Here is a 70,565-nt window from a genome sequence, read left to right as displayed (position 1 = left end):
TAGCGACGGGCAACACGAAGAGCCGGGAGGTTGCTGGGGCGCTGGCAGGCACTGCTCCCTCGTCGACGGCCCGCAATTCCGTAACGCGCCCGAAGGTTTTGTGGAAAACCGGGCGTGCCACCTGACCTATACCCGATCAGGAGGGTGTAGACGTGCTCCGAACAGTTTCCTGCATACAAAGACACGTATAAACGTAAGTTCGAGCCATGGTCGGCTCCCCGGGACGACTCTTGCATCGGCTTTAAAGAGCCGATCGAGTCCCGGTGTCAGATTGGATCTGTAACCATCTAGATGTCGATGAATAAAGCGAATAATTGTAAAACTGCTTCAATTAAATCTAGCTAATCTAATCCACGATGGTAAAAGCTTCACTGCTAGATCGGAACATCCTACACGTGACTAGGCCTAATGAACGTAACAGACAACTAGACCATAACCCAAAACAGAGGCCTAAGAACTAGCAAGAGCCGATTCCCGGAACAATCCCTATCAAGGTCAAGATAAAGCATCTACTACGCCACCGGATCGTCCAATCCGTTTGCAAGGCCTAACCTAGCAGATATTACGCCAACTCCTAAGATAAGAGCAAACCATAACAGATCAGATCTACTAAACATAAAAGAAGCAGGATATTGCCTCTGTGCGACTAATTCTATGCGACAAGAACTAGCATAAGATTGAAACGTGACAGCACAGAAACAACGTGATATTCGTAGATGATAAGCAATGAGGCATAATAGATCTACAAAAAGCCATGCTATGAACATCAGGATAACTATTATTACTCGCCATCAAAAATGCTTCAGTACGAGTAATACCAAGGTAAGAGCAAGGACTACGCTGCCCTGATCGCAGGAAGCGATCAGGGCAGCATGGCACTTACTTGGATGAAACCCTAGGATTAGGGGTGGCGATGCGCCGAGAGTTGTTGTTTGTGAGACGTGATGACGCTCTCCCTCATGAATAACAAAGGATACATATTTATAGTCCGGAGACTTGGGAAACAATCTAAACTAATCTTGTCCCGATTGGACTCTATCTCTAACCTTAAACTAAATCTAAGGATACACGGCCAATGTGGCCCATATGCTCACGCAGGAGCCGATTTACAAGCCTTTCTCAATCTTCTGCTTTAAGCCCATCTTGCTTTCGGCCTATAAATTAACCCTATTAATTTATGGCGATAACACATGCCCCCCTGGTTTTGGCAATGATAATTCCAAAACCAATCCGTCGCTTCATCTTCCCGTTAATGCTCATTAACCATACTGCAACCACCAAGGAAGACGCAACGTCTCTGCAACTGGCTCCTCGTAGAATGTGAAACTGCCGATCCATCTTCTACCTTTTCACTATTTAACCTCCCTCTGCATCGGCTCTTCTTCACAGCAAAATTCCATCTTCTTCCCAAAGCAAGTAGCACAGAAACCACCCCAATCCTCCAGCAGCCATGGCCATCTCTTCTTCCTCCGGCTCCAACTCATTCGGAGACTCTTCTTCTTCTTCCTCTTCCCCTTCTTCTTCTTCCTCCCTCTCGGCCTCCTCCATCGACTCTATCCCAGAGAGCCGAGAGCCGACCCCTGAGTGGGACCCAACAGCGGCCTACGAGGCGCTGGCTCCTCTGCACTGGGACGCAGAGGAGTTCGACTTCGGGGTCGCCTCCGAGGAGGACGAGCCCACAACTGAGGGAGAAGACCTCCAGTTCCTATTCCAAGAGGAACTGGAGAGCGGCGAAGACGACACCTTTTCCTGGGAAGGAGCCGACTCCTCTGAAGAGATCGGCTCTCCCTCCAGTGACAACACGGCGGCGGGAGGAAACCCCCACCAATTCCTAAAGGCCCCCTCAGAGGGGAGCGAAGAAGGAAGCAGCAGCGGCGGCGGACGAAGCAGCAACAGCGCCGATGACAACGGCGATGGTAGCAGCGACGACGACGACGATGATGGTGACGACGATGGAGACGCACCGTCACGAAGCCCGAAGCGCCATAGGTGTTCAGACACCTACGGCTGGTAGATGTAGGTAGCATCATAGGATCATAAAGCCGAAGGATTGATTCCTTCGTAAAATGGGCTTTCCTTGTAATGAACTTTCCTTTTAATGAAATCGAGTTTCCCCAATTTCGTGTCTTTGTTTACCTTCCAAAAAGCCGATGGCAATGCATCAGGCTTCCATAAATATCCAAGAGCCGACGAAATTCAAACTAGAAGCAATCCGCAGAAGAATAATACTTCCAACCTGAACCGAACTCGACGAACCCTCAAATTTGAGTGCAATTCGAAAACCAAGCTCTACAAATCCGAGCAAGAACCCTAAGCAGCTGGAATTCAAATCAAAGCCCACATCAAGCAAACCCTAAGCCAATAGATCTGTACCATGGCAGATTCTGCAACTCGGACGACAAGCTCTGCAACCGATGATACGGCAATCTGCGGCCTGAAGGTAATATTCGGCCCAAATCTTTAATTTTCTTCAGCTTACCAAGTTTCTGAAACTGAAACTCTGAAACATGACACCATACGCATATTTCTGAACTTCTGAACTTCAGGTGTTAGACATCCTTTTGCCGCATCCCTCTAATCCAAAATTTTTCTGTCTTGGCCCACAAACCCATGAAAACCCCATAGATTTGACCTCTTGTGAAGCAAATAGGATTCCTTTTGTGAGTCAAAACATCGATTTGAACCTCTGGGCCGACTGCTTAAGAGCCTGGCCTAATCCACCTGAGAGCTGGATTACATGGTACAGCAGAGTAGCAAAAGCTCACATGCCCTTATGGCAGGATTTGAACATAGCCGATGCACTTAGTCTATTACTATCACCCCTTGACAAAGATGAAAATCTTCTGAAAACCATCGGCTATTTCTGGTCTGATGCTCTGAATTGTTTCCTCTTTGGTCATGGACCCATGACCCCTACTCTGCTGGATGTTACCATGATCGCTGGACTAGATATTAGCTCTCCTAATCCTGCTGCTCACAAAATGGCAGAAGTCCCCTTCAAGCTTTCTTCCAAGGTTAACTGCACAAACTGGGGTACTTACATGAGTCAGCACATGAAAACAAAAGGTCCAGTGACTGAGAAGGAACACACAGACTTCTTAAATCTTTGGCTAGAGCACTTCATCTTCTGTGGTCCTTCTTTAGCTCCAACTAAGAACTATCTCCCCTTGGCCTTTCACCTGGCCCATGGTAATCACACCAGCCTAGGCAAACTTTTTCTCAGAGAAACATACAGATATCTCCATCTGATGACATCTAACTTGCTCAACCATAAGAAACCGAGAACCGGAGGCCCTTGGTGGTTTATTCAATTGTGGGCACAACTGTACTTCCAACATCATATTCCCAACTTCCAACGCCTGACCAAGAACTCCTTTCCTGATGAGAATGGCAAACCAATTAGATGTACTAGTTATGGCCAAGCTTTGTTCAGTCTCCCTGGCAGTAAACTGAATTCAGCAGATGCAGCAAACTGGTTCAAAGTCTTCTACAAAGGACTAGATAATCCCCTATATTTCCCATTTACTGAATCTGAATCCTTCGAAAACCCAACTGCCTTCAGATTAGATAGCTTTGCCGATGACGACAGCACTCGGCATCTATATTCTTTGATGATCCGACCTAGCCTCTTTCATGTTGGCATCAGCACTTCTAATAGAATTATCAAGCCAGGCTATGAATCTTACCGGCCAGTCATAGCAGCTCGGCAATTTGGCCTAGGACAGGTCCCTCCCCACTTCCATATTCACCACTTGGTGGAGAGCAGAGCCGATCTGCCTGATGGTCTCACCAACTCGAGATGCTACAGCATGTTTGACAATCTCCACATTCCAATACCAGCCGATTTGTCTTTCACCTCCTCATCAATCGGCTTTGATACTTGGTGGAACATGTGGAAAACTCATGTCTTCAGAAAAGCTCTAAGTCCTCGACTGCAACAAATCGATCCTGAATATGTAATCCTCGAGGAAGAGGTACTGAATTTATGCATTTCATTTCTCCTAAGTCCTCTATTCCTTTCTCTTGGCTGAACCTGCTTATCCTGTCAGCAGCAACAAGATGGTCCAGAACCCATGACCAGCACTGGGGAGCCATTTCACTTCCTTCCAACTGCTCCTAATGTACTCTTCTGCAAAGGATCACCACCAATGAAGAAAGTGATAATGACTGTTCAGCCAGACTTACTCCAGTCGGCTTCCAAGCGACGACAAACTTCTGCAAGCATTGCCCCCCGAGTCTTGACCAAGAAAAGGAAGATGATCACAAGGCGTGTCATCAAGAAACCAGTACCATCCCCTCCAAGTCCATCAGAGTCCAACACCAACCAGGTAACTCATCATTCAAGAACTTATATCATACATATGTACCTTGGTTGACTATAATTCTATTTCCAGGATGCAGCTGAAGAAACCTCCAATGTAGAAGGCCTGAATCAACACGAGACGGCTGCAACTCCTGATGCACTGATGGATACAAACGAAGAACAAGCTGATACAGTCGATGCTCTTGACGCTAACACCAGCTCTGATAGGACGATTGCTCCCGAACCGACCAACACTTCTTCTCCAGAACAGGTGACATTACAAAACCAATTCTGAACCAGCCGATAGCTTCATAAATGCATATTGTTCTAACTCCAGAGATGTCCATAGAGCTTTGACATTTCAGGTTTGCTTTCCTTCGACCCAGCATCAATGGATCTGATTGTCCCTGGAGCAGAAACATCATCTCTGCAGCAATCGGCTAACTTGACCCATCAGCTTTGACTCATCAGGGATCTCCTATCTGCTCCAATCACTGCTTTGGTTGACGATTCCAGCAAAATAAAGAACATCTTCGAGCAAATAGAACCCCAACTCCCGGAGCCATTGCAAATCAAGCTCTGGTCAGCCAGCAACCTCCCATTCTTTCGGATAGAAGTCAGTAAAGCACAACAAAGGATGGAAGCACGTCGCTCTCAAGCTTCTCTGAAAGCTGACATTACCCAAAAGTGCAAGGCCCTCAACCAGAAGAAGGCAACTCTAGATATCAAAGCTGACGTGTCTGCCAACATGAACCAACTCGACCTCCTGAAGAAAGAACTGGCGGAACTCGAAGAAAAGGTCCGCATCACCAAAGAACTTATCCAGGCCGAGGAAATCTCCATTGCAAACTCCAAACAAGAAACACAGGAAATAGCCAAGCAGATACAAGTAGAGTTTGCAGAAATCAGCACCTTGAGTCAGCAGATAGTCACAGGCGATGACAAGGATGACGAAGCAATTATAGCACGAGCAGACACTGTCCGAACTGAAGCCATCCATGCCATAGAAGAGTTCCTGAACCAGTAGATAGGCTCAAGAGAGAATTAGTACTGCCTGTTAACTTGAGACTTGTAACTGTTCTTTAAAAACATCTTAAGTCGATGGTCACACATCGGCTGTTCGCTTTTCATATAATTCACTAGCCAACTCAAAGTGTTGGCCTGTCATGATTTTTTTTTACTGGCCAACTCAACGTGTTGGCCTTTCATGACTCTTTTTTTTTGTGCGGCCAACTCAACGTGTTGGCCTGTCGTGATATAGCCAGATGGATGTCATTAGCTTTTATTACTCGCCTTCCCACATGCTCGGGAAATACCTCTTGAGATGCTGACCATTGACAGCAATAGGAAACTTGACGCCGTCCAATTCCTCGAGCATGTATGCGTTCCCAGGCAAAACCTGATCAACTTTGTACGGCCCGTGCCAAGTTGGAGACCATTTACCAAACTTTTTGTCTTTAGTTCGCAATGGCAATACCGCCTCCCAAACCAAATCTCCAACTCGGAAATCCTTAGGCTTGACCTTCTTGTTGTATGCACGGGCAACTTTAGCTTTGTTCTCTTTGATTTTTTTCCAGCGACCAAAGCCTTAGCTCTGTCAGGTCCTCCACATTATCGTTCATCAAGGCTGCATACTGTTCGGCAGATAGATCATTCTGAAACTCAACACGCCTTGATCCAGCCGTGATTTCCCATGGTAGCACAGCGTCCTGGCCGTAGACTAGATGGTACGGCGACGTCTTGGTGGACCCATGACATGAAATATGATATGCCCACAAAGCTTCTGATAACACCTCATGCCAGCGCCTAGGATATTCATCGATCTTTCTCTTTATGAGCTTGATAAGGCTCTAGTTGGATGCTTCAGCCTGTCCATTGGCTTGGGCATAATACGGAGATGATCTGATCAGCTTAATCCCCATGTCATCGACAAACTTTCTGAACTCCTCTGATATAAAGACCGATCCTCCATCGGTCGTAATGGTCTGAGGGATCCCAAATCTGTGGATGATGTGTTCTTTGACAAAACTGATCACATCTCTCGATGCTACTGACCTCATGGGCACCGCCTCTACCCACTTTGTGAAATAATCTGTGGCAGCTAAGACCCATTGGTGACCCTTGCTAGACGACGGGTTGATCTGTCCAATCATGTCCATGCCCCAACCTCTGAATGGCCAGGGTTTGATGATAGGATTCATCACTGATGCTGACACTATCTGAATTTTGCCAAACCTCTGACATGCTTGACATCCCGTGTAATATTTGAAACAATCTTCAAGCATAGTGGGCCAGTAATAACCCGATCGCCTAATCAGCCATTTCATCTTATGAGCCGATTGGTGCGTACCGCAGGCTCCTTCATGAACCTCATGCAAGAGCCGATTTGACTCTGAAGGCCCCAGACATTTGAGCAGTAGTCCTTCCAAGGTCCTGTAGAACATGTCATCCCCTATCAGAACATACTTCATGGCCTTGAGTCTTATCCTTCTGGGTGCCCCCCGAGCCGAATCCTTCAAGTAATTGAAGATATCGGCTCTCCAGTCTCCGGGTTCAAGAAACTGAACCTCCACGTCGACTCCATCGACTGCTTCCCTGTACCCAGAAGCCATCTGTGCCAAATCATTGGCTTCATTGTTCAGAGTCCTGCGTATCCAGTGGAAATTGATGTACCTAAATTGTGACATCAACTCACGGCATTGCATCCATATTGGGAAAAGAGCCTCGCTCTCACATCTATATTCCTCCGTGAGCTGAGAAATCACCAACTTTGAATCCCCAAAAATTTCCACCGCTTCTGCTCCAGCTTCAAGGAGTAGTTCCATCCCTTTGCGAACGGCTTCATATTCTACCAAATTATTGGTGCATGGGGCAGTCATTCTGATGGAAAAGGAATAAGTCACCCCACGAGGCGAGACCAACAGAATTCCCACACCGCACCCATTATCACAAGCCGATCCATCAAAGAACATAGCCCAAGCACGAATAAATACCGCAGCAATATCAGTGCTGATCCTGTCCGCAACAAGATCCGCCAGTGCTTGTCCCTTGACTGCTTTTGTAGGCTGATATCGGATATCGAACTCTGACAATGCAAACATCCATTTTCCAAGTCGGCCTTTCAGGACAGGAGCCGACAGCATGTGCTTTATGACATCCGATTTGCATATAGCAATTGTTTCCGCCGAGAGCAAAATATGACGAAGCTTTGTACATGTAAAGTATAAGCAAAGGCAAAGCTTCTCGATTTCAGGGTACCTGGTCTCGGCGTCTAACATGCGTCTACTGAGGTAGAAAACCACCCTCTCCTGGCCGTCATGCTTCTGAACCAACACCGAAGCAATAGAAGCGTCACCCACGGATAGGTACACATAAAACGGCCTATCATGCTGAGGAGGAACCAACACTGAAGGCTTTGACAAATACTCTTTGATTTCGTCAAAAGCTTGCTGCTGTTCTGCCCCCCAGCGAAACTCATCATCAGATTTGATCTTCACCAAACCCATGAACGGCTCGATACGCCCAGATAGATTGGAGATAAACCGTCTGACAAAGTTGATTTTACCGATGAGCTTCTGCAATTCTTTCTTCGTAGTAGGTGGTTTCATCATCTTCACAGCTTCTTGACTCTTTAGGCCGATCTCGATTCCCCGTTCATGCACCAGGAATCCCAGAAATTGACCGGCCGATACACCGAAGGCACACTTCTTTGGGTTCATTTTGAGCCCAAACCTTCGAGTCCGTTCTAAAACTTGGCGTAGATCTTCTAGATGCCCCCCAGCTGATTTGGACTTGACCACAACATCGTCAATGTAGATTTCTACCAATCTGCCGATGAGATCATGAAAAATGTAATTCATGGCACGTTGGTACGTTGCACCGGCATTCTTCAGTCCAAAGGTCATAACCAAGTACTCGAACAAGCCAACTGCGCCTGGCACTCTAAACGCGGTCTTGTTCACATCTTCCGGGGCCATGAAGATCTGGTTGTAACTAGCATTACCGTCCATGAAACTCATCATTTTGTGGCCAGCAGCGGCGTTGATCAATGTCTCTGCAATAGGCATCGGGTATTCATCCTTCGGAGTTGCTCTGTTGAGATCTCTAAAATCGACGCAGACACGCCATCGCCCATCCTTCTTTTGTACCGGCACCACACTGGAGATCCATTCTGCATACCGGCACGGCCTGATGAACCCAGCATCCAACATCTTCTCCATTTCTTTCTTGACTTCCTCTAGGACTTCGGCCTTCATCTGACGTGCTGGTTGCTGAAACGGCCGAAATCCCTTCTTGAGTGGGAGCCGATGCTCGACGATGCTTCTATCCAGACCGGGCATTTTAGTGTAGTCCCATGCAAAACAATCCCGATACTCTTTCAGTAATGCGATCATCTCCTCACGCAAGACCGGATCCAACTTCTTGCTGATAAATGTCGGCCGTGGCTTATCCCCAGGACCGATGTCAACTTCTTCCAAATCGTCAGCTAACGTGAACCCGTATCCTAGTTTACCGTCGTCTGAAAAAACAGCTGCGAACGCAGGCGAGTCTTCGTTGTTTACAAGATCAGCGGCAAACACAGGGAGATGACAAGAAAATTCACTTTGCCAACCGCACGGGCTGGCCGCCTCTGTTCTTCCATTAGCATTCAGAACCAAATAGTCGGTGAGTGGCCAACTGCCAGAGCAAGCCATCGCATGTACATGATGTAAGAATTCCAAACACAAACAGAATTTTTCTATTTTTTGGGGCCGGTCGCTGGGACCGGCCTCCCTATCAGCATGCCAGGATGCATCTACTCTGTGAGGCCAGTGGATAAGACCAGCCTCAGTCCGTTTTTTGTCGCTTCGATCCGATCTCAATCTTCCAGGGCGATCCCTGAGATCGGCTCGTGCCCATCCGCATCCCACGCGTTCATGTCTGCGAGGGAAACCTCGCTGGAATCATCTGCATGGACTACCTCCACTTCATCGCCATCCCATTGAACGAGATACTGATGCATTGTGGAAGGGATACAGCAGTTGGCGTGAATCCAATCCCTCCCAAGCAATACCGTATATGTACTCTTGCTGTTGACGATGAAGAACGAAGTCGGGATCGTCTTGCGGTCAACTGTCAGCTCCACGTTAAGAACTCCCATTGCTTCTGATGGTTGTCCGTTGAAGTCATTGAGCATCATGTTGGTCTTGATCAGATCAGCAGAAGAACGACCCAATCGGCGCAGCACAGAGTACGGCATCAAGTTGACTGCAGCGCCAGTGTCGACCAACATCCTGTTCACAGGCTTGCCGTTGATGAGGCCCTTGAGATACAATCCCTTCAGGTGCTTGTAGCTTTTCTCCTTGGGCTTCTCGAAGATGATTGGCCGCGGGCCGAGATCCAGCTGCGCGATAGCCAATTCTTCCGGTTGGGGTGCCCGAAATTCCGATGGGAGCATGAACACCATGTTCACGTCAGCCGATGGCCTCTCATCGGCTTTTGCCTGCTTGGGGTGCCAATCCTTCCTTGGAGAACGCCTCTCCTCCCTTTGTGGTCGCCTGATTTGCTCCGCGAGATCCGGACGCGCCTTCTTCAGCACGTCGAGGTACTTGGCTTCTGCCTCTTCAAGGTTGCGCAAACGCTGCACTCTGCGTTTCTGCGAGCGATTAAGCCCGTCAGGACACCACCGTGGGCGATGGCATCTATCTTCTTCTTCTGGCTCGGAATCACCCCTGGATGGTCGCCTCACATGATTGTCTTGACGTGTTCTGGGCCCCAAGCGCCGGAACACCGATGTCTCATCCTGCTGGCGCCCTCGAGGCCTGCACTCCAAGCAATCATCTATAGTAGGCAATCGGCTCATGCCGGAGTTCCAGCAATACCTGAAGAACGGGCAATGCCAATGGTCGCGTATAGCCTAGCGCCTTCCCAACGTCCTTCCCGTGCGGTGCTCGTACTCGTCTTCTTCCGATTCGCGTCAGCGGCGCAGCTTGTACTGGTACTGGTATTTTTCCAGGAGCCGATTAGAAGCTGGGAGCTGGTTGCAGATATGACGTACTTGCTCTTCAGTCACATGTTGCTGCTCCAACTCGCGTTCATCCTGCGGCCGTTTGCCAGAAGCGGCCTCTCTCTTCTGCTTGTCATGGCGGCGCACAGGTCCCACCATGTTGATCTGGAATGCTAGATCCTGGCCCTCGGATCCGAAGTCTGACAGCTCCACAACATTAACCTGCGGGAAGGGCTTCGTGTCAACCTTCATTGTGTGTTGAGCCAGGATTAATCGGCCTTGTTCGATAGCCGATTGGATCTGACGACGCAGCTCCTTGCATTCACCCGTGGCATGAGTGAACGAGTGGTGCCATTTGCAGTACAGCCTCCCCTGCAGCTCTTGTGGCATCGGTAGCTTGTGGTTCTCTGGGAGCTTCAGCTGTTTTTCCTTGAGGAGCAAATCAAATATCTGCTCTGCTTTCGTCACGTCGAAGTCGAAGCCCTTCACAAGCCCCTGCTGTTTGATCCACTTGCACGGAACAGGGTTTGCCCCCCCGAGTCCACTCTGCTACGGCCACTTCCTGCTCCTCGCCAGAGTCGTCAGATTCATCCGCCTGGGCCACATTTACATGGCGCTTGAACTTATCTTGGTAGAACTCGGGATGATAATGCTCGTATGCGGTAAGCTTCTGCACCAGGTGCGCCAGAGACGTGAACTCCAACTGAAAAGCCGCATCCTTGATCGGCTTAGCAAGCCCGAGGACAGCCAGATCGACTGCCTCCTTCTCTGTGATGCGCGACGAGTAGCATCGGTTCTTAACTTCTCTGAAGCGCTGTATGTACTCTGACATGGTCTCTCCTCGCTTTTGCCTGACCTGGGTGAGGTCGGCAATTCCAGCTTCAGCAGCCTCCGAATGGTACTGGGTATGGAATTGGTCTTCAAGCTGCCTCCAAGTCCGAATCGAATCCGGAGCCAGTGATGCATACCATCCAAAAGCTAGGCCTGTAAGGGACTGGCCGAAGAACCGGACCCTCAGAGGATCCGACACTGAGATCATCCCAAGCTGCATCAAGTATCAGCTCACATGCTCTATGGAGCTGGCTCCTTCTGATCCATTGAATTTAGTGAACTCAGGAAGCCGATACTTGGGCGGTAACGAGATCAAGTCCTAATCACTTGGGTACGGCTTGGAATAGCCGATCGCTTTCCTCTTGGGCAGGATGCCAAACTGGTCTCTCAGTATTGCACTGACCTGCTCCACACTAAGAACTCCTGGGGCCGATGGCTCAGCACTCGGCCCAGTAGCGTACTTTGCCAGCCACGCTTGTTTCTCCGCGTCTGCTCCAGAAGCTCCTGGGTTTACCATCTGCACCGAGCGTGTTGGACTGACGTTGTCAGGGATGTAGGCGCACGTGTAGCCGTGCGGGATCTCCTTGGGTGGCTCGGTGAGGAATTGGCCTTCTCCAGGATCGCCGCTGATCTTATGGACGACGTAGATCGGTGAGTTTTGTGGTCTTGGGGCCGCAAACGAGAACGGGAGCACCGGTCTAGAATGCAGCGTAGCTTCCTCTGTGTGACTCCCCAGGGTTGGCCCCAATGGAGAGTACTGGTTCTTGATTATCTCCTGGATGACGCGATGCGCCATGCGCTCAAGCTCGTTCATCAAGCTCTGAGAGTGCCAATGAAGTGCATGGGCCACCATGTACTTCATCTCCTGACACAGGGCCCTGGTGCGCTCCTCTGATGGTACAGACAGGTCCACGTTGTCGAGAGCGCCTTCAGGCGAGAACCCCTTCCACCTGATGCCATGGTTGCGGGTCCTCTCAAAAGAGACGATGAGATCGGCTTCCAGCAGAGCTTTGATCTCATCATACTTCTTCTTGTGTTCAGGAGAGAGCTCTTCATATGTGACGGGCTTGGGGGCAGGTTCTTGATCTTGAGCTCCGGTCATTGTTGCAGTGGACGTTGTTGCCGAGAAGAGTGGTCCCACCGGGCGTGCCAGAATGTGTTGTCGGTCGAAACCCACCGGCGAGTAGCGACGGGCAACACGAAGAGCCGGGAGGTTGCTGGGGCACTGGCAGGCATTGCTCCCTCGTCGACGGCCCGCAATTTGTGGAAAACCGGGCGTGCCACCTGACCTATAACCGATCAGGAGGGTGTAGACGTGCTCCGAACAGTTTCCTGCATACAAAGACACGTATAAACGTAAGTCCGAGCCGTGGTCGGCTCCCCGGGACGACTCTTGCATCGGCTTTAAAGAGCCGATCGAGTCCCGGTGTCAGATTGGATCTGTAACCATCCAGATGTCGATGAATAAAGCGAATAATTGTAAAGCTGCTTCAATTAAATCTAGCTAATCTAATCCACGATGGTAAAAGCTTCACTGCTAGATCGGAACATCCTACACGTGACTAGGCCTAATGAACGTAACAGACAACTAGACCATAACCCAAAACATAGGCCTAAGAACTAGCAAGAGCCGATTCCCGGAACAATCCCTATCAAGGTCAAGATAAAGCATCTACTACGCCACCGGATCGTCCAATCCGTTTGCATGGCCTAACCTAGCAGATATTACGCCAACTCCTAAGATAAGAGCAAACCATAACAGATCAGATCTACTAAACATAAAAGAAGCAGGATGTTGCCTCTGTGCGACTAATTCTATGCGACAAGAACTAGCATAAGATTCAAACGTGACAGCACAGAAACAACGTGATATTCGTAGATGATAAGCAATGAGGCATAATAGATCTACAAAAAGCCATTCTACGAACATCAGGATAACTATTATTACTCGCCATCAAAAACGCTTCAGTACGAGTAATACCAAGGTAAGAACAAGGACTACGCTGCCCTGATCGCAGGAAGCGATCAGGGCAGCATGGCACTTACTTGGATGAAACCCTAGGATTAGGGGTGGCGATGCGCTGAGAGTTGTTGTTTGTGAGACGTGATGACGCTCTCCCTCATGAATAACAAAGGATACATATTTATAGTCCGGAGACTTGGGAAACAATCTAAACTAATCTTGTCCCGATTGGACTCTATCTCTAACCTTAAACTAAATCTAAGGATACACGGCCAATGTGGCCCATATGCTCACGCAGGAGCCGATTTACAAGCCTTCCTCAATCTTCTGCTTTAAGCCCATCTTGCTGTTAATTTATGGCGATAACACACCCGCGAGCAGCAGGTCCTTCGAAGACCTGGTTCCTACAGTTTACAGTACGTATTCATTCCATATTTAAATTTAATTGTTACAATTCACATGTTCCATTGTCAGTTGAAACTATTAATCTTAATTGTTTATGCAGCCTGCCCTGTTGGCTGCGGATGCCGACGAGTACAGTGTGACCAGATCGCTGGAGGCATACCTACTTTGGTTGTTTGGTTACATCGTGTTCAACAACACTCATGGCAACTCGATCGAGAGGATTCTCCTTCCGTATGCACGGGAAATTGCGGATGGGGACGAGGACGTACCGCCCTACAGCTGGGGTGAGGCGGTACTTGTAGCCACTTATTGTGGACTCTGCGACGGCTGCATGAAGACACATGGGAACGCTATCCTAGCAGGGTGCCCACTACTGCTACAGCTTTGGTCGTACGAGAGGCTAGCCGTTGGTCGGCCCATGGTCAGCCACGAGCCTTACCACGGGGGCATGTACGGCGACGAGGAGTACGAGAGGCCCACTATGGGAACTATCTGGATCTGGCGTCAGGTACGTTCGCAATAAATCTAATTTTGTTATTCATTGTTACATGATGCATTAGCGCACTTTTAATTTTACTTATTCGGAATGCAGAGGTCCTGAGCGCATGCGCAGGTTAGACGCGCATATCCTGAGTTTGTTTCGGAGCTCGACATGCTGACGCCCGAGGACGTTGTCTGGGAGCCTTACAGCCCAGAGGCTGTGGCTACCCGTGCACCAGCAGGCCTGTCTTCGCACTGCTCCGCGAATGCGAGCCTGTGGCTTACTACCGCCGTCCTGGTTTATGACATCGCAGTTGAGGCATATTGCCCCTGGAGAGTCAGGAGACAGTTTGGGCAGCGCCAGGAGTTTCCGGTGCCCACCGCGTTGGAGTTTGTCAGTCGCCAGGACCAAAGGTAATTATGAATGAACTTGACTCATACATTCATGTCGAATCTAACGATTCTTTGTGGTCCACTTTGTAGGTTGTCAAGGAGTGGCTTGCCGTGCTTTGATGATTGGCTCACAAAGATGCAGCCGTGGGTGGACCAATGGGAATATGCAGACGAGCACTTGGTCCATCCAACAGGACCACACACAGACAGCTCCTTTAGGGCTTACCTCACCTGGTACTTACCCCGGACTCGGGCTCGTCTGGTTTTTGTTGACACTCACCCGCAGCCACACCAGGCGAGGCCTCAGGATGGCTATGCCCGGCACTACGTAGAGGCACTAGCTGGCGCGGTGAGTCTCTTGATCATATTTGCATATATATATTCATATTCATAAGATAATTCATGTGTTTGTAACTGTACCTTTACTGAATGGATGCAGTTTCGCCTTTGCAACATGATGGAGACGGACTACTCGACTTACCTGACGAGGGTACGTGCCGGATCCCCAATGACCCAGTTTGAGCAGACAGAGGCATGGTCGAGGCAGCGTGATCAGTTGCGTCAGGTAGTGCACAACTTGGGAAGCCGTGTGCAGTACGATGACAGCCACGGGTCATCCCAGGCCTCGTCGTCGTTCCCGTGTCCGTCGACCGTGCACGGGCCGACGTCGCAGTTCTTCCCAAGTGCAGGTAACGTACATATTTTTTTAAAATTAGATCAAGTGTTCCTACATATTTACTAATATCACATACAGGATACGATCCAGCTACTGCGTTCGGCCATACTGGAATGTTTAGAGGGACAGCACCAGTTGGCGGACCGTATCCAGGGATGGTACCGGGGCCACAGATACCGGTCTACACAGGTTAATTTATGTTTCGTATTTCGGTTTCTACATGTCATGACGACATATACGAGCGTACGCTAACATCAACATTTTTGGCGTAGGATTCTACCCCGATGCGGGCGCCGGACCTTCTTCTTCCTCCTTTCGACCAGATAACGAGACCTTCACCTTAGACGACTTCGACAGCTTGACTCCAGAAGAGCCTGCCGTGCAAGGTGACCCCGATGTCTTGGGGTATTCACAGCTAGGAGGAGCACCACTTGGGATCTCTCAGCAGCAGACACCGCAGCCCCTTGCGCGTCCTGAGCGACAGGTGAGGTCTCCGGATGTTCTCACCTACTCCGAGGGCCATGTCCGTGCCCAGCAGAGGGCTAAAAGGGTCCGACGCCCTAGGGGTGGTTAGATATATCTGATGTTTGTATCTCTGATGTTTATTTATAATGAGATAGCTGTGGACCGCTTATTTGTATCCGATGTTTATGATTGTGCTAGTTTACTTGTCATTTGTTTCTATAGATACTATTGATGTGAACTTGTTATGTTTGTGGGTTCCATAATGCTCGTGAAATAAGGGAAGTTCTTGCGATTTTTTTCCGTGATTTAATGAAGGACATGTTAGGTGCGGTAGGAGTTAGCGACCGAGATCCTGCCGACGATGATGACGACTACACGCTCGAATAGCTCAAAATAGGAATCATAGTGTATCTAGTTGCGAGTACGAGATCACAGGTTGCCACTGCTCAGCACGGCGATCACGGGTTTCCCAAATATCGCATTCTTTGCCCAGACATACGTGACCCAATAGCAGTGCCCTTCCACCATTTCAAAAAGATGTGACAACACGGCAACCACTCCAGTTTTTTTCATGAATTTTTAGGCTCAAATGACAAAGGGAATGGCGGCAAGGGCTGGCTTTTTTCCTGAATTTTTAGGCTCAAATGACAAAGGGAATGGCGGCATACGGCGACTTAGGGGGAGGGGACCCTGTCGCCCCCCCCCCCCAACGGGCGACAGGCCCCTGTCGCCCCAAGGGGGGCGACAGCACCCTGTCGCCCGTTGCAGGGGCGACAGTCCCCTTTTTTTTCTAGGGACCTCGTTGCAAATTTTAAGAAAAAAATTACACTAAGGACCTGTCGCCCTATGGGAGGGCGACCGGGGGTATTTTTGAAATAATTCAAAACGGACATATATTTTTAAAATTTTTATTTTTTTTAATATAAAAAAGAAAAAAGCGCCGAACCTGGCGAACCTTCCAGTCCAGGCAACATGCGCCGAGTCGACGGGTGGGCCTTCTTCGATCAGCAGGCCACTGAACGAGTAACCCCCGTGGGCTGGGCTCGTTAACACTACACTGCCGCTGGGCCTGGATTACTGCTGAATCCTCGAGGATGATTTCATAGTAAAGCGATTCGGCTCTTTATGGGCCTCTCAGCGAAGATGCAGTTCCTTTTAGGAAATGAACTTTGTTAAATAAATCTTGTCCTAGTTCTTGTTATTGTTCAAGTTGTCCTAATCGCAAAAAAAAAGTTCATCTTGTCCTAGTTAGCGTACCCTTTTCTTATCACGATCTACTTTTCCGTACTTGGTTGGTTGAAACGTTCTTCTGCGTCACAAGTAACTTCCTTTTTTTTTCGTTCTACTAGATCTGAGTTCTACTTTGTTAGTTGTTACTACAAATTTCCGATAGTCATCGGGAGATTCCGACTCGATAGACTCACTACAAGTTTTGTGTGATAATAATTTTTGAGTAAAATGCATGAGAGGTCCATAAATTTGTAAGGGTGTGTCATATAGGTCCATTAACTCCGAAAGTGCATTTTTGGGTCCCTAAATTTTTTAAGTCGTTCACCGCAGGTCCATACCCTCCACGTGAGCATGTATCGATGACATGGCGTGCTGACTGGGCATCTTTATCTCTCATGCATCTCTCCTTCCTCTCTCCACCCCTTCCTCTCTCTCCCACCCATCCTCTCTCCTTGCGCCGACGGCTCCCACCCTCCCTCTCTCCCTACACCGGCGCCGCTCGTCCCGCGCCCCGCCACCAGCTCGCCGCTGTGCTCCGCCTTCGCCCTCGCCGCCGCTGCGCTCCGCCTTCGCACTCACCGCCGCGCCCCGCCACCGCACCCGCCGTGGCACCCCGCACCCATCCTCGCCGCCGCGCCCGGGCTCCGGGCTCGCCGCGGCGCCCCGCCACCATCCTCGCCGCCGCGCCCGGCCTCCACGCTCGCCGCGGCACCCCTCCACCACCCTTGCCGCGGCGCCCCTCCACCGTCCTTGCCGCGGCGCCCGCCATGGTGTGCGGCGGCGCGCGGCTTCCGCCGGCGACAAGGCCAGCCGGCGGCGGGGCAAGGCGGCACGGCAACCAGCAGGAGGACGCGGTCCCGGTGCGCACGGCGGCGCGGCCTAGGGAAGCACGGGCTTGGCCCGCGGCGTGCGGCGGCGGCCGCGAGCGGCGGCGCGCGGTGGCACAACCGTTCCCGGCGGTGCAGCATGGGAACGGGCCGGGGAAGGGGGTGTGGAGCTGGAGGAGCTCACCTTGGATCCATTCCTGCTATCAGTTGGGGTGGTGGATGGCCGGAAGGGGGACGTCGATGGTGGGGGCGGAGCTCTGGGCAGCCTCTAATGGCGGCCGGCGGGGAAAAGTTCGATTCGGGCCAGGGGAAGCTCGAGCGAGGCTCGCGGAGTGAGGGAGGAGGTTTTGGTGGGGGTGGCGCAGCTACCCACCAAAGGAATCAAACCGCTGCGGTCGGGGATGGCCGGAGCGGGCGATTTCAGCATCTCTGCTCGAGCTCTGGCACCCTTGTCTGGAGGAAGAAGAAAGAGTGGCGCCTAGTCAGCGTGCCACATCAGCGCTAGCTGCCCACATGGATGCGTATGGACCTGCGGTGAACGACTTAAAAAGTTTAGGGACCCAGAAATGCATTTTCGGAGTTGATGGACTTATATGACACACCCTTACAAGTTTATGGACATCTGATGCATTTTACTCATAATTTTTTTACAAACGCCTATTTACCACCCCTTTAGACGATATTGCCTTTCGTTGGAATCTAACTCAAGCCGGTACGTTCACCGTTAGCTCAATGTATAATGCACTTATTAGCAATGGTAATGTATAGTTTGATAAACATCTGTGGAAATTAAAGATGCCCCTGAAGATTAAAATTTTTATGTGGTACCTAAAAAGAGGTGTTATCCTTACTAAAGATAATTTAATAAGAATGAACTGGAATGGTAACAAACTGTGCTGCTTTTGCTCTAGTGATGAAACTATTCAACACCTCTTTTTTGACTGTCATGTGGCCAGATTCCTTTGGCGAGTTTGTACACTATACCTTTGATTTAAGTCCAACTCAAAGTATTACTCATTTATTTGGTAATTGGCTTAGAAGTGTGGGAACCATGTTAAAAAGAAAACTGCTAACAGGAGCATCTGCTTTATGTTGGGCTATCTGGCTTAGTAGGAATGATATAGTGTTTGACAGATCACCATCTAAAACTTATATGCAGGTACTTTACCGGGGGCACACACTGACTCAGGCTATGGGCTCTACTACAAAGGTGTGATGAAGACAAGGAGGAGCTACAGGAGGCGTGTCGAACCATGGAGGTTCTGGTCATGCAGATCTTTGCCAACCATGGTTGGAAGTTTAGTAATAGAATTTGTTCTTAATAAGTGTTTTCAGCAAACTGTTGGCTGGCTGCAAACTTCCTGCTTAGTCATATGTGAGTGATCGCAGTCCTTCGGACTGCAAACTTTGTTTTGGCGGTAGCCTCTCTGGGGTCAAAGCCGGGGTACTATTTCCATTATCTAAAAAAAACTAAACATATCACTGAATATTGTGGCTTTGGAAGAAATACATTCGGACGTCTTTTCTTATGATAACGGATGATATTTATGCCTGACAAATAGGCAATCAATTAATGGAAAGGACATCCAATGTTGATGTAGACTACGAGGAGGATGCAAGCGTGACTAGTGTATCTCAATAGATCTATGGAAAGAAGTTATACACCGATTTAAACACATTTAGGCCAGGTGGGGGACCTCCTCATGTTTGTGCAAGAGTAAAGAAAAAATGTAGAAATATGAGGTAGAGGAAGAAGAAGGTTGCCACTCCCGTTGCACCTACCATTGTTGCACATGCCGATATCAAACTACATATTTTTTTTATTTCTTACTCCATTTCATATGATATTTATATAAGTAATTGCAATCCACACAATTCGAGAAATATATAGGCATAACTTCAAACGGTGAAAACAAGCCTTTTGTCGATTATTAGAAAGTTTTTTTTGTTGAGATTGATTGATAGAAAGCTTAAGACCGCGGATGAAAATAGTAAAGGAGCTAGCACTTGTTAAGTGCAGAAAATTCACGATCTTGCAAAGTTCATAGGAAAGACAAATACAGCTCGAAATGACATGAAACCAACTTTGTTAGGTTCCTGATATTACCACCCACAGTTTAATATATCAAAACTTCTAGAACAAAAATTGTCGTTACAGCACGACTTTCCCTGCCCTGCCTAACCTATTCCAGAGGTTCATCTAAATTCAATACTAGGCCGCAGCTCTACCTTCCCTACCATCGCCACCGTGCTGTTGATGAACTTGTTTAATTCCCGCTACTGCGAAAGGAAGCTGATGCAGCTACCACTTTACAGACAGTACATCTCATTTTCTCCTTGTCAAGACTCAAGAACGCATGCACCTACTCTGAAGTCTGAATCTACCAACATTAAACTGCTCACAAGCCGTCATCACCAAGCAATCAACACCATGATGTGACATGGCCGTGCTCTCCATCCATAATCCAGGAGCAACACAGTGATCCATCCAGCAGCGCGTCACGGCATGGGGATGCGGCTAGCTAGATCACATGAAGAAACCAAGGGAAGAGGGAAGCAGCGGCACATGGCACAGGTCCTGCAGCACATGAACCCGCACTGATTAGCGCGACGCGGCCACGGGCGTGCCGTATTATATTACCAGCTCCGTTGATCCTCCTCTCCCTGCAGCAGCCTGATTCTTTATCATTCGGCAAGAAAGTTTACAGTTTTTTTTCCTTACTCCTTTAGCAGTTTATTACTCCAATCTGCATGCACGCCACAGATCTGGTTGCAGGCAGGTATATATGTCCAGTTCAGTTCAGTCACAGCCTGCAGAAATCAGAAATTCAGAATGTAATAATCGATCAGACAGATGATCATGAGTTGTGATTGAGCTGAATCATGTGAGGGTACAGGAATGAGATTGGCAGGGACTTGGGAAGCTGTAGGCAGGTGCAAGCACATCAACATGGAGATTTCAGAAGCCACCATTGTAGCCTTGTAGGGCATGTCCCAACAGCAACAGGAACGAGGTCAGATTCTTCAGAGATTAAAAGAGGAAGAAAAATGAAAGGTGGTGCCTGTCCTGAAGCTGGAATCTCCAGGGACCCTTTTTTCTGAAACACTCAATTGGGATTCCCTGAAAAGCAGGCGACAGGGACAATACGAAATTACCAAGATCTCAAAATGGACAACGTTGAAAGGGAAATGAAGAAAGGAAAAAGATATGGAGGGAAATCTTGTCCTCTTAAACTGCTCTGACCAACCCCACCTCCTTCCAGCTCCCCTGTTCCCTCTCATCTCTCTTCCTGACGGACGCCTTCAAGCTTGAGTCACCTCCCCCTCCCTGTCTCTGCAACACAGCGCGTAGCACAGCGACCAGCTAGCCAGCCATTGTCGACAATGGCGGAGCCCAAGTCGTCCAAGAGCAAGTCCAAGTCCAGTCCAAGAGCAGCCGCCACAGCCACGACGCGGCGGCGTCCAAGAAGTCCAAGGCCGGCGCCGCCGCGGCGGGCCCGGGGTCCCTGGACGCGCTGTTCGCGCCGTGCGCGGACGTCAAGGGCCTCCGCTTCGGCGCGCAGCTCGTCACGCGCGCGCTCACCGTGCGCCGCGCGGCCCCGCTCGAGCTCCCGCACCTCCTCCGCGCGGCGCCCTCCCCCGGCGCCGCCACCGGGGACGCGCTGTCGTTCGCGCCGACGACGACGGCGTACATCCCGACCAACTTCGCCATCCTGGCGCACCACGCGTGGCACACCCTGACGCTGGGGCTGGGCACCAAGAACTCCAAGGCCGCCGTCTTCGTCTTCGAGTCCGCCGCCATGAAGGCTGCCGCGGACGCCGCGTGGCCGGGCGTCGCCCCGCTCGGCGACGTCGGCCGCCGCCTCATCCTCGCGGCGCCGGGCGCGCCAGAGATGGCGCGGTTCAAGTTCCGCAAGGGCTGCGTCACCTTCTACGTCTACGCCGTCCGGACCGCCGGCGCGCGCGGGTTCGCGCGCGCCGACGAGCTCAGGGCCGTCGTCGAGGCCATCGCCAGGCTCAAGGACTTACTGGACCACACCGCCATGCTCGCGCTCCCGGGTCAGAGGAGCATCGACGTCGCCGCCGCCGCGCCGGTGGGCGTCGTGCATTGACGCGCTTGATTGCAGTCGTGCCTTGTGACGAACTGTGAATAGAGTCCTTTTGCTGCTTATCAAGCTTTTTTCTTCTTCTCGGCGTGTGCATTGGTTTCTGAATGTGACCATTTCTTTTTTTTTCGGATTGAGATCGATGTTGTGCAATTCCTTGATTCCCTACTATGAAATTGTGCATTGGCATTAGAAGATGCCATGACCATTTTCACCCCTAAGCTGCTGATAGGAAACCCAACGAAAGTTAGGATGTGTTTTTTCTTCAGGTTGGAAATGAGATGTTGATCCTTGGACATTGGTGCTGTGTTTCAGTTGAAGAGATGAATGAATATCCCTACTTTCCATGCTGCGGCGACCAACGTGTTCTGTCTCTTACAAGTTTGTCACAATTCAGTTCATGAATTTGACGGCTTGTGTTGTATCTTCAGTGGATCATGATCAACACACAGGAATTTGGCAAATGTATGCGTGTGCATCAAGAATGGCCTGTTCAACTGCTTCTCCATTTTGAGCACCCTAGTTGCAGAGCATCAGCATCCACACGACCACACTGAACTGAACTCAACTGAGCTGAGCTCCATCATTTGCCTCAAGATAAGCTGCACTTTACAGCCATGGGAATGGGATTCTAGTTTATGACAACTGTGAATCTTGATGCCAAAACTAAACTGGTGATCGAGGAGCCAAAAAAGTACAGAGAGCTCAAAGATGCAAGCTCAAAAGGACACTGGGCAAATCATGACCCAGCATGTTCCAATCTTAAATGCCAGCACAAGTACTGACTACTGAATCTACTGACGATGCTGAACTGTGAACTCTGAATCACACACACATCAGAACAAGCAGCAGCTTCATTCAGTAGGGCAGGCCACAGTGCCACAGCACCGAGTCACCGACACGCCATGCCATGCCATGCAGCTCCAAATGAGAGATTGGAAATCTGCCCTGCACCTTCGCCATGGATCATGCCGCTGTCCGCCCTGCTGGCTCCACATGAGAAAACAACACGCCAACTTGTACAGTCACACAGCGGGTAGTGGGCACACGGTGGCCGCGGGCCAACCTGCCCAAATTGCCCATGGCCAAGCTCCATGAGATGCCAAAGGTGATCACGTCCAAACCATTGTGAACCTCTCGGTCCTCTCCAATGGCAACTGGGGTCGGCAGCTTGATCTGAGCCATTGACGGCGCGATCCGATGGTCGATACATGTAGCACCCCAGAACACAATACATGTGCTGGATCATGCCCCCTTTTGCATCACAAATTCCAATTCCAAGTGCATCAGTTCATGGCATGATGAGCTCATGTGCATGGTCCAGCATCCTTTGCTGTCAAAGAAGGCAGATGCCTTATGAGAGGGAAAGAAATAAGTTGCCTTTACAGATCTTGCAACATTCCAAACAATATCTGGCTATAGCAACCATATTATGCACTTAAGTGGCTAAAAATCTGCTGATTCAAGTGTGTGAAACATGAACCCAAACTCTTCTCAGCAGTTAGCAAGTTACTCAAGCATGAATGGATACCGAGTTGGTTCAAGGTAATTTTACCCATTTTCATACCCAGCAGTTTGTTCAAGAGGAAACCTAACTGAGGTGCAGATCTCAAGAAGTGCTAAAACCTTTTTAGGACCACAAATCGAAGCTGACAAAATCTCCACGGTTAGAATCTTGGCAGGGGCAACAAAATTGACACGATTAGTCAGGTGTGGCCACGCCCTGGTTAATCTCAGCGAACCTCATGCCAACCCTCATGGAGTGCTTCATGAACTTCTCGGCGCAACCGTGGACACATGACTCCTCTTGCTTGCCCAGAGTCTTGCGGAGGAAAGTGTCCACGCAGTCCCTGAAGCACCTCTCCACCAGGGAATTGTACATTCTCAGACTGCAACGTGATAGAGCAAACACGTGAGGGTTCTAGATATGCAGTTTCACAGATGCAAAAGGTGTGAAGGATTCAATGAGCTACCCAGGAGTTTTGGGTTAGACAAAAGGGAAAAGATATGAGGAAACACCACTTAAAATTAAGTCAAGTATTACATTATTTGTGGATACATTAATTCGTTATACTTAAATATTAATCTGTTCGATCATCCATCCTTATTTCTCCACACCTTTGAGTAACTTCAAATTATCACGTCTAGCAGTAGTCTCAAGCAACAAGATAAGAACCAAAATTTGCATTTCAATTATAAAAAACTTGCATTTCTGCCACCGGCATGGCCTTGAACAAAAATTATCCCTTTCTAGGTATCTTAAATGCTGTAAAGTAGAATAATCAATGAGCCATTCTAGTGCACAATTGTAAATTATCCAATCTCAGGAACTCTACATTCTAGTGCACAATTTTTCCTTGAGCCTAGAACCCCTGACCAGCAAATGTAATGCGACAGAACTGGACATACAAATAGCTCAACACCTAGAATCTACATATCAGAAAACAGAATATCAGAATACAGAAGGAATGCAGAGAAGCCATGAAACTATCAATTATGGCCCACAGTGGCTAAAGGTTAGAAAGCAGTTCAATTTTTCAAGCCTAGAAACTCTGGTTTTCCAAATCAATTGGTAGTTTGGCAGCTTCTGAACATAACGATATAACCTTCCCATTTCCCAACCACGCATTTTCTATTCCTATACCACTCGAACAAACTAAGCTATTTATCACTGAGCAGCAATTGTACAGTCGTCCGCAGCCAAACGCCTAGTAAATCCGCATGATTTGGGACGCGCAAGGTGCAAATGACATGAACCTAAAACCTAGCGCACCGCTTAAGCACGCCAATCAGTTGCCATGATAAGGGCCAGGAAGATGCAGATTCAAGCACGGACTAGGCGTCAACAACTGGTGTCATCAGGGAGAGGCGCGCATGGGTAGTCTTCGAACCTGTCACGGATCTGGAGCATCAGGGAGAGGCCGTCCACGCCGCCCAGCACATCCTTGTCCATGGCCGCCGCCGCCCGAGAAAGAAGGAAGCGAAGGGTTTATGGGCCTCGCTTGGTAGAAGACTATCTGCTGGCACCTGGGCTTCATGCATGCGCCCGCGAGTCCCTCTGCTGGGCTGTGCCGCGCACGTGGGCCGCCTGCTCTGACTCGCTCCACCTGGGCCGCTGGTGCCTTGCGTGGCCTGCTTCCCAAGCTGGCAGGCCTGCCTCCTTGCCTGGGCCCGCTGACCGTGCCCGGCCTGCCGCTGGCGCACTGGCCGCTCCGGCCGGCCTGCTCAGCCCGCGAAACCGCTGCTGCCCGCCGCGCGTTGGGCAGCAGGCCGCCCGCCCCGACGCCTGCGCTGGCTGCTCAGTATAGATGGCCAAATAGGCCAAGCATGATGGGCCGGCACGGCCCGATCCGAAAAAACATGACACTAGCACGGTCCGAGCACGGTTCCATAGTGCCGGTACGGGCACGGCACGATAAATGGGCTGGCATGATGGTGGCCCGGTTATTGTTGATCGTTGGATTGATTTGCAGTAGTTCTAACCGTTGGATTGACTTGCCCTAGGTATAAAAGCAAATCCTTTCTCCAGTTCTCTTTCTATCTCTCCTCCGACTGCCCCAGCGCTCGCGACGGCCCGCGGCAGCACTCGCTCGATCCAGCCGCGAGAGGCAAGCATCGGGAGACTTGTTCTCCGTCCACCGAGGCAAGCATCAGGAGGCCAGGAGCCCTCCACTCGCCCCCACGTCGAGGCCTCGAGGGCTCCTCAGTTGCGCGCCCCAGATCGAGTGGAGAGAGACCTCGGCCGTGGCGGCGCTCCCGCGACCTCGGCCGCGGCGGCGCTCCCGCGACCTTGCCTGCGGCTGCGCTCCTTCGACCTCGTCCACGGCTACGCTCCCTCGGCCTCACCCACGGCGGCCTCCCGCAGCCACACCCGCGGCGGCGCTCGCCCGGCCTCGCCCCTGGCGACCCGCCGTGCCCATCGGCACGGCACGGCTCGCCGGCGGCCTCGTAGGGCCGTGCCTGGGCCGGGATGCCGGTACGGCGGCGCCGCCGTGCCCCGGCGTGCCGTGCCTCGCCGTGCCCGGACGGTCCGTTTGGCCACCTATACTGCTCAGCTGCTACCAGCGCACGCCAGCAGACTGCTGGCGTGCATGCTTCGCTTGAGCAGCTCTCGCTTTTCCCCATTGTGCCGCTCCGATCTGCAGATCAAAGAACAAGAATAACAAAATTACTCCCTCAAAATGCAACAGATTCGAACATGAATTTAGCCACTGATCTGTGACGGCTAGACCCAGCAGATCCAAGCAAAAGATTACGAAAAGATTGAATAAATATCGTGAATCGAAAATCACTTTAAAATCCATCCGAAAATCACAGAAAAAAACGCTCGGGTTGACAAAATGAACACGAATATTTGGATTACTTCATGAGATCTCATTACAAACCAACTCTAGCAATAATGGTAAAAATGCTCAAATCAAAGAGTCACATCTCTCCCTGTCAAACCCTAACCCAAACTCTCAAATGGGTGCGCTAGGTTATAGGTTTGGTCAAACCCTAACACAAAACCCCTAGTTCGGATCGCGGTTATTCTCCATGATCTGAATATTTAAACGAAACCCGCTGGTTCGGATCACGAAACTCTGCAATTTGAATATTTACGTATCGGTCCCTAGTTTTTGGATGCTATCCTCCTTGCTCTCCCACGGCCCCGGTCACCCTTCCCGTCCGCCGCCGACATGGACTTAGCAGAGAGCTGTGACTGATGCTACAATTGGATCGCCCAACCGTGCATGCCTGGCGCTCCTCGTGCTTTTGTCTTTGGCTGCTCTCGTCCTGCCTTCCGCCACCTACTCATCCATGGTCGACTCCATCCTCTTCTCTGCGCCTTTTGCGTCAAATTTAGACGGTCAGGTATTCATGGATTTCGATGTGGATAGTTTCTGTCTACATATTTATGCAGTTTTTGCTTGCCAGTTCCTCCCTCCATTCAGGTGCGGATCCAAAAGGGTGGGCTAGGGGGATCAAGCCACCCTACCTCTTCAAGATCAATGGATACCCCTAAGCCCCCCCCTCTATTTTTAGGAAAAAAGAATGAAGAAGAAGGCGATAGTAAGAAGAGAAAGGGAGGAACAAGATGAGAAGGGAGATGAGGCTCTTCTAGATGTGTTGGTTAGATTCGTCACTACCTCCGTTCCGTTCGGTTCCGTTCTGTGAGATGATTTAAGCCATGGCTTCTTGTTTGGAAGTTGGCGACTAGCTTGTGAAATGATTTAAGATGGCGTAAATTTCTGACTTCGGAAACATCATGTGGTGTATAAGAGGAAGACGTGGAGCACTGCAATGCTGATGATTCAGCAGCTATCATGTGCAGTTGTGGGCTTGTAGCTGCCTCCAGCTGCTGGCCAACGATAATATACCCATTTCATCTTTAGGCCCTGTTTAGTTCCCAAATTTTTTTAATATTTCCCGTCACATCAAATTTTTAAACACATACATAAAGTATTAAATATAGTTTTTAAAAAATAATTAATTGTACATTTTAGCTGGAAATGATGAGATGAATCTTTTGAGCCTAATTAGTACATAATTGGACACTAATTACGAAATAAAAATGAAAGTGCTACAGTAGCCAATCTAAAAAAAATTCGCGAACTAAACACGCCCTAAGGTGGGGTTCACTAGCAGAACAGATCTGCACACAAAACAAACGGAGTTATGGATTCATAGATCCACTGTTGCAAGGTTGATAGTACAGTTCATTAGGTCAAGCATCACTATCGTGTGAACCTAGATATTTTTTCGGCAGGAATACCAGTGCTACAAATTAACAATGCCACCGCCTGAATCTAACGATATCCAAAAAAGAAAAGTTTCCTCTTTTTATACCACGATGAAACCTACTACTCTCTGCAAACTTCCAAAGCTAAAGCTTCGGCCCATCGTCTCCACAAATGGAGCTCACGCTAGCAATGGCACTGATGATGGTCACCACCGTCGTCTTCCTCGTGCTGATCGGCTCCCTCGTCAGGCCGCGCCGCAGACAGCGGAAGGCGCTGAACCTCCCGCCGGGCCCCAGGGGTTGGCCGGTGTTCGGCAGCCTGAGCTTGCTAGCAGGCACGCTCCCGCCACACCGCGTGCTGGCCAAGCTCGCGGCGCGCTACGGCCCGCTCATGCACCTCCGGCTCGGCTCCTTCCACGTCGTGGTCGCCTCCTCCGCGGAGGCGGCGCGGCTCGTCCTCAAGACCCACGACCTCGCCTTCGCTGACCGCCAGCCGGCGGCCTGGGGCGCGATCATCGCCTACAACTACAAGGGCATCGTGCAGACGCCCTACGGCCCCTACTGGCGCATGGCGCGCAAGCTATGCGCCACGGAGCTCTTCTCCGCGCAACTCGTCGACAAGTTCGAGCCCGTGCGCGCGGAGGAGACGCGCGCCCTGACGCGCGCCCTGTTCGAGCGCGCCGGCGCCGCCGTGCAGGTGAAGGAGCTCCTGATGGGCTTCACGATGCGGAACATCCTCCGCATGGCGCTCGGGGAGAAGTGGTCGGGCTTCTACGGCAGCGCCGAGGGCGAAGGGTTCCGGCGGTCGCTCGAGGAGGCCTTCGCGGTGAGCGGCGCGGTGAGCAACGTGGGGGAGTGGGTGCCGTGGCCCGCCTGGCTCGACGTCCAGGGTCTGGCCCGGCGGATGAGGCGGGTGCACGCGGTGTTCGACCGGTTCAACGAGCAGATCCTCGACGAGCACCAGGAGGATCGTCGGCGCGCCGGCGCCGGCGGGTTCGTGGCGAGGGACCTGGTGGACGTGCTGCTGCGACTAGCCGAGGACGGGCGGGAGGAGCCAGCGGAGACCAGGCTCACGCGTGCCGGCGTCAAGGCCATCGTCCAGGACATCATTTCTGGCGGCACGGAGACCGCGGCGGTGACGATGGAGTGGGCCATGGTGGAGCTCCTCCACCGCCCGGACGCAATGGCGGCCGCCACCGGCGAGCTCGACCGCGTGGTGGGCCGCGGCCGCTGGGTCACCGAGCGCGACCTGCCGGACCTGCCCTACATCGATGCCGTCGTGAAGGAGACGATGCGGCTGCACCCCGTGGGCCCCCTCCTGATCCCACACCAAGCCCGCGATGACACGGTGGTCGGCGGCTACGACGTCCCCGCCGGCACGCGCGTGCTGGTGAACGCGTGGGTCGTGGGGCGCGACCCGGCGTCGTGGCCCGACGCTCCCGGCGCGTTCCGGCCGGAGCGGTTCCTCGCCGGAGGCAGCGCCGAGGGCGTGGACGCGCGCGGGGCGCACTTCCAGCTGCTGCCGTTCGGGTCCGGGCGGCGGATGTGCCCGGCGCACAACCTCGCGATGAGGGAGATGGCAGCCACGCTGGCGAACCTGGTGCAGGGGTTCGCATGGCGGCTGCCGGACGGGGTGGCACCCGAGGACATGAGCATGGAGGAATCCTTGGGGCTGTCGGTGAGTCCCAAGGAGCCGCTCGTTGCCATCGCCGAGCCAAGGCTGCCGGCACACCTCTACACCGGAGTCCACTAGCTAGCTAGATTGTCATCCGGGTTCTATGTTTACCATTCATCAGGTCTTTTGATACATGCATGTGTGGTATGTCATGTTAAACATCAGCTAGCAGTGTTCTTGAGTTGTTCAGCACTATACTAGCGATTGTGTGCTCACCCGTATGGCATCTCCAAAAGTTACAAAAGCGATAAGTTAAGGACTATTTTGCGGATGAATGTGAAGTGCTCAAAGTTGGAGTTTAGCTCAGTGGCAGGCACTCAATCCTCAACCAAACTCCATTCTTTCTTTTCTTAAATCACAAGCAAATCTAGAGAGGGGAGCGAAATTTTAGGGAGAGGGTATATACCCCTAAGATTTATTTAACCATTTATAGGCTCAAAACCAGTAAATTAGGAACATCCGACACTTGGGTTGGAATAATTTCGAACTAGGTAAAAATTAATCCAGCTGAATGCCTAACTTAATCCATAATTAAGCCACACGCTGTCTAACTATCACCATCATTATCTCTATTGCATCCAAATAGTACAACATTTTATTTCCTTTTAAATAAAAATATCCTTAATGATTGCATTTCATGATTTGATTAGTCTGTTGTCACTACTATAATTTTGTTTTATGGGCACTACTATAAATTGGTTAATCGGATAATGAGGAACTGAGGATGGCGACATTGGATAACCACTGATAGAAGCTGTTGGAGGGTATTTTTCCATCAAAATCTATGTTCCTAACAAACCTTTTGATATTTCTAAAATGTATCATCAATCCTTTTAAAATGCGCTTAGGGGCAACAAAAATACCTCTCTCTATATATATGGTCCTCTGTGACGCGCGCGCGCACACACACGGACCACATATGTGTTGGTAGCGATTGTGTGCTCACCCGTATAGCATCTCCAAAAGTTACAAAAGCTATAAATTAAGGACTATTTTGTGATGAATGTGAAGTGCTCAAAGTTGGAGTGTAGCTCAGTGGGGAGCGAAATTTTAGGGAGAGGGCATATACCCCTAAGATTTATTTAACCATTTATAGGCTCAAAATCAATAAATTAGGAACACCTGACACTTGGGTTGGAACTTTAATTTCGACCTAGGTATAAATTAATCCAGCTGAATACCTAACTTAATCCATAATTAAGCCACTCGTTGTCTAACTGTCACCATCATTATCTCTGTTGCATCCAAATAGTACAACATTTTATTTCCTTTTAAACAAAAATGTCCTTAATGGTTGCATTTAATGATTTGATCAGTCTGCTGTCATTGCTATAAATTGGTTAATCGGATAATGACGAACTGAGGATGGCGACATTGGATAACCACTTATAGAAGTTGTTGGGAGGTATTTTTCCATCAAAATCATTATTCTAGCAAACCTTTAGCATTTCTAAAATGTATCGATCAATCCTTTTAAAATGCCCTCAGAGGCAACAAAAATACCTCTCTATATATGGTCCTCTGACACACACACACACACACCACATATGTGTTTGTAGCACATGTGCATTGTGCAATAACGTGCATGCAGTGTCTGTCTAGAGTATTCCTCTCGCTCTGGGACCATCTTATTAATTTTCAACCAACGGAACAAGAAAGAGCTCAATAGTCCTTCGGAAATGTGTATCAAGAGTAGAAATAAGGTGCAAATACCTCTCATCGCATGACAGATCAAGGTAGAAACAAATCAGCTCGGTAAGTCTTGGTAATGTTCCGAGGGCCGTAAAAGATCTCGTAAAGAACCTCCTCACAGTAATTAACCTCCAATCATTACTAGCACGTGTCTTATCCTGTCAATATGTGGCTTTCATTTTCTTGCCGTATAAGGACAAAAATATATATAGACACGTCACTGTCATGTTGGGTATGCCCAAATCACTCAATGTCTTACTCCCACCTATCCCATCTGTCTGCGTTCTCTTGCAGGGTTGATATTCCGTTCATTTTAAAATATAGGGTGTTTTGATTTTTTTCTAGATTTATAAATTTTGTTATGCACCTGCACTAATACAGAAAATGTTTGTATCCTATAGGGATGGCAACGGGTATGAAATATCCGCGTACCCGCGGATACCAAACCCGACGGGCGCGGATACGGGTATGAGTTTGTGCCCGCGGGCACGGGTGCGGGTACAACTCTAAACCCAACGGGTATTTTCAAACGGGTTTGAAAAATTGATACCCGAATCCGTAAACAATGACTTTTGTGATGTATTATGTATGAGACTAGTTCATTTATTTGCTAAGATTTATTTGTTTTCTCAAATAAATGGTGTTGACGTGTTGCTTAATAGGTTATAATTTATTAATGCTGAGATATAGAGGTTCATATTAATGCCATCTTTAGTATCCTACATATTTATCCCAGGTGTTGTTGGTTCTGAAACTAAAGAACGCTTTAGTTCTGAATTTAATGGCTAGCTATAGGTGGCCTGGGGGGGTAGATCCAACTGGGACTAAATACCCATGGACCCATTTGTCCCGGTGGGGGACTGCACCCAGGACTAAAAAGAGAGCATTAGTCCCTGATGTAACAAAATACCATGACAAATGCCACATATTTGTCTACTTATTACCTCTCTTCCTCATCTCGATCATGCATCATGTCCTCTCCTTCCTAATATTCTTCCCTCTCCTAGTCTCTCCCCCTCTCTTCTCTCTCCCTCGTCTCAATCTCTCCGTACCAGCGGCCCAGGCCATGCCCCCAAGCGGGGATCTCGGCAAGCGGTGGCGGCTTGGGCTAGTTGCTCGTGCAGCGAGCGGCGTCGTCTTGTGTCCGCGCCGCAGCCAGGCCCCGACAGGTGCCAGCGGGAGTGGTGTGGCCAGGTTCCGGCGGGCGGCACGGCCAGACACCGCTTAGCCTGGCTCCGATGAGTAGCGGCGCAGCATGCAGTGTAAAGCTATATTTTTTTCAAATATGTGTATTTAGGGATTGGTGCTATATGTCTCCGAAGAGTGGAGAAGGAGTATATTGGTGCCGATCTACAAGAACAAAGGGGATATTCAAAGCTGCACCAACTACCGGGGAATTAAGTTGATGAGCCATACTATGAAGCTATGGGAGAGAGGTATTGAGCATCGTTTGAGAGGGATGACGCAGGTCACTATGAACCAGTTTGGTTTTATGCCTGGAAGGTCAACCATAGAAACAATTTTCCTAATAAGACATGTCATGGAGCGGTATAGAGAGCAGAAGAAGGACCTACACATGGTTTTCATTAACTTGGAGAAGTCTTATGACAAGATACCACGGAATGTGATGTGGTGGGCTTTGGATAGGCATAAAGTCCCAACAAAGTATGTGGCCCTCATTAAGGACATGTAAAATAATGTAATGACTAGGGTCCGAACAAGTGATGGTGACACAGATGACTTTCCGATTAAGATAGGACTACATCAAGGATCAGCTTTGAGCCCGTATCTTTTTGCCCTTGTGATGGATGAGGTCACAAGAGACATACAAGGTGATATTCCTTGGTGTATGCTTTTCGTTGATGATGTCGTGTTAGTTGATGAAAGCCGTGCGGGAGTGAATAGAAAGCTGGAGTTGTGGCGGCAGACGCTAGAGTCTAAAGGTTTTAGACTTAGCAGGACTAAAACTGAGTATATGAGGTGTGACTTCGGCGCCACTCATGAGGAGGGAGATGTTAGTTTGGAAGGCCAAGTAGTGCCCAAGAGTGATACCTTTCGATATTTGGGATCCATGCTACAGAGAGATGGAGATATTGATGAGGATGTTAGTCATAGAATCAAAGCAGGATGGATGAAGTGACACCAAGCATCTGGCATCCTTTGTGACAAGAAGGTACCTCAGAAGTTAAAAGGCAAGTTTTATAGAACGGCGATTAGATCGGCAATGTTGTATGGTGCGGAATGTTGGCCTACAAAAAGGCGGCATGTCCAATAATTAAGTGTTGCAGAAATGTGCATGCTGTGTTGGATTTGTGGGCATATAAGGATGGATCGAGTTCGAAATGATGATATACGGGATATGCTAGGGATAGCACCAATTGAAGAAAAGCTTATCCAACACCGGCTGAGATGGTTTGGACATGTCCAACGGAGACCGCCAGAGGCACAAGTGCATAGTGGTATCCTAAAGCATGATGGTAATATGAGAAGAGGAAGGGGCCGGTCGAAGTTGACATGGGAAGAAACAATTAGAAGATTGAAAGACTGGAGTATACTTAGAGATTTGTCCTTGGATAGGAGTGCTTGGAAAGCCGTGATTCACGTGCCAGAACCATGAATAATGGTCTTTGTTGGGTTTCAACTCTAGCCTACCCCAATTTGCTTGGGATTAAAAGGCTTTATTAATGTGTATTTAGGGATTGATTTGTGAATGATTCATTTGTGGTTGTGATTGCTTTTGTGAATGATTGATTTGTGATTGTAATTGATTTTGAGATTACGATTTTGGTCAAAATTTTGAATTTGGAGAACTTGGCTTCTGTACATGGGAGCTGGCGAGTTAATTTTTTGAGTAGCCGCCGGGACAACACAAATACACATATTTGTCCCCAGATGGACAGTCCTAGTTGAGAAACCGAGACTAAAAACAGTTTCCAACTAGAATTAAATAAGAAATATGTACATTTTGAAACGAAGACAATACTTTGATAGTGGAGATTCAACATCACTAGTCTGCCTGCCACAAATATATTTTAGGGGATTATCTGTGCCACGAATAATACTACAAAAATTTGTAATGAAAAAAGAAGAAAAGAAAAGAAATCTGTTTTTTATATACCAGGACGAAACGGAACGAAACCTATCAAAAGTTCTACACTCTCCAGGTTCCGCTACAGGCCACAGCTTCCTTTCCCATTTCCACCAATGGAGCTCACGCTAACAATGTCCATGGCCATGGCAGTGATGGTCACCGTCGTCGCCATCCTCGTGCTCGGCTCCCTCGTGAGGCCGCGCCGCAGCCAGCGGAAGACGCTGAACCTCCCGCCGGGCCCAAGAGGATGGCCTTTGTTCGGCAGCCTGAGCTTGCTCGTAGACACGCTACCCCCGCACCGCGTGCTGGCCGAGATCGCGGCGCGCTACGGCCCGCTCATGCACCTCCGGCTCGGCTCCTTCCATGTCGTGGTCGCCTCCTCCGAGGAGACGGCGCGGCTCGTCCTCAAGACCCACCACCTCGCCTTCGCCGACCGCCCGCCCACGGCCTTCGGCAAGATCCTCGCCTACGACTACAAGGGCATCGTGCAGACGCCCTACGGCCCCTACTGGCATGGCATGGTTCACCTTATCACCGATAGATTTCTGATAATTCCTATATTTCTGTTTTACCGGTGAGCACCGATAGAATTAGTTTATCATCTAAAAATATCATTGTTTTAAATTTAGCACTCCATTCGACTAACCCATAAGTTTGTGCACATACTTTTTACCCACTATAACGAGTAAAAAGAGCATGTAACCATCTTTTAATCCTAATCCATTCATTTGCTTTTATTCCACCATCCAATTCTTCATATTCTAGTGAGAACCGACGTAGCAGACATGTCTCCCTACCGGCTATTTCCTTTCATTTTTCTACGTTAGTTATTATGTATAGTTTTTTAGGCTAGATGGTTTGAAAAAAAATCTAAGTTCATTTCTACACAAAATGAGAGTTTTTTCTCTAAATTTTGTCCGAAAAAAATTATCTATCACCGATAGAATTCCGATATTCCCGTTTATTACCAATCTCCGATATTTTTAATTTATCGATAAGGTAAACCCTGCCTACTGGCGCATGGCGCGCAAGCTGTGCGCCACGGAGCTCTTCTCCGCGCGGCGCATCGACGCGTTCGAGCGCGCCCGCGCGCAGGAGATGCGCGCCCTGACGCGCGGCCTGTTCGAGCGCGCCGGCGCCGCCGTGCAGGTGAAGGAGCACCTGCTGAGCTTCACCATGCGCAACATCCTCCGCATGGCGCTGGGCGAGAAATGGTCGTCGGGCTCCCGCGGTAGCCACGACGGCGGCGGCGGTGAGGCGTTCCGGCGATCGCTCAAGGAGTCGTTCATGGTGACGGGTTTGCTGGGCAATGTTGGGGAGTGGGTGCCGTGGCTCGGCTGGCACGACGTGCAGGGTTTCGTCTGGCGGATGAGGCGGGTGCACGTGATGTTCGACCAGTTCAACGAGCAGATACTCAACGAGCACCAGAACGGCCGGCGGCGTGCTGGGGCGGGGATGGAGATGGACCTGGTGGACGTGCTGCTGCAACTGGCCGAGGACAGGGAGCAGGCGGCGGAGCGGCCGCCGGAGGCCAGGCTCACGCGCGATGGCGTCAAGGCCTTCCTCCTGGACATCATCGGCGGCGGCACGGAGACCGCGGCGGCGACGTTGGAGTGGGCCGTGCTGGAGCTCCTCCGCCACCCGGCCGCCATGGAGGCCGCCACCGGCGAGTGTAACACCCCTGACTGCTGGGCCCCACATGTCATCCTCCTCACCCATCCCTCTCTCGAAGCTCCGGGATGCGCTCCGGGATGCTCCCGTGTTCAAATTGGCCACGCCGCCGCCGCACGCGTTGCGCGCGACGCGCGTTCCGTGCCCATCCCGCCGCGCCCTTATCCCTTCGCCCAGGTGCCTCACCCCCTCCTCTCCTCCCTAGACCACGCCGGCCCTTCCTACTCGCATCCGAGCTCGCCACCGCAGCCCGCCATGGCCGCCAAGATCCACTCGGCGGTGAAATCCTACTTCCGGCCATCATCTTCGACAACCAACGGCTAGAATCGAGTTCCCTCGACTCGCTGAAGCTCATGCTCTCCTCGTTTCATCGCGTTCCATGAGTTTCCGCGCTCGTTCCCGAGCCATGCCGCCGTCGACAAGCTGCTGCTCGCCGCGAGCCGCGCTCATGCACCTCTGTGCCGCGCCGCCGAGCGCCCCCACTCCACCCAGCCTTTATGAATCCTCCCATGGCCGCCCCGTCGCCAGCCACTCACCGGAGCGCCGCCACACGCCATCGCCGACCGCCGCCGTGCACTGCTTCCGTGGACAGCACGCCTCCGGCCGCCCTCCGCCGCGCTAAGACCACCCCAAGGTAGCCCGTGACCTCCTCTTGCTCCTCCCCCACCTAGCTCTCGCCGCCGGTGAGCGAGCTCGCCGGAATCGAGCTCCCTGAGCCTCTTCCGTTCCAAAAATCGCGGCTAGGGACCCCAGGCAACAATAAAAAGAAGTGCATGGGTCTTTTTGTGAAGTCCATGACTCAGGTGAATAGTGCTGCGAAGGGTTCTTTTGTAATAGTTTGACTGAAATTTGAAAAATCATAGTAAATCATAGGACAATCATAAAAATTCAAACTAAAATTTTTTGGATTCCTTATTCTAAGATCTACAACTTTTCTTACAGGTTTATCTTCAGTTTATAAATAGTTTTTGCTCTTGTTTAAATATTAGTTTAAGTGGCTGTAAATTTTGAAAATACACAGTAATTTGTAGCAAAATGATAAAATGGTGAAACCAATTTTTTTAGCTTTGTATTCATGTCTAGTATCTTTGATAATTTTCTTGGATTTGTTTAGATAATTTTGCATGCCTTTTCTGAATTAACTTGTATAGGACAGCTGAAAATTTGTGATTTTCGTAAGTAAATATAGAAAAATGATTTTACTGAAAATCTAATTTTCATGTGTTTCTTGTAATGTCCTCTACATGATCAATTTAATTTGTGATTTATGCTTGCTGTAGTAGTTCTTTTCTTAATTCTCGCTCTAGTTCGTTGCTCGCATGTTTATTAGTATTACGTTTGTGAATCATCGCATGTGTTGCGTTCATGTGCCTTTGCATAGTGTTTCATCCATGTTTCATTCATAGCATGTCATTTTTTATGTCACCGCATCATACTAATGCATGCATCTCATACATGCATTATAGTGAATGAACCGTCGGAGAACGAACCCGTTGAGCCTGCAGAGTCCATCGAGCCTGAACCCGGAGTCCCGTTCGTGGTCGAGCCCGAAGTTAACCAAGGCAAGCAGCTAAGCATGATCCCTTGCACCTATTTAATTTGATTAGTTTAGTTATCTCACTTGGGTATTGTGGGGTTATATATATTATGTACGTACTACATTTTTATACCTACCTTGATGCATTGTCCTTCCTTAAATTGTTTAACCATGTCTTTGCCACATGTTAGTTAGTTAATAACTTAATTTGACTAGATGCTTACCCCTGCTTAGAATACTCATATTACTTACTAGAAAGAATAGTTGGGAGTATTACACTTACCGGTTACCCTTGATCGCACTGGTTCGACTTGGTGGTAAGGGTTTGGTAGTATCGAGATCTGAGCGGAATGGTAGGCCCTAGAGAAAGAAGTCACATGGGCATAGTCCGATTGGATCGTTTAAGGACCGTCCGTGGATGCCATCGGCCTTGAGCAACTTTTCGTGCTACCACATATCCAATATAATGGTACATATGAGCCAATTAACTTCTTTGACTTGATTATTGATGTGCAGTCCTAGATACGTGGCCAAGGGCTATGCAGGGAGGCTTAGGGGTGTCCCCGGTGGACCTAAGTTACTCTATGCGTAAGTTAGGTGTGAAGTTCAATGATCGAGCTTTGTTGGGAACTGTTGACGTGAGTACCCACTTGCCCGGCGTGATCGGTTGGGTGTGTCGCATGGTCCTCGCGTCGTGTGGGTAAAGTAGTACACCCTTGTAAGGTTTAAATCAATTCGAATTGCCGCGCTCTTGGATATGAGCAAGCTCTTGGTTCGTCGAATTCTTCGTAGAGAGTTTCGGTATTGTTGGCTTTGGTTCATGTCACATCTATGATACATTATATTTATTATATTACTCTCTTAATCAACTAAAACTTTTGGGGGTTCGGGCAACACTAATTAATTTTGCTAGGTGATAGTCCAGAGAGAGTTCATGCTTATACAATAATTACTTAACCTTAAAGCTTTTATTTGAGCCTTTGCACGATCCTTGTTTATTTAATCGCGTAAGTCTTGCGAGTACATTTTGTACTCAGGTTGCTTTCTAAACCTAGTTGCAGGTGAGCCGAAAGTTGTGTTCGGTTGATGTGGCCGCAATGGTGCCCTTGAGCACGACGCCATTGTTTGTTACGCTTTTATCAATTTATCCGCTGCGTAGTTTATTAGAAGTTAGTTTGAACCCACCTATATCGATTTTGCAATATTAAGTGTGTAAAAATTGCTCGTTGTGGATCATTGGCAAGTTATGCGTTTGTAAAACGGTACGTGTACTTAATTCTGGACATGTGACAAACACGTACCGGGACTATCAGGTTTGCTCTCGTTCTAGGTGACTTGTGTTGAATAAGTGCCTCTAAGATGTGGATTAGCACGTGGCGTGTCGAGCGACGGACATGTGCTAGCCCTCATCTTAAAAAATTAATTAATAATTTCATAGTGCAAATTGGGTGGTTCACAGCGAGCTCGACCGCGTGGTGGGGCGCGGCCGCTGGTTCGCCGAGAGGGACCTGCCGGACCTCCCGTACATCGAGGCCGTCGTGAAGGAGACGATGCGGCTGCACCCCGTGGGGCCTCTCCTGATCCCACACAACGCCCGCGAGGACACGGTGGTCGGCGGCTACGACGTCCCCGCCGGCACGCGCGTGCTGGTGAACATGTGCGCCGTGGGGTGCGACCCGGCGTCGTGGCCCGACGCGCCCGACGCGTTCCGGCCGGAGCGGTTCCTCGCCGGGGGCAGCGCCGAGGGGGTGGACGTGCACGGGACGCACTTCCAGCTGCTGCCGTTCGGGTCCGGGAGGCGGATGTGCCCGGCGCACAACCTCGTGATGAAAGAGGTGGTGGCGGCGCTGGCGAACCTTGTGCACGGGTTCTCATGGCGGCTGCCGGACGGGGTGGCACCGGAGGACATGAGCATGGAGGAATTCTTTGGTCTGAACGTGAGTCGGAAGGAGCCGCTCGTTGCCATCGCCGAGCCAAGGTTGCCGGCGCACCTCTACGAGTCTGTCGACGACTAGCCAAAGTAGTCATCGCGTCTGGAACTCGTTTCTATCATCTAAAAAGAATATATTCATCACGCGTTCATATACAAGTATTTTATTGACACGTTAAACATTATAAGTGATTTATATAGATTATCTAGTATGTGTAAACGAGTACTAAGTGCATTTTTTATTTTTATCCCTAAACTATGTAACTCCATCATTGTGCAACATTAAAGTCTCAAGATTGTCTAAACTCAACTCCGAGTCGAATACGACGTAACTCGTAACCTATCTACTTTTCTCCGTGTGGACCAAATGCTGTACCGCATTGTTGCAATGCATGATTGCATCGTTCTCTGCTGCAAGGTTGGTAGAGGTTCAGTATCTCTGATCTATGCCACAATTTTTTAGGAAAATAATAGTTGCATCTAATAAGCCTCAATTCACAGTCCTTTGGAAATGTATATGTAGATGCATATAGTTAGATAATTGTCGTAAAATGCGAGCATACATTGTTGGGATATGCATGCTCTACTATGAGAAATACACTCATTTTTCATTGCAAATTCCTCTTATGTCACAGTACAAGGTATAATAAATAAAGAGTAAAGTCCATGTCATCCCGCTCCCTAAACTCACAAATCGACCGTTCATGTACTCAAACTTGTCCATCTGTGTCATCTCGGTCCATAAACTTGTTCCACTGTGTCATCCCGGTCACTAAACTAGAAACTCAAACGTTTACATCCTCAAATTTTTTCAATCATGTCATTCCGGTCCATAATCTTGATTTTGAGTCTCATATAGGTCAAAACAAGGCGATCTAAAATCTATATATAAAAAAATAATTCATAACTTTTTCATATGAATTTGAGTGAAGACAAATTTTATATTAAAATGGTAGCCCTCGACGTAATCTACAATTTCGTAGTTGAAATATTTTTGAATTAAACTGTTTAGGGTCTCAAAATATTGTTGTAAGTTTATAGATTTTGAAATTTAAAAGTTAAAATTAAATTTTGGGACACTAAACAATTCTAATTCAAAACTTTTCAACTGCAAAGTTGTAGATCGCGTCGAGAGATACAATTTTAATATAAAATTTGTCTTAATTTGAGTTCATATGAAAATGTTATAAATTATTTTTTGATATAGAGATTTTAAATCGTCCGGTTTGGACTTAGATGAGACTCGAAACAAAATTTAGGGACTGTGATGACACGACTGGACAAGTTTGAGGATCTAAACAGATGATTTATAAGTTTAGGGGCCGGAATGACACAACCAAATAAGTTTGAGGACCTAAACGCTCGATTTACGAGTTTAGGGATCGAGATAACACAGTCAAACAAGTTTAGGAACCGGTGACGCACTTTACTCATAAATAAACTAAGGCTTTGTACATCCTGATGATAATTTATGACACTACAAGGGCATCCTCCAGTGTGACCACTTAACCTCATAACAGAATTTGGGGCAGTTGTACCCTTATCTTTTTTTTTTGCTACGTGTATTCATCCCATACACAAACGCCACCACGCCACGAGGCATGCCCTCGCGTGTTGCATGTGCCTTTTGGCACAGTTGTACCCCTATCTATTCACATGTTGATTTCTTTTTTACTCATTGCACAAGTTTTTTATTCAAACTCACATTTTTGTATGCGCAATGATGATTTTATGTCCTATCGTCCCTTCGTAGTTTTGTAAAAAAAATAATTCCGTCACTTTTAGAGGTGCTGCCATCGTATCAAAAAATTCATAATTGGTATATCAATTTCATCATCTACTGTCTCGTATGATTTGATCATAGACCAAAATTTGTATGTGGAGGAAGAGGACGAGCGGGTTTCTCTCTGCCTGGCACTAACAAGGCTCGGTTTGGTTTGTTTGGCTACGGAAGGAGAGAGGAACGGCAGAGAGGAAATAGCCATTAGCCCATGGAGCGGAGGAGCTCCATTCCCCCCATCTCCTCCTCCGCATGCGTGTCCCGTGGAAAGATCAATCTTTCGCTTCTTCCCTGGTATGATCCCTCAATTCCCGTCGTTATGTTGTGTAATTGAATCGAATAGAAGCAGATCTTGGCCTTGCCATGCGGTTCTTGGGTTTGGATTTTAGACTCGTGGTTAGGGGATCGAGATTATTTCGATCGCATATTGGTCCTGACCAGTGCGATCCTTGCGAAATTGCGATTTGGATAAGGGTGGGCTTGGATAGAAACTCGCCGTATCGATTCCGGTGGCAGGGGGGGTGGAATTGCAATACATAAGGGGAAGGAAAACGAACAATACATCATGACATTTGGTCAGGCAAAGGAACACCCCCCCCCCCCAAAAAAAAAGAACCAAAGGAAAATGTATTTGCATTTCCTTTTAATACAATGATTTCTTTGGTCACAGATTTTATCATCCGCCTAAAAATGAAACGTTGGATATCAAATATAAACCCCAAAAGTTTACAGCTTTTGCCCGGAATAAAATCACACACATTCACCTACATGGAACTTTGAGTTCAACTTTGGTATTTGGTTTACATAGAATTCAAAACATACATTCCCTTGCTTTGTTAGTGAAAAATAGAATTTAATTGATGCATCTCACCTTTGAGAAATAGAGTACTATTAGCGTCTGCAGTACTGAACCTTCGATAGTGTCTAGATCTTGGTATATCAATATCCTGAGACTCTTACCCTCTTCCACAATGATGATAGCTTTTGCTGGAAAAATGGCCGAGAGCAAGCGGTTCGACACAAAGAGCCCAGGCTGCCTGGAAGGCTTGTTCAACTTTCTTGCCCTCAACCAACGGTTGCAAAAGCCGAAGATGATTGCCTATCGAAAGCACAGTGAAGGAAGTAACAATACACTCAGTAAGGTTTTACATATTTCTAGCTGCAAGTTTGAAGTTTGTTGAAGCTTTGCTGTTGATATGTAACGCTGATTCCAATTTCCAACAAGGCTTGATTGAAATAGACTTTCCTTTTTTATTTGTCTTTGTAAAGTTGTGTGTGTTAAACATAATAAACATGTTTGTATATCTGTTGCAGGAGTGAAAGTCCCAAAGCCCAAAAATCGCAGTGAAAAAGATGAGACTATCCCGGTAGGTGGCAGAAACTGCATTTCTTTTTATGGTAAAGGTAGAAGCCTCATAGATATCTACTGGTAGTGAACTGATGAATCCTACCATATCATTGATATAGTTGCACAACCAAGAAACTATAATGATTATTTAAAGTCTTCATGCTGGCAATCTCTGTGAGCCTTGCCGCAAGTCTTGACGATTTCAATTTGCTAGTCTTAAATCACAAAATTGTTTTTTGCATATATATATTTCAAGAAGTGTTAAAGCAATGCACCTCTGACACCTTTTTCAAAATCTATTTGTGGTGTTTATTTTCAGAAGGAAACAAACAGTAGTTCTCCATCTGGAAAGGCCCACATGTTCATATGGAGGACACTCATGTTCAAAAAGAAAATACCTGAGAAAAATCAAAAGAAGAGCAGCTCACCAGCCAGCACTCCATCCTCATCGCGTCTTCTGCGCTCCAGATCAATCCATCACTCAAAGTGCTTTGATTATGATGTTTCTGATGACTTAGTTGCACATTATCATGCAATGAACAACTCGAGCTCCAATGAGATGGGTTCCTGTCACAGCGAATCACCCCCATTGTCACATGAGAGCCCACAACATCCCAATATCCAAGAGAGCTGCAGGTCATGTGGCAGCATCGGTGGCAAAGATAGCATTGATCTGGAGGCACCTTGTGAGACTGCACCAGGGAATCTTACTGCTGAAAGTGAACTCCCCTCTATGCCTAAAAACCGTGATGCTGCAACGCATCATTCAAAGGAGTTCTTGGATTTTCTTGAACTGTTCAATGCACACCGGGAACTGTTTCTGAAGATTCTCCATGATCCTTCACTGCTAGCAACAGCTGAACAGCAAGGAGAAGCTTCGTCAAGTGGTGCTGTACTGGTGAACAGATTGGAATCATTTCCAAGACCGGGAGGATCATCAGGGAAACGTAACCCTATATTTGATCGGAGTGATAGTGAGAAAAGCAGGAAGTCAGAACTCCAAAAATCACCCTCAAGGCCTAACAATGATGTAGAAGCTGCAAAATTTATCAGTACTAGAATGCCTTCCGGAGTCGATGGCTCAGCAGTTTCTCTTTCAGAATCAAGAAGCCTGAAGAAAGCTGGAACAGCTTCAAATCGTTTTAAAGCTATTGGTAGGAAGATCAAAGATGTCGTAAAGGAGAACCGCAAAGAGCTCGCTCGGATAACAAAGGATGGAGTTTTCCACAGACTGCCATATGGCCAAAAAATGTCCGAATTAACCAGGAGCCCCTCCGCAGAGAAGTTTGTCCACGAGGAGAAACAAATACGAAGATCATATTCTATTGCAGAATATGTAGAAAAGTATTCGACACTTTATGAGTCGATTTCGAGGGACTCAAAAGTTTCTCCAGAAAGATCAAGCATAACAATGGGAGGCAATACAAGCTTAAAAGCCAAGAAGCCACCATTGGGCTTCAAAAGAATAACATCTCTTCCAGAAATGCGATTATATTCACCTCACCAAGGGGGCCTAACTGAGATTTCAGATTCTCAGATTGAACCCAAGACTTGCATTGTGGAATCTGATTGCTTATCTTCACATAGAACAGATGCATTCAGCATCTATGAAGGAGGAAATTTCTATCCTGATGATGTCACAGAAAGATCAGGGAATATTCACAGTGAAATAAATTATGGAGGTAAGGCAAAAGAAGAAGAAGTTTACAATATTGTTGTTAGGGAAAGTGATTCTTACCCCCTACATATTGATGCTAGGGTGGATGTCTCTTTCTCCCCCTAGTAAGTTTTTGTTGGACTTACAATATTGTTGTAATCTTTTGCAGAAGCTTATTCGGTAGGCGCCTTGGAAGAGAATTTCCGCAACATCCTTCGGAGTCCAAGTTTATCTTCTCTTGGTCGGTCTTTCACCCACCGCCGCATCAATAGTTTGCCTTCTTTTGATCGGTCTTTCTTCCAAGATCACTCTGGCAGTTTTACAGAGCATTCTGTAGCAGGTGAATTATATTTATAACTTTAAAATCCACTTTTACTGCACAATGGAATATTAGTATTAGTATGTAAAATATTTTGATGTTTTCTTCCCTCAGTTTTAGACACAGGTTATCTACTATTAAACCGATCTAGGAGCATATAACCAACAATGGTGTTACCCTCACTTTTAATTGTGTTTTTCTCCTTTCATAACTGTATTCTATTTTTTTCAAGTAATTCTACATATACAAAACCTCCGTGATGTTCATTATACTTATGGTGAATATATTTCACTCGGAGCACCATATAATTTTACCAATTTACTCTCAAGTAACCACAAAATGTTTCTTATTACTTCATAGTTCAATGCCTCCTAGTATTCATTTAGCAGTAGGTGAATTTTTTATGTCTGATTTGCTAATTACTAATGAAATATTATTCAATTGCTTGCTATGTTTGATGATTAGAAGCAGATGAGTTGCACCTTGAAGATTAATGTCATATTCAAATGACTATTTGACCATGTATTATTTCTTTTCTTTGTCATTACTACTTTAGACCATCCCATTCCTCCCCATTCCTCCAGGCAAGTTACGAGAATGAGTGAAAGAGGGTAGCTAGAGCTAGAAGCTAGAACTTAGCTGCAATGAAGGAATTAGAAATTAGTGCAAATGACTATTTGACCATGTATTATCAATTTTCTATGTGGTTACTACTTTAGACAATCCCATTCCTCCAGGCAATTTATGAGAATGAGTGAATGAGGGTAGCTAGAGCTAGAAGTTAGTACTTAGCTGCATCACACCTATGAAGGAATTAGAAATCGATGCAAATGGCTATTTGACCATGTATTATCTCTTTTCTATATCATTACTACTTTAGACCATCCCATTCCTCCAGGAAGTGAATGAGGGTAGCTAGAGCTAGAAGTTAGAACTTGGCTGCATCACAATTATGAAGGATATATTGGTTTGTTATAAGAATACCTTATGCAGCATCTCTTCTTTTTCTATCCGAGGTGCAGCTTTTTTACCATGCTGAAACTCTAAACCTCATTTGCTTGGTGTTTTTCCTATAACAAGAATATCTATTCTACCCTTGTAACACTAATCTTTTCTGAACAATTTTTTAGGCTCAGAGCCACCATTTGAAAATTTGCACCTTCAGGATGAGGACTGGTTAGTCAAGCCACCAGAGTCCCCAGGAGCATACGCTGCCAACTTCAAGGATGATGAGTGGGTGGTCACACCACTAAAGCATTCCGGTGTCCTTGATGGTATCGATCATGAGGATCAAGAGTGGTTGGTTAAGGCATCACATCTGGCAGGTGCCAAGGCTGCTGATCTTGAGGATGAAGAGTGGTTAGTTAAGCCAGGGCAGCCCATAACTAACGATGCTTTGAATTCAGATTTCCGGTTCATACATGAATTTGCCGAACAAGGTGCTGCAGAACCCTTGCACATTTATGTTAGTGACAAGAACGAGGCTGATTTCCAGTATGTCAAGGACATCCTCAAGAAATCAGGGTTCAGCTGCGGCGATGTTGACTGGTACGCATCCAATCAGCCAGTCAGCCCTGTGGTCTTTGAGGAAGCAGAATACTCATGTCAGGAACTCAGCATGGCAAGCGATGAGCCACAAAGTATTGTCAGGCGCATGCTCCTGTTTGATCTCATTAACGAGGTCCTACTGGACATCTACGACTCTTCCCTGGTCATTGGCCCATGGCATTCACGCTTCGACTTGCGAACCAGACCAATTCCCATGGGGTCTCATGTCCTTGAGGAGGTGTGGGCAAAGGTGAGCTGCTACTTGAGCCTGCATTGGAGGGAAGGCCAGACGGTAGAGGACATTGTGGCACATGATCTTATGAGGAAGGACAACTGGATGAACCTAGTATATGACGCTGAGTGCACCGCGTTGGACATGGAGGATCTGATGGTGGAGGACCTACTGGATGACGTTGTCATTCAGATAGTGTTAGAATCGATTGACGAATGACTATCAGGAGCTAATTATTTTTTTTCAGCGTCTTGAGCTTTGAAGTAATTTGTTTAAAGGCTGTGCAGTAAAATGCTACCAGAAGAAAGGTACTTCTAATTGATGGATCACTGGTCTAGCATTGTGGAACAGTAACTATATATGTAGATAATTTTTGCCAGAATTCTGGCAATTGTCAAATGTAGTAAATGTTAGCAAGGCATTAGGTATTGTTAGAAACAGAATCTAAAGGATAGACCGGAAATAGGTAGCATCATATACCTGCGAATTGTAAGTAAACCATCATGAGTTCTTAATTCTTATTAGTCCATAAATGTACATATCCAGCTCATGAGTTTGTTGTGAAAGACAGTTTTGAAAGCAGAAAAAGTAAAACACTACTCTGCTCTTCTCTGTGCGTGAATAATATGCTCATCTTTTGATGGATCTCGTCAAATATTGTACATGAATCTGTATTTGCAACCTTCTTGGTTAACTAGACAAATGTGCTTTTATGTAATCTGGGGGGTCTGGCTGGCATGCTGTTAGCTGCAGTTGTTCTGTGAAGTTCAGGGTCATTGTCTAAAAACCAGAATGCAGGATGTTACGGGATCCCATTGTTGCTGTTGTGTGAAGTTTCAGATGAATTTTATGAGAATCCGAAGAATTTCATTTCCACAATGCATCATGTCGTGAAGGAGCATATAGTTGAATCAATGTCATTTCAGCGGGATTATCATATAAGAGTATGTAAGTCGTCAGGTCACTTATAAAATGAAGCCCGTCTAGCTCAGTCGGTAGAGCGCAAGGCTCTTAACCTTGTGGTCGTGGGTTCGAGCCCCACGGTGGGCGTTTTTTTATTTTTTTAGTCACCAACTGTTTGCAACAGAACACCGCCGTTGCCAGGATTGTTTCTTTGGGGTCTATGATGAACAGACGAACGAAGGAATCAAGCTACAAATCCTACCATGTTCCTGCACAATCATCTAGCTTCATCTTCACATCTTGTACCGTGTCTCTCTGTTTATCTATCCGCTAATACTGCATTGCCGCTGATTCGCTTCCGAGTAGCTAAGCTGAGTAGCCTAGTTGGGCGTCCGGCCGGCCGCCGGCAGTTGACCCTGACCTATCCAATGCCTATTTGTTCATGACTCAAAGACCAAAGAAGAGTTCACGTGAAGAGAAAATGCAGTTACTTCATCCTCGTTTAACACGTACGGCTTAGCCTCTTAATTACGGGATTTGGCCGCCGGGATCCGCTGCGCACGGGAACGAGGAACGTTGTAGGCGCACGGGGGTGTAAGCGAATAAAAAAAGAAGCGATGGAACAGTGGATACGATTGGTGCCGCGTTCTTTTCACTCTCGAGGCGAGTTGTGCGACGTCATAACTGCAGCACTGATCAACGAAGCGTTTTGCACCTTAATGACCCGTGGAAAACCAGAATGGGCCTTGGATAGTTGAATTTTTTTCATTTTCCTAATGGGCCTTGGATAGTTGAATGGAGAGAGTATGATACACCACATGATGTTTCCGAAGTCAGAAACTGACGCCATCTTAAACCATGCATCTTCCAGACAAACAAGACAGCCCGTGTCGTTTCACTAGCTAGTCGCCAACTTCCAAACAACAAGCCATGGCTTAGGATACTTGTCTTCATGACTTCATCACCCCCCGCGTCTCTGAGGCCCCCGCGTCGTCTCCTTCAGAGGCAACCCAGGCGGCGCCCCGCACCCTCCGCCACCGCCACCCCCTCTCAGCCTCCTCACCGCCTCGCTGCCGCTGGAGCAGGGCACCGGAAGCCCGTGTGCCCGCTAGGATGGCGGCGGCGGGGCTTTCTCACGTCGGCCCGAGTTGCCCCCGCTCCGGCCGACGGCTCGCCAGCGCCGGGCATGGAGACGGCGGATCCGGCGTTCTAGGGGCCGGATCCGGTGCCCCCGGGGGCGGATCTATGCGGAGCGGCTGCCTGCGGGGGTCTTGTGCGGCGCGCTCACGGCGACATGTCTGGGCTTGTCGGGGGTCGTGCAGGTGGCGTGGCGGCCAGGCATCAGGGCGGGGGCCGGGGCTGGTGCCCAGGCGGCTAGGGCTGCCGCCCACAAGGCGGGGGTGGCGGAGCCCTGACAGTAGGTCATCGGAGACGGCGGCGGCGGCTTGTGCCGACGGCCAGCGGCGGTGTTACACGTCAGGTGGAGTCTGGCCCGGCTTTGCGTGCTTCTTTGTCGGAGGGGGTGGCGGCCGGCGCAGCTTTGCGGCTGCCGCGGGCAGCCAGCGCGTCGACGCCCGTCTGATGGTGCTTCCGTGGGGCAGCGGGACACGGCGTTGAAGGTGTTGGATGGTGAGGGGGTCGGCTTCTTGGCCCGGCATCTGCGCCTGTGGGTTCTTGGGCGAAAGCTTGAACGATGGCGACGCCGTCAGGTGCCATTTTCCCTGTTGAGGGCATCGTGTTTCCCTTGATGTTGACATCCAAGGGAGAAATCCCAGTCCATTTGGGACGTGCGAGCCATTAGCGTCGCTCCCTTCTTGAAGACATCGTATTTGGATTGTGTTGTGGCTTCGATGTCTCCCTGGACGGATGTTCTTGCTTCCTGGTGCTTTTGGTGTGGGTCTTGCAACGTGAAGTCGGAGCTGCGGCGTGAGTGACGTGGCTCGGCAACGATGACACGCGGCGATCCTCTCTGGAGCTAGGGGTCTACATCCGCAGGGGGCGAGGCGAGGGTTCATGATCAAAAGTCGGAGCTGCTCTTCGCGATGTCGAGCTTGGCAACGATAAGCGGTTGCGGCCGCTTGCTTCGGACCCGTCGGTGGGTGGCTCGTGGGTGGCTCGCCATGGGAAGTCGGAGCTGCATAGCTTGCTCTATACTCGGCAATGATGACCCATGGCGGTACGTCGTGTTTGTGCTCAACCGTGTTACGTTGGGTTGGTTAGCCCCTCGGATGCCTCCTTTCGGCATTTCTTATACATAATTTCTTTCGTCTTAATTGAGCGGCAGAGCTCCTGCCTTTATGTAAAAAAAAACAAGCCATGGCTTAAATCATCTCACAGAACGGAACGGAGGGAGGAATGGACAAGCAAAAATTGCATAAAATTTTGTTCAGTTACATATGAATTTATTCTAGACTAGAAATAATATGTAGAACAAGATATTCAAAATAAATACAATAAGAGATCAGAATTTATTCAGAGTCGAGAATTAATTGCAACAAGAGCCATAACTGAATTCGTCAAAGACTCATATTCACCCTTCTCGTTGTTCGGTCCTGTCCTTCCTAAAAACTTGCAGATTGACGTGGATCACTCGTGCCCGCATTCCTCTCCACCGCGCTGCGTCGTGTTGGTCTCCGCACCCGAGGAGGAGAGAGGGCGGGGACGACGACCTGCACACTCGAGGTCACAGCTAGAGACCTGGCAACGATCTGCGTCGTTGGCCCGTGTTGAGATCTGGACTCTGGAGCCGGTGAGGTATGCGCGCCGGAGATTAGCTCTAGGCGGCGGTCATGTTCGACAGCTGAGTGGAGTGCTGGGCAAGTGGAGTGCGGGTGGGAAAGCACTCGCAGTCTTGCATGTTGCATCTGGAAGGGGACAGTCAGAGGTCAATGGCCAGCTTGGAGAGTTGAGCAGGAGTTGACTTCGCCATTAATTCCACCGTTGATCCCTAGGAATCAAATGTTTAATTCTGGTGTCGGTGGATTTTTTTAAAGAAAAAATATCGTGGAAGGTGGTCTCGTGTATTCGGGGGTTTTTACACACCCATCTAATCAGTAAGCTCACGATCTGTAATTCTTCGTATAGTAGAAGAGATTGGAGTTATCTAGATTGAAAATTAGATAATTGTGCTAGATAGGTTTCGTGGTGATGAAACTCTCCTTATCATATCAACAAAATTGATGATATTTAATGCAATTTTGAGGATCTAAGTACTCCTACATAAAATTCAGACATGTTACTAGTAGTGAGAATGTTTGGAATATTTGCCCAGAGATAATTTTGAGAGCTAATGTTTAGCATTCAAGGGGTAGGCTAATGTTTAGTTCAAGGTGGGCTGTTTGGATGCATGAGATAATTTGGGGCTAATGTGCACACACCCTAATAAATGCACCAACCTCCACCCTCTCTCTACAATTCTCACTTTGGGCTGGTGTTGACCCCAGTGCCGACCGCGCCCTTCCCTCCCTCCCTCCCTCCCTCCCTCCCCCCTCTGTCTCTGTCCACGTCGTAGCTTTGCCCGCCCGCCCGCCCGCCCCCGGGACGAGCCGCCGCCGTCGACCGCCGTGTGGCCGTGGCTGCACCCGCACCGACTGATGGCCCACCTACGAGCTGTGCCACGCTGCATTTACTGTCCGCACACCACAGCCGCCGTCGTTGGCCGTCCGCGCCGCTGCCCCCCCCCCCCATGCAGGAGCGGCGACGGATGTGAGTGCCTGCGCATGGCGGCGGATGCGGCGGCGCGGGTGTCTGCGCAGGGCAGCAGTGCGGGCGCGTGCATGAGGCGGAGCAGGAGCGGGCCCGCAGCTGACCTAAGGGAGGGACGATGCGGGGTGGAGTCGAGAGGGCGATGGGGAACGAATGGATGAGTTAATGTGCCTGGAAACTCACCCTTTCTCGTGAGGCCTACAGAAAATTAGTCTCATTATCACCTCTTGAAGGTGCTAAGGATTTGGATGGGATAATTTTCTTTAGCCCAAAATTATCCTAGCTGTTTGGATACATGATGGATAATTTAGTGCTAAAAGGTGAGGAATAACCATTAGAGCATCTCCACCAGTCTCTCAATAATTCTTTCCCAATAACTGGTATTGGGAGATGTCCCCATAGCAGTTTTAGGATTATTGGGGGAGTTGCTTTTGCAGTCTCCCAATAACATTCTCCCAATCCTAGCTGTTTTAGTATGATAGTATCGGCATATTTTGGATATTTGAATATATAATATATTATATGCGCATGCAACACAGCATGGTGACCATTAATTGCTAGCTTTATCATTCCAACAAAGCATCTCGATCGTGAGTTTGACTTGGATATGATAAGGTTATTAATTATTACATCTTGGAATCGTAAATTAAAGATAGCAGGTACATCTTGTCAACCCTCCCTGAAGATACTACGCATCCCATTCAGATATCAGCGATGCGTGCGCGCAAGGAAATTGGAGAGGTGCATTTGGTTAAATTTAAAATATTTTAACTGAAAGGATTCGGATGCTCCCTGCCTGAGAGGGAGTGGTGAATTAGGCTTTAAAATCTTAACCTAAGGTTGCAACTATAGTTTGCACATAAAATTAAACTATTTCATGCTATCTAGATATGCAAATAAGATTCATCTAGTGTGAAACCCTCATCCCAAAAGAGTTTTGCAACCTATAATCAATTCTGGCTTAATCTACACTAAGAAACTAAAGGTACACAAGTTGCAAGTCAAAAATACAGATCGTAAATAGAGGATGAGAGGAAGCAAACTCTCGACTCAAGTATGTATCCCATGATATCAGTAGGCACAAAATTAAAGTCACCTCTAGTCCACGTTGTTGAAGCACTCAAATGAGAGTATTGCTTCTCGGCAACTAAATCTCTTTCTGGAACCCTTGACTTGCCACAAAAGGTATAGCCATTAAAGTTCATGCCAAGTTCTCCGGTGACCTTGATCCCGCTTTCCATTATGGAGCTTCTTCATGAAGGTTGGGATCTCTACGTCCCAGGCATAAAACCGTCAACGCCCGCTCCACACCAAACCGTAGGGTCGATGATTTGCCGGTGAGGCATAAAGCTCCAAGGGGTCGGCACACCAAGATACTAGGTTGAGCAGCTCTCAATCACAGCACACAATCTCACACACAACCTTGAGCTAGCTTAGCACTCTCACTAACAAAGCATGTGCTAAACCTAAGTGAATGATCAATAAGCTCTTGGAAGGGTTTGGAGAATTTTTCTTCAGTATGAGGGTAGCTTCACACAAACTCTAGCAACCTCAAATGACCTAGGGTAAGGCCTTATATAGGCTAGAGATCCAATCATGGCCGTTACTAGTCGTTATGCCTTTTCTGCACATACCGTCAGTTCAATCGATGAATTGTGACAGTTCAACCGGTCACACTAAGCTCTGAAGTAGCCATTGGACTGCTAACAGATTCTAATGCTGACGTGGATGCACCGACACCTTGCACCATTGCTGTATATGTTTAATCGGTTTTCAAGACTTGAACTCCTGCAGCTTGACATGCTCTCTGGGCAATGGTGAGACCAATGCACCAACGTCTTCAACCTGTATCGCCGGTTTAACCTGTGCCTCTTGGGTTTCTTCAATTGGCTCAACAATGCACCATCCAATGCATCGATGCTCTAGAATTTCACCCAATCATTTTAACCGGTCGCATCTTCTCTGTCGCACCTAAGCATCCGTTGCTCAGTCCAATACACCAACGTGTTCATATTTTATGCCGTCTGTTTAACCAGTACTTCAAATTCTGCTTCCACTTGTCCAACTTCTCGCGACTGTTATTTGGACACTTCAAATAAATTCTATATATGTTTTTTCACTGTGATTTGGATGTCTTAATAATGAATTGAACACTTTGCCTATTGATTAGAATTCATCCATGAGACCTAGATATCCTACAAATTTGAGCTCACAAACTTGTTAGTTCCATTGACATTGATTATGTTGTCACACAATTATCAAAATCACAAATAATGATCTAATGAGATCATGTTCCTTACGCTAACTCTTCAAAAAAGTTAGAACGACTTACAGTCTAAAACGGAGAGAGTATTGGATTGAAAGTACATGGATAGGCGAGCGGCCACTTTTATAAATAAAAAATGGAACAAAACACAGTGCGTGATCGGCATGGTTTCTATTGTAGAAATACGTAATGTATAGGAGTAGGACTCTAGTATCCTAACTGGACTCCTATGTTTCCTACCGTACCTGATATGGTCTTTTACTCATACCTGTCACTATATAATGAAGTACCCGGCGCCCCTTGAGGGTCAAGCCGTTCCATTGTATCTTACATCTATATTTCCCATCATTATGGATCTCGGTGATTGTAAATTCAGATACAATAAGGCCGTGTCAGCTTGATCACATGTGGAGTCCCATCTATATAAGCAAGTGAACTGAAGGATAAGATGCACATGCACTCAATTGGCTCGAGCATCACGACACCTACACGCACAGTCTCACAGACAATAACTTTGTAATAATGAGTGTTGCGGTGAGGAAGTCCTCGTCGGCAATTATCAGGCCACCGGAGTCAATGACGACGACGACGAGTGGTGCTGATGCCATAAAGCTCACAACTATGGACAGGGGTTTTGTCATGATTCCTCCATTCACAGTGTTGCTCGTGTTTGAGCATCTGAGCCATGAGGCCGTTGAGGGCGTAAGGAGGGCGCTGTCCCAGGCACTTGTCCACTACTACCCGTTTGCTGGTCGCATTTCTTCATCAGGAGCCGGAGACGATGGATTCAGCATCCGGTGCACCGGCGAGGGTGTGGAATTCGTCACCGGATCAGTCGACTGCGGCTTGACGGAAGCGAAGATCTTTGGCGAACTGTCCAGCGCGAAGACCCTCCTCGACGAGCTCGCCGTCTTCTACCCGGTTGGGAGCTACGGCTCCGACGACCCTCTGCTGTCCGTGCAGGTGACCGAGTTCTCTTGCGGTGGGGTCGTCCTCGGGGCGACATGGAACCACGCCGTCGCCGACGGCCCTGGGATCGCCCAGTTCCTGGCCGCTGTCGGCGAGCTCGCCCGTGGGCTGCCGTCACCGTTGATCCTTCCAGCCAGGTACGACGACGCGGTCTCCCGCCTCCCTCCGCTGTCGAATCCGATAGTGCATGACGTGTTGGCGTGCCCCGAGTCACCGGACATGGAGCTTGTCGTCTCCCTCGAGGTCATGGTCCCCTCAGCCCTGATCGACCGCGTCAAGGCAGAGTACCGAAGCTGCTCCGACGACAACGGCCGGCCGTGCACGACGTTCGAGGCCGTCCTCGCCATCCTGTGGCGGTCCCGCGTCCGCGCCACCATGCCCGCCAGCTCGGAGACGACCCCGGTTCTTCTCACCTTCGCCACCGACATGCGCGGGTGCGTGGGCGCCAGAGCCGGCTACTACGGCAACTGCATCGCCAACCAGCCGATCGCGGCAACAAGCGGCGCGGTGGCAAGCGCGAGCCTCGTGGACCTCGTCGGGATGGTCAAGCGCGCCAAGGCCCGGCTGCCGGACAAGCTCAAGGAGGAGCATGGGAGCGGCAGCGCCCAGCAAAGGTTATTTGCTGGGGGGCGGCGGTACAACATGCTGCACGTGTCGTCATGGAGGAACATCGGCTTCGAAGGGGTCGACTTGGGGGGCGAGCCGCCGGCGAGGGTGATGTACCATTCGCGGTGGGGCGGGCCGCCGCCGTTTCCGATCAGCATGGTGTACCCGCCGTGCAGGGGGAAGGACGGGGTCAACGTGCTGTTGGTCGCGGTGAAGGAGGAGCATGCAGAGGCGTTCCTTGGCGAACTGGAAAGGCACACATGAGGAGGTGTTCCAACCCGGCCGGGTAATGGCGGCAGGTCCGACGAGCACTTCGATTGCCTACAGGTGTTCGGCCTCCGCCCCGACCTCTTCGCCGGCCGCCTCCACTTGGCACAATCGAGAAAGTTTGTTTTTTACCAAATTATATTTGGATTTGGTATTAATAATAATAATAATATAGCTCTAAAATATTTGTGGCACGTGCAGGCTAGTGATGCTGAACCTATACTCTCAAGTACTCTCTTCATTTCAAAATGTAGGGTGTTTTATTTTTTCGGATTGATTCAGCTAATTTACAACCGGCCATAATATAGCTTTCCATATGGCCTATCCATTTGTAGAAGGTTTATTATCCTATCTCTTTCCTATTTTAGTAATCTCAACCTGGTTCGCCTAACTGAGCCTGGAAAATTCTATTATTGGCTTCCGAGCTCTTGCCCCCGCGTCGTCCCAGGGGCGACTCGGGCGGCGTCGCCCCTCTCGCCCAGGCGCCTGCCCCATCCTCCCCAACTCGCCGCCGCCGGAGCTCGCCGGTGGAAGCCCTCTCGGCCGCAATGAGGGCGGCGGCGGGCGCACTGCACCCCTCCCTTGCCTCTCCCACGAACTCTTCCGCCCCTCCCCTCCTTTTTCCCTGCCGGAGTTGCGCTCGAAGCTGGTGGCTGCCGCCGTTCCCCTACGCTGGCGTCCAGATCCGCCCCCGGCAAGCCCGGATCCAACGCTTCCCGTCCCGGTGAGGCCTGCCCTTTGTGGATCCGCTTGGGGGGTGGTGCCTGTCCTACGGCGGTGCCGAGCTCGGGTACGCTCGGGCTCGGGCGCTTGAGGGCCTGTGCGGGCGCGGGGGGCGCTGCTGCGCCGCGGCGCTCGGCCGCGTGCAGGAGCACCTGGTGCCCACTCCTCCACGGCAACTTCGGTGAGCAGTGGACCTCCCATTCGTGCTTGACCCCTATGGCCGGATCCGGCCTCTCGGGGGTCTGATCTGCCATCAACGGGGAGGTCCAGGCCTGCGTGTGCGCCGGGGCTCGGGAGCTGCTGCTGATCCGGCACCTCCAGGGCCGTCCTGGCCTGCCCCCCCCCCCCCCCCCCCGCAGATCTGCTGGGGGCACGATGGACAGCGCGGCTCGCGGCACGGTGTCCCCGGACCTGCGTGTGCCGGGTCTGGGGGCGCGATGGCCGGCGCGGCTCGGGGGCTCGTCCGGGCTGTGTATCCGCCGCCGCCGGCGTGCTGGCCTGGATCCGTCGCCCCTAGTGGCATCCGACGCGCCGGTGCGGATAGGCAACGGCTGCTTCCGGTTGGTCGCGGCTGGTGCCTGTGCCGGCGGCGACGCCCTGGTCGGAGGGGGTGCACGACACAGCTGTGCGGCTGCCGCATGCAGCCGGCGCGTCGATGCCCTCTTCTGCAGTGTGCCTCGCTGCAACGCGCGCACACGTGCGGTTCTTCAGCAAACAGCAGTCAATTCTTGTTGCGGTCAGTGTGATCTTGGTGATTGATGGGTGCTGGGCGAAAGCTTTGCCCGGTGTAATGCCGGTGCCGGTGGCGGTGATGTCCTTGGGCTTCACATTCCTTCCTGGAGGCGCCGCCGCAGATCCCCTCAGCCAATTTCCATTATGAGGAATTCTGGGTGAAAATACATTCCGATCTTCCTGTCTAGCGGTGGCGGCGTCGGTTCAACGTCATTCCCTTGGTGAAGGCATCGCTTTGGAAGATCCCCTCATGCCGCCGTTCACGATGCCGCTCGCACATTCTTTTGGAACTGCCGGTTTAGGCACCGCTTCTTCGAAGGTCTATGCTCTATCTCCTCCTGACTCTTCATTGACGAGGTGAGCACTCGCTGCTGGCTGCCATCGTGGTCCGGTGAATGTCCTCCTCTGGCGCCTCTGCTTCGTCGGCGTTCTTCTTGGTGGCGCCAGTAAATCAATTGCCGGGTGGTGTTTCCACCGCTACTGTCATTCCCCTTCATGGGTTCCTCCCCTTGGATGGCGTCGGATGGCTGTACGTGGAGCCCGGATGTGCTGTAGGTGTCGCCATCAACTTCAAAGGAGACCGTCGTGTCCGGTAAAACTGTGGTTTGCATGTCCTTCACCTCTCTTAGTCCCCATTCCATTGGGTGGTCCCTCAGATGGAGGGCGAAAGTGGAGCGGCGTAGCTCCGAGGAGCGGTGTGGGGATGCATTGGTCATAGTGTAGCCGGCAAGTATGTTGTTCGGTGGTGGCGTAAAATCGGCGATCGGTGGAAATCGGCTTGTGACATGACTCTTCTGTGGTTAGTTAGCGAGTTGCGTATCTCTTATCGTTGTATCTTGGTGTTGGTGTTCTCTTCTCTCCCTGGTTTTTCCCCAATATGCTGAAATTGTAATGTGTGATTTTGGCTGCCAAAAGCCCTATCAATGAAATTATTCAGGTGGGGATTCTCTCCCCCCCCCGGTGACCGTCAAAAAAAAAAATAATCTCAACCTACACCTCCTTTCCCCCACATTTCAACCCTGCGGGCCCACAATTTCAGTTTTGGTCCAGGGATACATCAACGAAGCAAACAAGGTAGGTATGTACAAATTTGCTGCCGCCACAAAAACGAAAGCAAATCTGCCCTCGCCTCCCGGGAAAGCGCTAATTTACGGTCGCCCGTAAATCGGGTTCCGTACGGTCGATTCGCTCAGTCCGGCCAATTGCTTTGCATGTTGAGTTGATGTGTCCGATCCCGCTTGTTTCCAGAGTGCTATACGCTCACGTTATGTCACCTTGTCTCCTTTCAAAAAACAAACTGCTGTGACATATTTATATACTACAAAAAAATAGACTAACCTATATACAAAAAAAATAATCAACCTTATACAAACAATTCTGAACAAAGTTTTGAGGAAAAAATAAAAGGGAAATAATTGAAAGAAAAAACTCTAAACAGAAAGATTTCGTAAACTTTGGACTGGAATATTTTGTGATCAATGAATTTTGGAAAGAAAAGTCATGATGCAAAATTTTTGTACAAGCAAAAATTTAGGAGCCAAAAAAGTTCAGCAAAAGATTCTAAGAAGAAAATTTAGAGAAAAGTTTTCCACACAAAACATCAGGAATAAAAGTAAAAAAAGCAAAAAAGTTGAAGTCAAAAAATAGAACATAAAAAAGTTGAAGACAAAAATAAAACACATAAAAAAATAGAAAGAAAAAAGAATGTGAAATTGGAGCCTAAAGAGCTTGGGCGGCCCAGGGGCCCCGGCCCATGTGGATGCGCAGTATTAGAAGCGACGGCGAACAAAACGATGAAAAATAAAAAGATCAAACTGTAGAAAGACAAGAGGATTTAACGTGGAAAACCCCTCCAATGCGAAGGGTAAAAACCACGGGCGCCAGCCAGCAAGAACTTCACTATATCGGGTGTTTGTGTACAACGCCTAGCGGCGGCTTACAAGAAGAATAATAGGATTGATATTCTCCGGTGAAGCCTATGTGTTAGATATATAGGAGAGTCACGTGGTCTCCTCAACTTCTACTAGCAATGTGGGATTAAAAGTTTGCACCACATGGGCCTTAATGGGCTAACCCTAAATTCCAACAATCTCCCATCAGAATTTGGATCACAATGTAACATACTCCACCTTGAGACAAATTCCTTCTTGTAGCATATCAAAATCATCACCTGAACACAACAAAGAACAGAACTTCTGGTGCCAAATAACCTCTTGGGCTAAACTGTCAAACCAACTAAGCTTGAGCAAAGCTCAAACTTAGCTACTGGAACTGGTTTAGTCATCATATCAGCTGGATTATCATGAGTACTGATCTTGCATACCTTCAATTTATCTTGTGAAATAACATCACGAACATAATGGTACTTGACATCAATATGCTTTGTATTTTCATGAAACATCTGATCTTTAGTGAGGCAAATAGCACTTTGACTGTCACAGAATAGATCAATGCAAGAATCAACTCCACACAGCTCAGCAAACAAACCTTTCAGCCAAACTGACTCCTTGCACGCTTCAGCAATAGCCATATATTCTGCTTCTGTGGTAGACATAACAACAACAGGCTGCAAAGTAGCCTTCCAACTCACAGCACAACTGCTAACAGTGAACACATAACCTGTGAGTGACCTGCGCCTATCCAAATCAGCAGCATAATCTGAATCCACATAACCAATGAGTCCCTGATCAGTTCTCCCAAACTTCAAACAAGAATCTGTTGTTCCTCTGAGGTACCTGAAAATCCACTGAACTGCCTTCCAGTGTTCTTTACCAGGATTAGACATGTATCTGCTAACCAAACTCATAGCATATGATAAATCTGGGCGAGAGCAAACCATGGCATACATCAAAGAACCAACAGCACTAGAATATGGGACTTTTGACATGTATTCAACATCCTCCTCAGAACTAGGGCACTAAGCAGCTGACAATTTAAAGTGAGGTGCAATAGGAGTACTAACTGGCTTTGAATCATGCATATTGAAATGCTGAAGAATCTTGTTAATGTAATTATGCTGATTAAGAAATAATAAACCAGATTTTCTGTCTCTAGTAATCTCCATACCTAGAATTTTCTTAGCAACACCAAGATCCTTCATATCAAATTCACTACTCAACAATTTCTTTACTATAGTGTTTTTTCTTTTTTGCTCTTGGCAGCAATAAACATGTCATCAACATATAACAGCAAGTATATAGGTGATTCCTCAACAATCTTAATGTAAACACAGCTATCATATTCAGATCTTTTAAAACCATGTAACAACATAAATGAATCAAACCTCTTATACCACTGACGAGGAGACTGTTTCAAACCATACAAGGACTTCTTTAATTTGCAAACATAATTCTCTTTGCTTGGCACTATGAATTGAATCATTCTGGCTGATCCATGTAAATTTCCTCCTCAAGCTCTCCATGCAAAAATGCAGTCTTTACATCTAACTGCTCAAGCTCAAGATCATGCATAGCAACAATACTAAAGAAAGTCCGAATTGAGCTATGCTTCACAACTGGAGAGAACACATCATTATAGTCAACACCAGGAATCTGACTGAAACCCTTTGCAACTAACCTTGCCTTAAATCTTGGAGGCTCACTAGAAAACAAACCCTCCTTTCTCTTGAAGACCCATTTGCAGCGAACAGTCTTCTTTTTCTCAGGCAAGCTTACAATCTCCCATGTGCCATTCTTCTCAAGAGACTGCATCTCCTCCTGCATAGCTGAGATCCACTTCTCCTTATCAACAGAATCAATGGCTTCAGAATATATTGCTGGCTCACTAGAATCCTCCACCTGTTCAGCACAACTCAAAGCATAACAAGTCAGATTACACTCCTCAATTAAACGGTTTGGAGGTCCACAACTCCTCTTTGATCTGCGAAGAGCAATAGGTAAATCTACATCCTCCTCATGCTGCAAATCAGACTGTGAAACTAGAGGTGAGTGCTGAACAGTATCAGGAACACTATCTGAAACATCACTACCAACAACTTCATTTTCCTGGTCATCCATAAGCTCCACCTGCACACTAACATGTGACTGCAATTTCTCAACTAAAGCATCATCTGTGGACAAACTGTCAGTAAACATCACAGATTCATTGAAAACAACACTTCTGCTCATGAAAGTCTTTCTAGTTTCAGGATTTCACAATTTATATCCTTTGACTCCCGAACCATAACCAAGAAACAGACATTTAATAGCTCTAGGCTCTAATTTTCCATTATCAACATGAGCATAAGCAGTGCAGCCAAAAACTCTCAAGTGTGAATAATCTGCAGGTGTACCAGACCATACCTCAATATGAGTCTTCTTGTTGAGTGGAATAGAAGGCGATCTGTTGATCAAAAACATGCTGTATTAGCAGCCTCAGCCCAAAAACGCTTGTTCATATGGGCATTGGACAGCATGCAACGAGCCTTCGAGATGATAGTCCTGTTCATATGCTCGGCCACACCATTCTGCTGAGGAGTGTATGATATGGTGTGATGCCTAACAATGGCTTCTTTTCTGCAATAATCATCAAAAGCATCCGAACAGAACTCTCCACCTTTATCAGTTCGAAGCACCTTGACCTTCTTCTCAGTTTGCCTTTCTATCATAACTTTCCATTCTATAAAAGCAGCAAAAGTATCATATTTGCTTTTCAGAAAATAAGGCCAGACTCTTCTAGAGTAATCATCAATAATGGTAAGCATATAACGAGTACCACCATATGAAGGCTTACGTGAAGGACCCCACAAATCAGCATGAACATAATCAAGTGTATCTTTTGTGGTATGAACAGAGGTATTGAATTTGACCCTCTTATGCTTACCAAATACACAATGCTCACAGAACTTCTTGCCACTCAGAATGCAGCCATCCAGCAGGTTTCTCTTCATCAATTCTGCCATACCGAGTTCACTCATGTGTCCAAGACGCATATGCCAAAGATCAGTCTTACTAGGTTCAGCATTAGCAACATTAGCAGCAGAAACAGAACCATGCAAAGTACAACCTCTGAGAACATATAAATTTGAAGGATTGAGATCACCCAGCAAACATACAAGAGAACCTTTAGATACCTTCACAACTCCACCTGAACCGGTGTATTTGAGTCCTTCTTTATCAAGTGTGCTCAACGAGATCAGATTTCTTTTCATCCCTGGTATGTGCCTTACATTCTTCAGTACGCGAATCATGCCATCATGGGTCTTGATCTGAACAGAGCCAATGCCAATAATCTCACACGGGTTATCATCTCCCATGCGCACAAAATCACCGTTCTGCAATGACTCATAGGAACTGAACCAATCTCTATTAGTGCAGATATGAAAAGAACATGCAGAATCAAGAATCCACTTATCATGACCAGCAACACAACCAGCAAAGACAACCAAACAATCTGACTCAGAGTTTTCACCAGCAGAAGCAACACTAGCCTTACCATCAGATTTATTTTTCTTCTTCTCCTTATTCTGCAATTTCCAGCAATCCTCAATCATATGAGATTTCTTCTTGCAATACTTATAGAATTTCTTCTTGGGACATTTGGACTGGGAGCGGCCTCTACCGTCATTGCTCTTGCCACGATCGTTGTTATCACTGGAGGATCTTTGCTCTGATCTGCCTCTGACATGCAAAGCGTCGCCCCTAGAGGACGAGCCATCTGTCTGCACCATGCCTTTCATCTTCTCCTTAGACTGGAGTGCCTCACAAACTTCCGCAAGGGTTAGTTCATCACGGCTTAATAGTATGGTGTCACGGAAACTTGCATAAGAACTTGGCAAAGAGCATAATAAAAGAAGACCTAAGTCCTCATCTTCATACTTAACCTCCATCGACCCTATGTCAGCAACGATCTCCTTGAAGACAGATAGGTGACCCATCACCGAATCACCTTCCTGCATCTTAAGCGTGTACAACTTCAACTTCATATGCAATTTACTGTGCAATTTACTGGTAAGATCCTTCGACATGCAGATCGATTCCAGTTTTAGCCACAATTCTGCTGCAGTCTTTTCCTGCAGCACTTCTTGTAGAATATCATTAGATAGATGAAGCTGAATAAGAGAAAGAGCCTTACGGTCCTTGCGCTTCTCCTCATCGGTCCACTCATCCTTCTTTTTCTTCCCGAATTTTTCCAGCGCCTCATCAAGATCATTGGTTTGCGCCAGAATAGCTCTCATCTTGATTTGCCACAGCGAGAACCTTGTCTTGTAGTCCAACATCGGTAGATCATACTTCATCTACGCCATCACGAAACCCTAACTTGAAACCACGGCTCTGGTACCACTTGTTAGAAGTGACGGCGAACAAAACGATGAAAAATAGAAAGATCAAACCGTAGAAAGACACGAGGATTTAACGTGGAAAACCCCTCCAATGCGAAGGGTAAAAACCACGGGCGCCAGCCAGCAAGAACTTCACTATATCGGGTGTTTGTGTACAACGCCTAGCGGCGGTTTACAAGAGGAATAATAGGATTGATATTCTCCGGTGAAGCCTATGGGTTAGATATATAGGAGAGTCACGTGGTCTCCTCAACTTCTACTAGCAATGTGGGATTAAAAGTTTGCACCACATGAGCCTTAATGGGCCAAGCCTAAATTCCAACAATCTCCCATCAGAATTTGAATCACAATATAACACGCAGCGCGCGTCGAACCGCAAAATCAGTATGCCCCCCCACCCACCCACACACACACCGGGGCAAACACAAAACCGAGTTGCTCATACGAAATATGCACCGCCCTTCCTCCTTTTTTGATGGATACCTGCAAAAATTAAATTGATTAGCGGATTTATAGTGGTGGAAAAACAATGTGGCATGAGATATTAAACTGCCTAAATACTTGCATTGTTCTACTTAGTTGTTAACACATTGTTCCCTAGATACATATATTGAGTTGCATATCCAAACAATCACAAGAATTTCCCAGATAAATGCACCGAGTTTGTCATATTGTAACACACTATTGTTTGGATAAATAAAGTGAGTTGCCTGTGGGAAAAACTAAAAAAAAATCTTCTACTATTTGACAAAAATGACTACTGTAAAAACCTGAAATGCTTATGATGATGAACCCGCCTTGCCCTGATCCCATATACGGGGTGCGGTTGCCTCTGCTCCGCACGCGCCGCCGCGTGCTCGCCCATGCTCCGCCTGTGCTCACTCCGCCCACCCCACCCACGCTGCTCCGCCCTCATCCGCCTCCCAGTGCTACCGTGGCCTCGCGCTCCACGTGCAGCAAGGTAGGGGAGGGGCCCTGCGCGCCACCCGCGGCCCCATCCCCACACGCCGCCACGTCTGCGTCACCAGCGCCGCCGTGGACCGCGCACCGCGCTGCAGGGGAGGTGCAGCAGGGAGAGGACGTGAGGATGCAGCAGCATGGAGGAAGGAGGGTAGGAAGCTGCAGCGAGGAGAGGAGGGGCAGCACTGCACCGCCGTGTCCCCGCACGTGAGCTCGAGCCGCCACAGTGAGAGGAGGCGGGGAGAGGTGGGTCCGCGCCAACGCATCCCCATGTGTGAGATCGCGTTCTGCGCTGTGCTGCCGTGGAGCTAGAAGGGGAGGGGATTGCGGCATGAGAGGAGTGGGGGGGGGGATCACTTCGATCGGCATGGAGTATGGGAAGAGGGAAGGAGACTATGCAACACCTTGAATTTGGAAGAGAGCTTGTGGAGGGAGAAAGAAGAAATTGATGGAGAGAGCAACGAAATGGACAAGGATAAGGATGATGTTGAGTTGTGATCCAAATACGGATGATCCAAACACGCCCCCGCCAGGGAGCAGGCCGGCACCAGGTTGCTCCAAGGCTGTTTTGCAATTTATTTTCGATTGTAGAACTAGGATTGGGTATTTATTCCTTGCTCTCTTGTATAAGCTAGCTAGTTAATTAGTTTATATGTTTCATTTTCTTGACTTGTTTTACTCAATACTTTCATGTTTAGACTAGTGAATTAATAATACTTGCTTTTGCGAATCCTTGTTAGCCTTTACATGCATAAGTAACGTGTTGATTATTTCTTGTAGCTAGTCTTTGCATGCTTAGTCAAGTAAGCTCAAAATGGTTTTGCAATAATTAGATCTAGTCTTTTTGGTGAGACTCTAGATCGGCTTTTAAGTTAAGCTTTATTTCTGTTTAATACTGAGCTTTGTTAATTATTGTTGAATCATTACCTGCTTAGTTGGGAAAGCTCTTTTGCAAATCATTTTGAAAAAGCTTTTTTGGCACTTTGGTAAATCGTTGCTTCCGCTTTGTATCGTGCCTTGCTTGAGTAGATTGCTTTTCGCTTGCTTCCTCTTTGCGTTGAGTTTTTCCTAACCGTTTCTAGGGTGGGCTCCTCACGAGTTGCCTTGTATCACCTTAGCGGTTAGAGAACAGACGTGTTGGGTTGAATTTGAGATATATGTCTTGTTCTCATTGAGAAGAATTTTTGTTAAAGACTCGCTTTCATCCTCTCTGGTTGTTCGGTCCGGTCCTTCCTAAAAACTTGGAGGTTGACCTAACGATTCCTAAAAACTTGGAGATTGACCTAAGGATCGCATTCCTCTCCGGGGAGCTATGCTATGTTGGTCTCTGTACCCGAGGAGGAGAGAGGGCAGGGACAACGTGAGGCGCCAAGGACGGGGACGACTTAGCCTGCTAATGGTTTGGGTTGAAATGTGTTTTATGGATTGAGTTTCGATGTGGAGTGTATTTGGATGGGTTAAAATGGATTATATTAGATAATGGGATGGAGTGGAGCGTGTTCTATATAAATGAGGGTTGGAATGGGTTGGGGACTTGAAATAGATGCTTTGTGCAAAACTGTGACTATATATAAATGTCGGTGTTAAGAGTCAGACCTTAAATTAAAAACCTTATGTTCACACTATAAAATTTCATCGAAATTGATTGAAATTTGTTGGAGATGACCAGTATGACTGGCAGTTACTCTGTGCAAAGCAGTGTGGCTAGAACTATAGGTGAGCCCCACATCAAGAGTCAGATCGTAGAAATAAAACATCGCGTTCATACTATGAAATTTCATCAAAATCAATTGAAATTTTGTTGGAGATGACTCAGTATGACTGACAGCTATTCTGTACGAAGCAGTGTGGTTAGAACTATACGTGGGCCCCACATCAAAAGTCGGACCCTAGAAATAAAACCTCGCGTTCACACTATAAAATGTTATCGAAATTGACTGAAATTTGTTGGAGATGATTCAGTATGACTAGCAGCTACTCTGTGCAAAACAGTGTTGTTAGACCTACACATGGGTCCCACATCGAAAGTCGGATCCTAGAATTAAAATCTCGTGTTCACTCCTTAAAATTTTAGCAAACCTGAGTGACATTTGTTGGAGATACCTTGTAATGATTGTCAGCTACTTTGTATAGATTGGTATACATGAATTTATATATGGCACCTCATATCGGAAGCAATATATTAAAACTAGTTGGAGAGAATTTGATCTAATAGTTTGAAACTGGTTTGAAGATTTGGGTTGAACTATTACTTTGGTTTGCTTTGGGAGAAAAGAGCAAGTAATTTGGGTTGGTTTAGATGGAATAGCAAATGGGTGGAGTTTGTTTGGTTTCTAAAGTGTGTTAATAATAAAATAGTTTGATTTGGTTTTGGTTTGAATTCCAAACCTCCTGCTAGGGACGACGACCTAGCCAGGTGAGGCGCCAAGGGCGGAGCTATGTTTAATAATTGATGTTAGCTGACGTTGTGGATTTTGTGCAAAATCAGTGAGCAATTACTATTTTGTATTGTTCATATGTGGATCTGAAAGCGATGTGACAGAGAGAAAATTTTGGTGGCTTCATCCGCTAGCTCCGCCCTGGGCAGGCACTCGCTGTCTCCATCGACGCCTGCACGAAAGTTCAGCCGGATGTGGCGCGATCCGAGGAGTGGAGCCGATGAAAATTTTGGTGGCTTCATCCGCTAGCTCCGCCCTGGTGGGCGTTCTTTTATTTTTTTTGTCACCCGGCTGTTTGCAACAGAACACCGCCGTTGCCATACCCCAGTTCAGAAATCATAGCCCATCCCGCGACCGGAGCAGCACCTCGTCGATTAACACCGCAGCTTACTAATTTAAGACCATCGCCACGAACAGGTTTTGAACCCACACAAGCATGCACGATCCAGCGACATCTATCTCGGATTTGTTTCCTTGGGGTCTATGTGAACAGACGAACGAAGGAATCAAGCTACAAATCCTACCATGTTCCTGCACAATCATGTTCATCTTCACATCTTGTATTGTGTATCTCTGTTTATCTACCAGCTAATACTGCATTGCCGCTGACTCGCTTCCGAGTAGCTAAGCTCAGTAGCCTAGTTGGGCGTCCGGCCGGCAGCTGTCCCTGACCTCGAGCGGCGTCCCTGGCGCCGGCGCGAGGTTTGCCATCCGCACCATGGCCTTGGCGAAGTCGGCGGCGAACGCGGCCCCGTCGCGGGCGTACGTGCGCACCAGCGTGTCCTGGGACCTGCCGTTGAAGAGCTCCTGGTCCGAGTGCACCAGGCCGCGCCGCTCCACCAGGCCGCGGAAGTAGCCAAAGCGCCAAAGCGTCGGGGGTCACCGCGCCCAGCTGCGCCAGCGCGCCGTCCGCGCCGCCGCACGCCCCGCGCAGCTGCACGGCGAAGGTCGCGTTGATCGCCTCGCCGCCGGGCGCGAAATGTGGCGCACCGGGCTCGGCCGACGGTGTGCGCGCCCGACAGGCGCTCGGAACGCGGCGACGAGGGCCGGGAGGCCGGACCCGGGTCCTGGGAGGTTCGCGTTCGCGGCGCCCAGGCGGGCGGTCTCAGGGTTGATCACCTCGGGGAAAAATTTCTCAGAAAAAAACAACAACGAGAAAGCCGATAATCGTGTTTGATAAAAGTTCTCGGTAATTTTTAATCCGTACCCACCTTTTACTCGTAGTCCATTTGTCTTCTCATTTCTATACATTGTGATGTCTTATCTTTCATATTAGATTGTTTGGAGATAATTTAGATTATTTAGTGACGTCTTCTCATTTCTCATTTCCCTGATAAATTTTCGAGAAATCCAAACACGTTTATCATAACTTCCGTTTTTTTTTCTCGTACCGGTAAAATTAACCCTTCATACCCGCCGCAGGGAGTTGCGACTTGCGTTGGGCCCAACACCCTTCCGGCCCGGCGCGTCGTTGAGGCCGAAGTCTATGGCGCGCGCGATTTTTGCGTGACCATCGCAAAAGAAGGCGGCCGGCGCCCCTGTTCATCTTCTTTCTCGAGCAGGGGTGGGGGACGGCCGCCGGCGGGGGTTGCGAGCTAGGAAAGGGTGAGGGTTGGTCGGGGAGGGGTGGTAGGTGGGCGGAGCGGCCGCCGGCGAGGTCGCCGGTGGTCGGGGTGTTGGAGGGCGGCGGCGGCCTTTAGGTTCTGGGTTGTCGGGGCTCCATTGGCCACTGGACCAAGAGGAGGAGATCGGGGGCGGCGGCGGTCCGGCGGTGATGGTGGGTAGGCCGGCGGAGGGCGAGGCGGCGCTCGGGGCCGAACCTCCGGTGGGCGGTGCCTCACTGCTAGAAAACTAGTCATTAGTACCGGGCGGGAACCCTTGGTTAGTACCGGTTCCCTGCCCGGTACCATCCGATCGGTACTAAATGCGCTGGCATTTAGTACCGGTCGGTGTGACCGATACTAAATGACATATTTAGTACCGGTCAAAAACACGAACCGGTACTAAAGATTTTTTCATGAAAAAAAATTAAATTGCTTCTCCAGCTCCTCATCTCTTTCTCTCTCCTCCTGTTTTCTTTCTACCATTGTGCTCCGTCTTTTTCTCTGTTCTTCAAAAACAAGAACAAGAACAGACCTTTGTTCTTCAAGAACAGTGAAAAAGACATAAGCAGTGGCAAGAAAACTGAGAGCAAAAGAAATGGATGAGGAGTCGGAAAAACTTCACTTAGATTATAATATTCAAACAAAATTATGAAGATCTATAATTATAAGAAAAAGTATACAACACGATATCACCAAAGAAAAGATTCAACATTCTGAGAATGCAAAAAAAAAATCATGGGCCTGCTGGGAGCCGCCGGCACCGGGGCTTCCGCTGGCGCTGCAGGCCGCGCCCGCCTGCGTGCCTCCGCCGCCGCTGCAGGCCGCGCCCGCCGGCACGCCTCCGCCACCGCGGCCTGGCTGCGCCGCCCGCGAGCCTCCGCCGGGGCCGGGCCGCTCGCGCTCGCGCTCGCGAGCCTCCGCCGGGCCTCGCCACTCCGCTCGCGCTCGCGTCCGCCGCTGCGGCCTCGCCGCGTGCGCGTCCGCCGCCGAGGCTGGGCCGCCCCGCCCGCGCGCGCCTCCGGTGCTATGCCACGCGCCGGGGAGGTCCTGCTCTCGAGAATGGATAGAAGGGATTGAGAGAGAAGAGTGAAGAGATGAGAGGAAAAGGGAGAAGATAAGGCCGCTGCCCACCGCAGTCTGTCATAAGATTTTTTTTGTTCGTGGTCATGTTAATACCAGACGAAGGCCCCGTCCGGTACAAATAGGATATCTTTTGTACCGGGTGGTGTCTCTATCCGGTATTAAATTTTTAAGACGCTATTTAGTGCCGGCTGGAGCCACGAGCCGGTACTAAATGCTTACTTCTCGACGCCCGTGGTGATTTCAGCCGGTACTATTTGGCTCTCAAGGCACTGTGAGTACCGCTCGGTACTAAATTGAGCCTTTAGTACCGGATTAAAGTGTGCCCGGTACTAACGTGCAGGGACGAATGTGCCGTTTTCTGGTAGTGCCTGCGGCGGGGGCGAGAAGAAGGCTGGTGCGGCGGCAGCTGGACGGTGCGACGGCGAGCTCGGTTGGCGTTGGCGGCGGTGGAGGGTGGCGGCAGAGGCGCCGGAGCCGGGGAGGTGGGAGACGGCGCGAGAGCGCCGCGGAGGAAGAAGAAGGCCGCAGCTGCGATTGTATTCATTCCAATCGCAGATGCGATGAATAGACAGGGCCCAACTAATTTACGGTTGCCCGGAAATTTGTCCCTGTACGGTCGATTTCCGATCGTTCTTATTTGGAATTGTTTATTTGTTTTCCTGCGCCATTTTCTTTCGTGCAAGAGCCGGAGAGCCCCAGCCCCTCACGACTCCCATTTCCCTCTCCTCTCTGCGGGCCCCTACTCTATTTCTTTGAAAAGTTCTGACGCAATTGGTGTGCCTCTCTTGCACACTGTCAAGTCCCCACTTGCTCTCACGTGCACCTTGCATTCTAAAAATAAATTTATAGAGAAAAAAAATTGGAAGCAAAAAATGTCCACATATTTAAATAAGTTGCAGAAAAAACTTCCGATAAAAAATAAGTACAAAGTTTATTAAAACTAGGAAAAATATTTTGGAAAAAAAATAGGCAGATAAAATTTTGGTTGCTCACAAAACTTTGAAAAAACATGCAAAATATTAGAATAAATTAAAAATTGGAAAATTTGGAAGCAAAAAATTATTAAAAAATTTCTAAAGCAAAAGTTGTAAACAAATATTTGGGAGAGAAAAAATGGGAACAAAATTTATCTTAAAAATTTAAGAAAAAACAACTTTTGGGAACAAAGGTAACCAATATTTGCACACAAGAATTCAGAAAAGAAAACTACCAAGTGGTTATATACATAACTCTTTTGGCAGAAAAGTTGTATAGCAAAGTTTTGCTACGAATTCAGGAAATGTTGTGTAAAAGAACTTTGGAAAGGGAAAATAAAAAGGAGAAATGGATTGGAGGAAGAGGAGTGGCTGGTTTTGCCCAAACGATAAGAGTTAAGGAGCCGTGGGCCATATGACATGTGTTATTTGTGAAACTGTCCGGATCAACCGTGAGGATCAGAACCACCGGTCGAGTGTAAAATCAGGATCGGGGAATAGACACCCCCTCGTTGAGGAGCACAGGCACATGGGTGGGGAGGTCGCACGAGCCTCCACTGGGCCGGCGGCATGAGCCCGCGCCTCACGCGCATAGAGGCCCGCGTGAGCTTGGCCCCACTTTCTCAAAGCTCTTTGTCTGATACTCCTTGCTGGATGGAAACGATTTCAGTCATAAACATGGAATTCGGTTGTCTTTTTTCTATATTTTTTTCTAGTATTTTCTGAAACAGCCCGCCTAACATTGCATAATCCATCCAAATCTTATGAATTTATTTATTTTTGTGCGAAAAACCGAAGCAACCATATCTTTTGGACTGACGAAAATAAGGCCCTCTCATTTCAAAATGGAGCTCTTGCATTTGATGTTCCCCAGTGTGACACCTCAATTCAACTATCCAATGCCTATTTGTTCATGACTCAAAGACCAAAGAAGAGTTAACGTGAAGAGAAAATGCAGTTACTTCATCCTCGTTTAACACGTACGGCTTAGCCTCTTAATTACGGGACTTGGCCGCCGGGATCCGCTGCGCACGGGAACGAGGAACGTTGTAGGCACACGGGGGTGTAAGCGAATAAAAAAAGAAGCGATGGAACAATGGATACGATCGGTGCCGCGTTCTTTTCACTCTCGAGGCGAGTTGTGCGACGTCATAACTGCAGCACTGATCAACGAAGCGTTTTGCACCT

General features: G+C 48.4%; 5 protein-coding genes, 1 non-coding gene and 1 pseudogene across 7 annotated transcripts; 6 read left to right on the top strand and 1 right to left on the bottom strand.

Moving 5' to 3' along the window:
- Positions 1–20,541: 20,541 nt before the first annotated feature.
- On the top strand, positions 20,542–22,027 carry LOC120666526 (annotated as a pseudogene).
- Positions 22,028–22,999: 972 nt separating this feature from the next.
- LOC120666527 (mitochondrial import inner membrane translocase subunit Tim9-like) lies at positions 23,000–24,669 on the bottom strand. Its single transcript, XM_039946390.1, has 2 exons — positions 24,557–24,669; positions 23,000–23,554 (listed from the first exon to the last, which is right to left on the bottom strand). Exons 1-2 carry the CDS (start codon positions 24,616–24,618, stop codon positions 23,368–23,370), a joined length of 249 nt encoding a protein of 82 aa, XP_039802324.1. The 5' UTR covers positions 24,619–24,669; the 3' UTR covers positions 23,000–23,367.
- Positions 24,670–27,439: 2,770 nt separating this feature from the next.
- LOC120666525 (trimethyltridecatetraene synthase-like) lies at positions 27,440–29,368 on the top strand. The gene is made up of 2 exons (XM_039946388.1): positions 27,440–29,138; positions 29,226–29,368. Coding segments are annotated over exons 1-2 (1,581 nt in total). The 5' UTR covers positions 27,440–27,559; the 3' UTR covers positions 29,228–29,368.
- Positions 29,369–33,851: 4,483 nt separating this feature from the next.
- Positions 33,852–39,265, top strand: LOC120666524 (trimethyltridecatetraene synthase-like). Its single transcript, XM_039946387.1, has 3 exons — positions 33,852–34,366; positions 34,845–35,515; positions 38,513–39,265. Exons 1-3 carry the CDS (start codon positions 33,959–33,961, stop codon positions 39,066–39,068), a joined length of 1,635 nt encoding a protein of 544 aa, XP_039802321.1. The 5' UTR covers positions 33,852–33,958; the 3' UTR covers positions 39,069–39,265.
- A 1,548-nt stretch (positions 39,266–40,813) lies between these two features.
- Positions 40,814–46,512, top strand: LOC120666523. 2 transcript variants are annotated; one of them, XM_039946385.1, is made up of 6 exons: positions 40,814–41,057; positions 41,745–41,900; positions 42,078–42,130; positions 42,431–43,793; positions 43,938–44,108; positions 45,218–46,512. In XM_039946385.1, the coding sequence occupies exons 2-6, from the start codon at positions 41,759–41,761 to the stop codon at positions 46,084–46,086; spliced, it is 2,598 nt and encodes an 865-aa protein (XP_039802319.1). In that variant the 5' UTR covers positions 40,814–41,057; positions 41,745–41,758; the 3' UTR covers positions 46,087–46,512. The 2 variants fall into 2 exon arrangements, with proteins under 2 accessions (XP_039802319.1, XP_039802320.1); XM_039946386.1 differs by lacking the exon at positions 40,814–41,057 and having other exon boundaries at positions 41,769–41,905.
- A 332-nt stretch (positions 46,513–46,844) lies between these two features.
- Positions 46,845–46,917, top strand: TRNAK-CUU. The gene has a single exon. It is a non-coding gene; the product is annotated as a tRNA-Lys (tRNA).
- A 6,293-nt stretch (positions 46,918–53,210) lies between these two features.
- LOC120663692 (acyl transferase 15-like) lies at positions 53,211–54,777 on the top strand. The gene has a single exon (XM_039942586.1). The coding sequence runs from the start codon at positions 53,264–53,266 to the stop codon at positions 54,578–54,580; it is 1,317 nt and encodes a 438-aa protein (XP_039798520.1). The 5' UTR covers positions 53,211–53,263; the 3' UTR covers positions 54,581–54,777.
- Positions 54,778–70,565: the final 15,788 nt, after the last annotated feature.

This window comes from Panicum virgatum, chromosome 3N (assembly GCF_016808335.1).
Source record: "Panicum virgatum strain AP13 chromosome 3N, P.virgatum_v5, whole genome shotgun sequence".
In the NCBI taxonomy this organism is placed as follows: Eukaryota; Viridiplantae; Streptophyta; class Magnoliopsida; order Poales; family Poaceae; genus Panicum; species Panicum virgatum.
The sequence above is the reverse complement of the archived record's forward strand: the minus strand, read 5'-3'. Positions and strand labels throughout refer to the sequence as shown.

Bases quoted from the DNA above. Each gene is read 5' to 3' on its own strand.
- LOC120666527 (XM_039946390.1), bottom strand. From the start codon at position 24,618: ATGGACAAGGATGTGCTGGGCGGCGTGGACGGCCTCTCCCTGATGCTC. The intron at 23,555-24,556 runs GTTCGAAGACTA...ATCACGTTGCAG, and splicing joins ATGCTCCAGATCCGTGACAG to TCTGAGAATGTACAATTCCC.
- LOC120663692 (XM_039942586.1), top strand. From the start codon at position 53,264: ATGAGTGTTGCGGTGAGGAAGTCCTCGTCGGCAATTATCAGGCCACCG.
- LOC120666525 (XM_039946388.1), top strand. From the start codon at position 27,560: ATGGAGCTCACGCTAGCAATGGCACTGATGATGGTCACCACCGTCGTC.
- LOC120666523 (XM_039946385.1), top strand. From the start codon at position 41,759: ATGGCCGAGAGCAAGCGGTTCGACACAAAGAGCCCAGGCTGCCTGGAA. The intron at 41,901-42,077 runs GTAAGGTTTTAC...TATCTGTTGCAG, and splicing joins AGGAAGTAACAATACACTCA to GAGTGAAAGTCCCAAAGCCC. The intron at 43,794-43,937 runs GTAAGGCAAAAG...AATCTTTTGCAG, and splicing joins CAGTGAAATAAATTATGGAG to AAGCTTATTCGGTAGGCGCC.
- LOC120666524 (XM_039946387.1), top strand. From the start codon at position 33,959: ATGGAGCTCACGCTAACAATGTCCATGGCCATGGCAGTGATGGTCACC. The intron at 34,367-34,844 runs GTTCACCTTATC...TTTATCGATAAG, and splicing joins GCCCCTACTGGCATGGCATG to GTAAACCCTGCCTACTGGCG. The intron at 35,516-38,512 runs GTGTAACACCCC...GGTGGTTCACAG, and splicing joins ATGGAGGCCGCCACCGGCGA to CGAGCTCGACCGCGTGGTGG.